General features: G+C 48.1%; 1 protein-coding gene and 1 long non-coding RNA gene across 3 annotated transcripts; one reads left to right on the top strand and one right to left on the bottom strand.

Annotated features, from left to right (window-relative positions):
• Nucleotides 1-32,409: 32,409 nt before the first annotated feature.
• On the bottom strand, nt 32,410-55,701 carry BAG3 (BAG cochaperone 3). Of its 2 annotated transcripts, none has more exons than XM_034663356.1 (4): nt 55,188-55,701; nt 39,666-39,995; nt 37,305-37,709; nt 32,410-33,792 (listed from the first exon to the last, which is right to left on the bottom strand). In XM_034663356.1, exons 1-4 carry the CDS (start codon nt 55,365-55,367, stop codon nt 32,968-32,970), a joined length of 1,740 nt encoding a protein of 579 aa, XP_034519247.1. In that variant the 5' UTR covers nt 55,368-55,701; the 3' UTR covers nt 32,410-32,967. The 2 variants fall into 2 exon arrangements, with proteins under 2 accessions (XP_034519247.1, XP_034519248.1); XM_034663357.1 differs by having other exon boundaries at nt 32,410-33,789.
• On the top strand, nt 54,755-62,694 carry LOC117802763. Its single transcript, XR_004626286.1, has 3 exons — nt 54,755-54,882; nt 57,065-57,221; nt 62,610-62,694. It is a non-coding gene; the product is annotated as an uncharacterized LOC117802763 (long non-coding RNA).
• Nucleotides 62,695-71,279: the final 8,585 nt, after the last annotated feature.

The raw sequence follows: 71,279 nt of genomic DNA, 5'->3' as shown, positions 1-71,279 counted from the left end.
ACCCGCTCAAGCTGTCTCGTGGAACTTCAGCCAGCAGTGTCCCTTCTCGGTAGGTTGTGTTTGGAAGGAAGGGGAGGACGGTTTTCTGAGGTCTGCGCTAGCCACTGCCACTTTTGTAAGACTCACCACAGCGTTGAAATCTCATCTTTGGACCTGTAACTGCTCTACAACACTCACAAGTCGTCAAGTGCTTGTCAAGCGCTGTGCTCGTCCCTGCCCTGTTCCCTTTTTGTGCCACTTTCCTGGGGCTGCTGTAACCAGCACCCACCAACAACGGAAATCTACCCTCTCACAGTTGTGGATGTTAGAAGTCCAAAATCAGGGAGTTGGCAGGGCCATGTCTCTCTGAAGGCTGTAGGGGAGGATCCCTCCTTGCTTCTTCCTAGCTCCCGGTGACTTCCGGTCATCCTTGGCACTTCTTGACTGACAGCTGTGTTCCTGCGGTCTCTGCCACCACTGTCACATGGTCTCTCCCCCTCTCTAATCCAGTATGACATCATCTGAACACCCAATTACATCTGCTAAAAGCCCTATTTCCCCTAAGATCGCTTTCATAGGCTCCTCATGGATGTGAATTTTGGGGGGACACAATTCAGCCAAGCATACTTGCCCAAGGAACATTTGTAGGTCTCTTTGGATGGCTTGATTTTCTTTCACTGCCCTTTTTAATACAGCAATTCCTTATGTTACTTAGGAAGAAAAAGCCATGAAGAATGTAACAGAAGCTTATACGAATTAATTGTCTTGTTTCCTTCTATTTCTAGAGAGTAAAGATTTTTCTCTTAAGGGAAGATAAAACATCAGTCATGAGGGAATTGAGTATGACAGCAGCCAAATTATTAAAGTGTGAATATTGGCAGCCAACTCCCTGTGTTCCAGGGGTCTCTGTTGGAGGTGTGCTGTTGCCTGCACTGCTTCTCCTTCCCTGCCCTCAAGAGGGGTCCCATCTCAGCCAGCCAGCCTATCTATGATGACGTCCCTAGAGCTTTCAGAGTGGTCACAAGCAGATCTCCAAATTGATGGCTCTGTCACCCGTCCTTCTCCATGCCTGCCCATTGCCCTTGAAGCTGAGCTCCACAGTAGGGAAGGGCAGTGGACGGTACCCAGCTGTATTAGCAACTCAGCCACCCATAAGAAAGTGCTACTTACTGGGTGCCTTTAACAACAGAAATTTCTTTCTTCAACATTGTGGAGGCTGGAAGTCCAAGATCAACATGTCCTCAGGGTTGATTTCTTCCGAGGCTCCTCTCCTTGGCCACCTTCTTGCTCTGTACTCATATGATTATCTCTCTGCCATGTTAGATGTGTCCTAATCTCCTCTTCTTATAAGGACACCAGTCATATGGGATCAGGACCCACCCATATGACCTCATTTTACCTTAACTACCTCTTTAAAGACCCTATATCTAAATACAGTTACAGTCTGAGGACTTCAACACAAGAATTTGTGGGGGACACAATTCAGCCCATAATAACAGTCAACGATCTCTCCAGTTTACCTCTCCTTCTTCCCATTACCTCTAGCCACCCTTGGGGGTCCATCCAATCACCCTACAAGATATGGAATCTTTTCTCTAGGCATATATATATATATATAGAGAGAGAGAGAGAGAGAGACATATATAAACCAGATACTTACAACAATCTACCCATGATTAATGTATTCTGTGAAGTTCTTGGATCATTGAGAGTACCTATTAAAAATGATAATTTCAGAGACATATTGCAAATATTTTATTATTAACTGAGAAAATGGAAAAAAACAGAGTCAGGAAATTTAGTTCCATTATTAATCTAATTGAAAACAACAGGTTTGCTGTGTGCTAAAAATAGCATCAAGTGTCTGAGCGAGCCAGCTGACTGAGAATAATCACAGTTTTTTTAAGAAAAATCAAAAAAACCTCAAGCATAACCAAGACCTCATTTGAGAAAGAGTCTTCTTCTTAGAGCACACAAAAAAGGTAAGCAAAGGGCAAAAAAAGTCTAGATTTCAGAGACAGATGAGAGCCAAAGGATTGTGTGCATAGAAGAACACAACGAAAGAGCTACTCATATTTTTCTTTAGGGCTTGAGGAGAAAAAACGTTGGTAATGCTCTAGAAAAGAGTTAACAGTGAAGCTGGAAAGTAAGCATGCAAAACCATCCCTAGCACCAGGACAGAGGATTCCTATTTCAACAGGTAAAACGAAACCTTTTTTGGAGTTAGAAAGTAGGAGACAGGCAAGCTTATCACTAATGATGATGTAATTAAGCAATGGATCCTTTTTCAGGTCATGAGCTTAGTGTCAGTTCCAGGCTCTCTGTGACTCTCTGCAGCAGTAAGAGATGTAAAAAAAAAAAAAAAAAAAAGCAGGAGGTCAATGGGATTTATATCAATTTCACATATTAAAAGACAAAAACCATAATCTATAGAATTGTTGAATCACTATATTGTACACCTGCAATTAATATAACACTGTATGTTCACTATACTGGAATTAAAATAAGCGCACACACACACAAACACCCCCAAAACCCCGCAGTGCTAGGGATGCATGCCATTTATAATCATCTTTACAACCTAACAAGTAAGGGAATATAGTCAATCAAAATAGCCCTCTCTCTGCTATAAGTCTATGCATGGATTGAAAGAAATAGCTGAGTTCCTGACAGAATGAGAAAATAACACCTTTGCCTCGGTGACGAATCACCCATGACATCAGAACAAGAATTACTATCAGGTACCAAAGGGAAGAGGCATTAAGGGAAAAGATATGAACAAGTTCTGAGGAAAAGTCCATTTAAAAAAAAAAGAAAGAGAGGGGGGCAAAGGAAGAGAATAATGCTACCTCTGATGATTTTCCATGGCAGCCCTGAGTGCTCAAATTACTTAAAAGACATATTTTTATTCTGAGGTAATAGGAGGTAAGTATCAGCAGTGTTTACAGATGGTTTCCGTGGTGCCTGGGTTCTCCCAGCAGGATCTCTAGACCTGGAGGGAGCAACACAAAGGAGGACCTATAGAGAGAATGTCTCTCTTTGTCCTTGAAGCATCTCCCCATCCAACTATATATTATTTTAACATAAAAATACTATATAAAATACTGTTAAATTATTATTAATTATATTAAAATTTCCATCAGAAATCTCGAAGCTATTGAGAAAAAGAATTAGTCCTATTCTATAGGTTAAAATAAGAAAGATGTGGTCATCTGGTCAGTGTGTTAGTCTCTTAGGGTTGCCAAAGCACCACATCCTGGGTAGCTTAAAACAGGGGACTTTATTCTCTCACAACTTCTGAAGGCTACAATTCAATATCAAGGTGTTGGCAAGGCCATACTCCCTCTGAAGGCTCTGGGGGGGAGTCCCTCCTTGCCTCTTTCAGCTTCTGGTGGTGGCTGGCAATCCTCAATGTTCCTTCGCTTATAAGATGCATCACTCCACTTCCATCCTCCATTGTCCCCGTGTGTCTGTGTCCAAGGCCACCAGCCATTGGATTAGGACTTCAGTATGACATTGTCTTAAATTGATTATATCTGCAAAGACCGTATTTCCAAATAACATCATATTCACATGTACCAGGGGTTAGGACTTGAATATATCTTTTGAGGGGATATAATTCAACCCACAACAGTCATTTTAAGAACAGGATATTGCTATCCAGGAGTAAATATACTTAAAACCACCAAAGGCCATATCTCTCTAGGCAAAAAGGGAGACAACACCGTATTTACTGGTGAAATGACCCAGCATCTCTCTCTGAATAAGCTTTAGGAGTTCTTCCCATCTCTAAGATTCATGATTCTGTGACTTGAAACTTATTGTCTATAGATAGATAGGATCTAACTATAATGTCTTATGTGACTTTCCCATTACAAAAATTTCACATTCCTATCCCTAAAGCTGATAACAGTGTTTTTCCCGAGGAAACTTCTTGCAAAATGGGATGGTCTGCTCTAAACGATTCATCTATTCTTTAGAATAAAAGGAGAAGAACGTCCATAGAGGGAAAAACATAATAAAATGGACATTTTGAGCTTCCATTCTGCATAAGACTCTGTGATAGGCACCATCGGTCTACTTAAGGTCATGCACACAACCATCCCCATTAAGGGGTGTGGCAGATGAGAGGCAGAGCACACGAGAACTTGCCAAGGTCTCATAGGCCCTAAGAAGGTGAAGAGTAAGCTAAAGAGAGATAGGGACATCCTTCTTTTGACCCCAAGAACAAGACAACTAGGGCCAGAGAGAAGAGGAGAGAGGATGGGGTGGGAAGCAATGGTTTGTTCAGGAGCTACTGCTTCTGTTTGTGCAGTATTACCACTGACAGACCAAGAGAACCAAAGAGAGTTAGCCGCTCACACAACAGTGTACAACAGGGGCCCATTGTCATGTGAATCACGTGACTTGAGCTAAGCATTATTCTCCTCAACTGTACCATGCTTTGTTGTGAGGCTGGGGGAAATCATGAAATGTAATCATTCTTTCTTCGTCTGGAGGAGAACCAACAAAATTGAATGATTCATTCATGGGTGGCCCCACATTGTTTCATTCTACCCCACAACATTCTTTGTCCACCTTCTCCTTAAAAGCACTGATTCTCTCAACAACTACTATGTGCTAGTTTTAACAAGCTGATGATAGCTTCTCTTACCTTCCACTTCTCCTTTTTAACTTGTTTTACTTTACTTCTTCACTTTCTACTCTTCTGAATTATTTTATATTGCCTTCTTTGCCTGTGGAGTTTTCCTGTGTCCTCAGTTCCTTTTTTCTTTCTTCAAACGGTTTCCAAATCATGCCAGATGTTTGACTCTGTCTTCCTTCTGGTTCTCTGTAGAATCATGAAAGCAGAGAACTTAAGGAAAAAAAGAAATTTTCAGGTAGTTTGATGGCATCATTTTACAGATGAAGGGCTAAGATCTAGGGAATTTAAGAAATTTCCCCAAAGTGGGGTGCCTGGGTGGCTCAGTCAGTTGGGCATCTGCCTTTGACTCAGGTCATGATCCCAGGTCCTGGGATCGAGCCCCAAGTTGGGCTCTGTGCTCAGCAGGGAGCCCGCTTCCCCCTCCCCCTCTATCTGCCACTCTCCCTGCTTTCTCTCTATGTGTCAAATACATACATACATACGTATATAAATAAATAAAAAGAAATTTCCCCGAAGTGATGCAGTTAATTTGTGGAAGGACCCAGCACTACAACCCAGGTGTCTTGATTACCACAATGCAGGACGGACTCTTTCTCTGTACCCAATTCCACGTTCATATAAGAAATCTTCATATCCCTGCCATGTTTACTGATCTTGTGTGCTGTGCAATAATGTCAAATCATAGGTTCTGGGTCATTAAGTACAGATTTTGAAAAGTTATTCTGTGCTTAAAATGTTTGAGTCATCCCTAGGTAGATGGCAGAAGTAAAAATTTGTTAAGTGTGACATTCTTATTATTTAGCTTTACAAAAAAGAGAAATACAAAGAAGAAACAAATGGGGAAATCTTGATACAGTACTACCAACAGCAAAAGTGTTGAGAAAGTAAGAGGAAGTGAAATTATACGACTCAAAAATATACTCATGGTATACTCATGGTGTATCATGAGCACAATCTAATAATAAACATTTAGGTCATAGGTCAAACAAGTAATTAGAATCAACAGACATTGTTTTCCATGAACTAGAATGGTACCAAATTTTACCCAATGTTGTGTCCCCAATGGTCCTCACAGTTCTTGATGCATCATAAGTGCTCAGTGCACTTGTCTAATAAATGCTGGTTGAAAGAGATATGTGGTCCACAGTAAGTTAAGTTAGAGGATTGCTTCAACTGGATTCAGGGTTTTTTGTTTTTGTTTTTGCTTTTGGTTTTTTTTTAAGATTTTATTTATTTATTTGACGGAGAGAAAGACAGCCAGCGAGAGAGGGAACACAGCAGGGGGAGTGGGAGAGGAAGAAGCAGGCTCCCAGCGGAGGAGCCTGATGCAGGGCTCAATCCCAGGGATCCAGGATCACACCCTGAGCTGAAGGCAGATGCTTAACGACTGAGCCATCCAGGTGCCCAAGATTTAGGGTTCTTTTAACACCAAGATTCCATAACTCTAATTTTGAAAAGCAGCACAAAAATATCACCAAGTAGTAATAAAGAATCCGCAGTTTTGAGCTTCCTCCATTTATCAGATGTTGAGATGCACGTATATAATGGATATGATTTTAATTCCTTGGGCGCAAGGACAGCAACCAACTCAAGCTAGCTTAAGCAACAAAGAGAGTTTATCATGTGACAAAAGTGTGTTTCATGGAACCGAGTACTCACCAAATACTCCATGTGTTCTTCCACATTCCCCAGCCTCCCTTGCAGTCCATTTGGGGCCATGTGACTGGACCTAGCCAATGGATTGTGACATGTGTCACTTTTGGAATGAGGCAGCTATGAGTGACTCTACCTACTTGAAGACATTATGCTAAGTGAAATGACCAGTCACAAAGGGACAAATATTGTCTGATTCCACTTATAGGAAGTACGTAAAATGGTCAAAACTTGGTTGCCAAGGGTTGGGGGGGAAGAGGAAATGAGGAGTTATTGTGTAATGGGTGTGGAATTTCAGTTTGGGAAAATGAGGAAAGTTCTAGAGATGATGGTGGTGGTGGTAGCACAATAATGTGAACGTGCTCAATGACACTGGACAGCATACCCAATAATGACTACGATGGTGAGTTTTATGTTATGTATATGTCACCACAATTTAAAAAAAACCAAACAAATAAAAAAGCAAGGTAGAGATAAGTTGTATGGCATTGAATCAAGAGGGAGGGAAAACTATGCACATGATTTCTTCTATTTTTAAAAGGAAAATAAACATAACTTTTCCATTGTTAACTTTAGTGGAAAGGAGGGAATAGGGTAAAGGAAACAGGGCAACAAATTAGATTTATCTAAATATACCTTGCTTTGTAGATTGGATTTTGAAACTCTGCAGATATATTACATAATTATAAAATAAAATTAACAATCAAAAAAAAAAAAAGAGTGGCTGCGTCTCCTCTGTCCCTCTCTTCCTCTGTTCCAGCAAGCTTGCAGGCCACCTCTTCAGGAAGACATAGATATAAGATATAAGAGAAGGAGCTGCCTGACCGCTAAGGACTTCAATGGGAGGCAAGAACTAAATTTGGGTTAAGGCACCAAAACGCTGTGGAAACTAGGATAGAGTGCCCTGACCGATATACCCGATGATGTAGTATGCCCTGCACCATGCTAAGCGCTCAGAACCTGTTGCTAGTATTATCTCTAACTGAAGGGCGCAAATGCAGCCAGGCCTCCTAGCAGGCCTGGAACCAAGAAGGAATGAGAACCATTCAGACTTCCTGTCCGACTCATATCTCTACCTCTCTTTGAACATTTGTTGTTGTTGGTTTTTTTTCCATGTAGAGACCAGTTTTCTCTGTTTCTCTCTTCATGTGAAAAACAGACGCTAACTATCCCACAATTCACACACTTATATTTCCTCCATTCAAGAGACAAGTTCAGATACTGGCCATCTCTCGGTCCTATTCTAAATCCCCTGAAGAAAGAATGTTATTGGCTTAGCTTGGGTCAAGTGTCTGTTCATAGTCCAATAATACGGTCACTGGGGGAGGGTCCCGTCCCCCTCCAGTCCCTGTTGTGAGTGGGGCAGGCAGTCATCCGAGAGCAGTCTCCAGCAGACTACAGACAGCATGCCTTGCAGAATGACTCTAGTGGTTAGGGTATGGGTTCAGAGACCCAAGACAAGAATGGCATAAACAAGAAAAAACAGGTTTTTTTTCTCTCCTTCCTTGAAAAGCCATTTTAGAATTCGTGTAGTGAGTACTGTGAGTTGAATAGTGTCTCCCAAATATTCCTGTCCACATGGAACCCTCAGAAAGCAACCTTATTTGGAAATAGGGTCTTTGTGGATATAATCAATTAAGGATCTCAAGATGAGATCGTCCTTGATTTAGGGTAAGCTCCATCCTTTATAAGAAGAGGAGAGGAGCAGTGCCTGCGTGGCTCCATCAGTTAAGTGTCCGACTCTTGGTTTTGGCTCAGGTCACAATCTTAGGGTCGTGAGTGCTCGCTTCGGCAGCACATATNCCTTGATTTAGGGTAAGCTCCATCCTTTATAAGAAGAGGAGAGGAGCAGTGCCTGCGTGGCTCCATCAGTTAAGTGTCCGACTCTTGGTTTTGGCTCAGGTCACAATCTTAGGGTCGTGAGATTCAGCCTGTGTGGGGCTCCATGCTCAGCGGGGAGTCTGCCCGAAAATTCTCTCCCTCTGCCCCACCCAAAATAAACAAATAAATCTTTAAAAAAAAAAAAAAGAAGAAGAAGAGGAAAAAAAATAAGAAGAGGAGAGGACACAGGGGAACACAGAGCAAAAGGCCATGTGACAAGGGGGCAGAGATTGAAGCGATGCTGCCACAGGCCAAGGAACAGCTGGGGCTCTAGAAGCTGGAAGAGGCAAGGAAAGATCCTTCCTAGAGTCTTCAGAGGAAGCATGGCCCTGCTAATACTTCTAGGCCCCAGAACTGTGAAAGAATAAACTCTGTTGTTTTGAGCCACATGGATTGTCACCACAATCCATTTTTGTTTGGTAGCTCCAGGAAACTAATTCAGTGTTTCTCTGGGCCTCTGGGACCCAGGCTATTTCCAGCCTCTTTTCCATCATCGCTAGGAGGTGGCTGTCATCAGCATGGTCCAAGGCGAATCTCCAGTCTTCATAGTCACTGAGCATTAGCATGGGAAGGAGGGAAAAAGGAGCTCACTGCTCCTTTTAAGAACATATCTTGTGGTAGCACGCACTTACAGTCCACAGCCAAACCCAGCTGCAAAGGGGCTGGACAAAGATTCAGCTACAACTTAGGTTGCTATTACCAAGGAAGAACAGGGGAAAACGTATCAGTAGGCAATGAACAATTTCTACCCTCATGATGAAATATTTCTAAAGTTTTTTGGGTTTTGTTTGTTTACTTCCTAGCTCCTTGTTTTATATTTTAATAAAAAAAATCAAGGCAGACTTCTGGAAATTTCGCTGGATCTGGATGTTAAATAATGGACAGGGGCCAGAGAGAATCATCGAGAAAAGCATTCTAGCCCAAGAGGCAGCCTGAGCAAGCACACAGAGACCTTTGCTTAAATTAATCACTTTGTCAGTCCAGCCTGGCTCCCCAAATTAGGTTACCTCCCTCTGTCTCACACCCATCAGCCTGAAGTTCTCCTTCGTAACATTCACTGTGCTTGTTCAAGTCTGTTGACCTGCTAAAGGAAAACTTATTAAGGTCAGAGACTGTGTCTGCCTTGATCGCTCACCATGTCCCCAGCATCTGGTTCCATACCCAGCACACAGTAGGTGCTCAACGGATATTTGTGATCGAATGAATGTGGGGACGAAGGTAGGAGAGTGCATGTTTCAGCAAGATCAGACACTCATATGACCGATAGAGAGGCACGTTAAGGAGCGGGCCAGAATGGAGACTAACTAGAGATAGAGCCAGATTTTATGAGAAACGGGGTCTGCTACTTTTTTAAAGCAGAGGTTGGCTTTAAGATAGTTAGAATGGTAGTGGTATAGAGGATTTCTTCTTCTACAATGGAAATAATGATACGTATTTAGTAGAATATTGGGTGGATGCAATGAGACCATAGTGCCTGGCTCGTTAAACGTACCCAGTTACTACTGGAGGAGGGGAAGGCTGGGGTCCGTGAATCAGTGCACTCGTTTATCCGGGAAAAATTTCATGAGAGCCCAGAGCGAGTCTGTAAGACGGTCACTCACCCTGCCCCTCCTCCAGGATGCACACCAATGGAATATATGTCCAAGGATCTCTAGCCAGATGGGAAACCAAAACCAACCTTCGTGCAAAGCTCCAGTAAAAGCTGGATTTGAACATGGCTTAAACCTAGGCCTAAGGGAGATGGAGTCCTCCTCTCTCTCCACTGAACTGAACGGGCAGGGCTCACAGGGCAAGGGTCACTGGACCTACCCTCCCTGTCACTGTGCAGGTGTTTGGAATGAGAGAATGACAGGTTCCCACCCGCAACCCACCCACCCCCCCACCCCCCGCTCCCCCAGGAGGGTGGACCTGCCACGAAGAGCTAACCACACATGAGCATCATACATGAATTCAGGAAATGAAAGAAGGGTGGAGCTTGGGGCCCTGCCTTTAAGACCAGTTACTGTCCCCCCACCCCATGTGAGCAGTGCTTTCAGACTGGCCACCTCCTCCGGGGAGGAAGCAATGAAAGGAGAGGAGAACAGTGGTGAGACTGTTTCCTCCAATATTCTCCCAAATGGGGAGAGAAGCAGGAATCTTCTTTATGTCCTGGGTCTCAAGAGGAACTACAATGTTATCTGGTTCTCTCTAAGCTGCCAGGCATTTGAAGATTGGGGAGGGGGTTCCTAGCTGAAGAAGAGGATGAACAAAGGTATGGAGCCATTTTAATGAGTATGGCAAATCCAGAGAACAGTGTGCAGTTAATTTTGTTGAAAGCATAGTGAGTGTGCAGAGGAAGGAACAGCAGTGGACAGGAACAGGTGGACAGGAACAAGACAGCATGTCAAGGCTTATTAAAGAAACATGTCTGCTAGGGTCTCAATATTTGTGTCCTCCTAAAATTCATATGTTGAAATCCTGACCCTCAGTGTGATAGTCTTAGTAGGTGGGGTTTTGAGAGGTGACGAGGTCATGAGGTGGAGTCCTCACGAATGGGATTAGGGCTTTATAAAAGAGGCTCCAGAGAGATCTCTAGCCCCTTCCACAATGTGAGGACACAGCAAGAGGTCTGAAACCCAGAAGAGGGCCCCCATCCAGCATGCTGGTGGCCTGATTTAGGACTCCCAGCGTCCAGAACCGTGAGAAATAAAGTTCTGTGAATTATGAGCTACCCAGTCTGGGGTACGTTGTTACACAGGAGCCTGGATGGACTGAGACAGAAATCAAAAATGAAAAGCAGACATCATATTCATCCATGAAATACTAGAGGCATTCTCATTAACCTAAGGAACAGGACAAGGAAGTCTGTTATTCCTGATACTCGGCATTTTTCTGGAGGTTCTAGATAATGAAAAACACAATAAAAAAAAGAATAGGAGGCATAACAATTAGAAAAGATAAGACAAGCTTATCGCGGTTTACAGATATGACTGCCGATCTCTTGCTCTGTTACAGAAACAGCTGCATTGGGGACTGTCCTTGTCAGCTTGCGCTGCCGGTAACAAAACACCAGAGACTGGTGGCTTAAACAAAAGAAATGTATTTTCTCAAGTTCTGGAGGCTGGAAGGCCCTATTCGAGGCGTCAGCGGGTTTGAATTTTCTGAGGCCTCTCTCCTGGCTGCTTTCTGTGTCCTCACATGGCCTTTTCTCTGTGTGAGCTCATCCCTGGTGTCTCGTACTCTTCTTACGGACACAGGGCCCCACCCTTATGACTTTATTTACCTTCTCTCTTCATAGGCCCAAATACAGTCACACTGAGGATTAGGGCTTTGATGTATGAATCTGGGGGAGATGCAATTCAGTTTCTAACAGAGACTAAGGTCTATGGTCATAACTGGGCTCCTGGATATCTTCTCTACTGAACTGATCTATGAGAGGGGCGAGGATGGGAGAGACACAGAGACACAATTCGAGCAAGCATGCTAAGTAAGCATTCTGTCCCCAGTCTCTCTACTTGCCCCTGGGAGGAGCGAGCGGGGAAGAGAGGGAGCAGGTGTGTTACCCTCACAGTGGTTCTCATGGCTAGCTGCTCATTAGAATAACCTGCGGAGCTTTAGAAAATTGTCAACTCCTGGACCCCACCCGTAGAATTTTTTAGTTAATTGACCTGGGGGAGTCTGGGCTTGGGTACTTTTTCTCACTGAGATATATTTCACATGCCACAAAATGTACCTTTTTAAAGTTGTGTGACTATCACTGATATCTAGTTCCAAAACATTTTCATCATTCCATAGAGAAGCCTCAGACCCCTCAGCAGTCACTCCCCATTCCTCCTACTCCCTACCCCCACCAACCGCCAATTTACTTTCTTTCCCTATAGATTTGCCTGTGGCGGACATTCATATAAACAGAATCATACCATACGCGGCCTTTTGTGCCTGGCTTTTTTCATGGGCTTGTGTATTTTTTTTGAACCTTTCTTATTGTACAGCCAGGGTTAAGCACCACTGTGCTAGCAGAAGTCCTCTCATAGAAAGGAGAGAACTTTCTATGAGAAATTCCACAGGAACTCACCCTAAGGAATGACCTTAGGGTGAGTTCATAGCAGAAGAGATTCCCAGTTGCTCCAGGAGAAAACGCTGGTAAAGGGCTCTGATTGGCCGGCTCAGGTCACATGTGCACCCCTTGGTCAAACATGGTGGCCAGGGAATAATCACATGATCACTCCTTTGAACTTTAGCCTAAGAAAAATGGGGAGTTGCTGAAGATTTTACACAGGGGAGGACATAATCAGATTTAGAAACGTTTACTTGTCCTAGCAGTTTATGTTACTAAGGAAAATCAATTAACCTTAAGACCCAGTGTATTAAGAGTCTGACTCAATGCTGCTACTAATAAAAAAAAAGATGTGCTCTGTTATGAAGTGAATGCTGTGTCCCCCCAGAATTCACATGTTGAAGCCCTACCCCCAGACCATGTGATGATATTTGGAGGTAGAGCCTTGGGGATGCAATTAGGTTTAGACGAGGTCATGAGAGTGTGCCCCCTTCCCCATGGGATTAATGTCCTTCTGAAAAGAGGAAGAGAGTTCAGAGCTCTCTCTCCACCACGGAAGAGCATAGCAAGAAGACAGTTGTCTGCAAGCTGGAAGGAGCATCTTCATAGAACCCAGCCATGCTGGCACCCAGTTCACGGACTTTCTAGCCTTTAGAACTGTGAGAAGGGGCGCCTGGGTGGCACAGCGGTTAAGCGTCTGCCTTCGGCTCAGGGCGTGATCCCGGCGTTGCAGGATTGAGCCCCACATCAGGCTCTTCTGCTATGAGCCTGCTTCTTCCTCTCCCACCCCCTCTGCTTGTGTTCCCTCTCTCGCTGGCTGTCTCTATCTCTGTCAAATAAATAAATAAAATCTTTAAAAAAAAAAAAAAGGAACTGTGAGAAATACATTTCTATCTGTTAATTCACAGTATTTTGTTATGGCAGCCCAACCTGACTAGGATATTCTCTAAATCCAATTACCAATATATAGAAAACAGAGAAGACAGGATCTAGTCTTCCATGCACCATGGGGATGCAATCAATAAAAACCCAGACCAGCAAACCCCCTACAGGGGTATGACCTCAGCACAGACCACAAGTTTCTGTTTTTCTCTCTAAATAAACTGCAAGGAAAAGAGATAGAGAACCAACAAATGAAAAGACATTTAAAGACACAGCAATTGGGGCACCAGGGTGGCTCAGTTAAGTGTCTGCTTTTGGCACAGGTCATGATCTTGGGATCCTGGGATTGAGCCCCATGTGGGGCTCCCAGCTCAGCGGGGAGCCTACTTCTCCCTCTGCCCCCACCCTTGTACTCTCTCGCTCTCAAATAAAAAAATAAATACATAAAATCCTAAAGAAAAAAAAAGACACTGCAATCAATCACAATGTATGGACCTTACTTAGATCCTAATTTTTAAAAAATGTATGACATTTATGAAACAGTTGGATGTACAAACACTAGATATTTAATGATGTAAAGAATTATTCTTTTTAGGTGTAGTAATGGTATTCTAAAAATCTCTATCTTTTAGAAATCCATACTGAAATATTTATGATTGAAATGATAGGATATATGGGCTTTGCTTCAAAATATTATGTGAGGGGGGAGTAGGTTGGGATACGGATGGGGCAGGCCTAGCCTGGGTTAATGGTTTTTGGGGCCGGAGGGGAAGGAACACAAGAAAATTATAATCTGTCCCCTTTAGTGTATGTTTAAAATTCTGCAAAACAAGAAGTTAAAAAGTGACAAAGTATGTATTTCTGTTAAAGCTGTCCTGCCTTGATTGTTTGGTAGTGGTTTGAGTCTTTGTGTATATATAAAAGTACGAAAACTCTATTTCTTTTAAAAGGAGGAAGGAGGGGCACCTGGCTGGTTCAGTTGGTAGAGCATGTGACTCTTGACCTTGGGGTTGTGAGTTCAAGCCCCACGTTGGGCATAGAGCTTACTTAAAAAATAAATAAATGAGTAGTAAAATACAAAGGAGGAAGGAAAAGAACACTCTGGCTATTTCAATGACCCCAGGAACGATGGTGGTGGCAGGAACAGAAAGAAAAGGTACTTAGAAAGTAGATTACTGGGTGTTTCGTATATTAAGAAATTATTGTCAATTCTTTTGTGTTGGGTATTTGGTTGGGTGTGGAGAGTGATGGAGAGATAGGTATTGACCGTGCTGCCCAGTTTCCGGCTTGGGCCAGTAAGGCAGCACCATCTGCAGAAGTAGAAAACAACAGGAGAGGAGAAAGTCTGAGGGAGAAGGTGATGAGTTCAAGCGTACACACAGTGACTTTAGCGCTCCTGCAGGGCACCCAGAGAAGCTGTCCAGGTGGTGAAGAGGTCTGGGAGGAGGTCAGACAGATAAAGTGAGAACCTATTAGCGCAGAGCAAGTGATGGTGAGCATGTGGGAGAATGAGATGGCCTGGAGAGGGACTCGAAAGGAAGAGAGGACTCTGGAGAAGAAAGGAAAACCTGGGCCCAGAGGAAAGCCAACTTTGAGAAGAGAGGTAGAGAAATGGAAGCCCACAAGACAGGCTGGAAGGAAGCAGACGAAAGACTGTCCATTTCATGAAAGTCATAGAAAAGGGAGAAGAGAAGGGTCAAGTTTCAAAAGCTGTTGAACATCCATATACAGAAGGAAATTAAACTCCCCATTGGATTCAACAACAAAGATGTTGCTTATGACCTCAGTGAGAGCAGCTTTCAGGCTGCCAAGCACATAAACGAATCGCCTTGGGTTAAAGAACGGCACGGGACAAGAACAAAGATGCTTCTCATGGCCCGTTCTTCTCTCCACGGTCCCTTCTAAGGGAGGTTGCTCTGCCCATGCACCAGTGGCCCTAAAATAGCTGTATCCTGTAATATGAGGCCAGTGACCTATGACTTGTCTCCTCAATTGAGGAAATTACCGGGCTAATTAAGTCCCATCTCTCTTGGGCATCCGTCTGTTGACAGTGGGAGCCAAAGACGCTGAGGCTTCCTGGCACTGGAGTGGTCATTATGGGATAGTGCTGGATGAGAAGTAGAGAGAGGGGGAGAAAGGAGGAGATGTCCAGAGACAAATAGAGGCAGAGAAGAAAGGAGGGGAGGGAAGGGGAGACGAGGAGTATCTGATTCTGACGGGCTTGCAGTCCCCATTCCAAGTTTCTACGAGACAAGCTGTGCTTGACGGTCGTCTCTCTAGACTTGCACATGGCTTCCAATGGCAGCGGCAGCTCCCCCGAGCCTGCCAGATGGGTTTCCACTCCCAAAAAACTTGAGCAAAACAGGGAGTAAGAAAGCAGAGGTGATGAGTGTAGACAACTCCTTGAAGAAATTTGGCTTTGCAGGGGAGGAGAGGGGTGGGTGGGGCGAGAACTGGATAGAGTGATGAGAGTAACTTGAGGGTATGTTAATACTGCTGGGAAAATCCAGAGAGAAGTTGAATGCCTAAGAGAGCTGGGAAAATGGTAAAGCAAGGTGTCAGGAGAGGTACGCGGTGAGGTCATCCTCGAACAGAGCCCTTAAGCTCAGCGTCCTTGGCACCAATGCGTGGGGCTTTGCGCCCCCCAGGACAGGGTGGGTCCCCTGCCTGCTGCCCTTCTGCTCATGCCTCCTTGGTAGGAGGGGAGCCACAATGACCCTGTTGCTCTTAGTCCACCGTCCCTTTCTATCAGGCCTTCAGCAGCTCGGGTTCGATGTATAATACATCATGCCAAATGCCCCACAGACTTGCTAAGTCACTGTCTGCGGGCATTTGACTGCTGTATATGACTGCTTACCGTTGACTTAAGTGGCACCTGGCTCTGATACAGAGCTTCAAAGGTAGAGTGCTATATTCTGACTGTTTCTAGCTCTATCATTCAAGATCTGTGCTCTATAATACCGCTTACTTTAACTTTATAAACACTGGTCTTAACAGAGGAGTTGGGGGCTAAATAGCAATGTTCATCTGGGCATGTGATATAAAACAAGGAATGAGGGATTGAGGCTAAGGAAATTGCCATTCATTTTAATTTATTCAGATTACAAAGGAGAGCTGTAGTTTTCCCCAAAAGGTGAAAGAGTACCGAAATGTAGGACTTAGAAAGTATAAGTTTTCTGTATTTCATTTCCACAGAAAATGTCTATTTATAATCTGACATATGTTTCCCAGACCTGAGAGGACTAACATAAGATACATACATAAATGCAACCTAAATGCTGTCATTAACCTTCTCTTCTATAGCCTGCTTTTTCACTTAACAATACTCAAAAGTGAATATATGGCCTAATAATTTTGTAAAGTATATATGCATAGAAAAAATAATAAAAAGAAATATATTGCAAATAGCGATTATCCCTGGGTGTTAGCAGCTTGGAAAAGTTTTTTCTTTATATATATTTTTTACATTCTAAATCTCTTGCAATGGAAATACATTACTTCTAAAACCAGAATATATATAAGTACACATACATATGTATGTATAATTAATATATATACATACTATACTTATATATGTGTATAATATACCTGCAGAGGCAGAAATGATGAATTCTGTATATCCTGATTAGATTCTCATTGGAACAGGTTGTTTGTATTTCTACTAATGTTGATGTCACTACAGAAATCCATTGATATTTATGGTGCAATGTGGGCTAGAGTCTTTAGAAACCAAGCCTCCTTTCCATGTTGCTGAACCATGGCTTACCCCTTGGCTCACACCCTGCTGCCATCATCATCTTGCTAGGAGGCTCTCCACAGCAGGAGGAATTATAGGTGGGGAAAGAAATTATGTCACAGACTCAAGTGGCCTCCTGGACAAGCCCAGGGATTAACATTTGTGGGTCAGAAAGAGAAACGAATGCAAGTCAGAAATGTATCAGTTCCAGTGCATTTGCAAGTGACATTCAACACAAATAAAAGTTCCGTTTACATACTGAAAAGTCCAGGAGTAGATAGCTGTCAGGCATTGTTGGATCCAGGGACTCAAATTATGTTGTTAGAACTTGGTCTCACTCCACCTCTCCGCTTTGTTTTCCTCTGATCGACTTCATCTGGGGGCCTGTTTTCTCGGCATGGTGACCCCTGGAAACTCCAGGTTCTCCAGGAAAAGACAGATTCTCAAAGCTTCAGCAAAAGCCACTGAGCTCATGCTGGGGCTCTGAGTAGCCAAGTCTGAGAAACGGTACAGAGGGGAGGGAGTTTGGCCTCATCTGAGCCACATGGGCTGAGAGTGGAAGATCAGAGTTTTCGCAAAGTAAAACTGAGGTTCTTCTGTTAGCAGAAGAAGGGGAAAGTGTGAGAAGGCAACAACATCAAATGCCCACATTGGTGATCTGGTTTACTCTGAGATCTGCCATCCCCTGGGGGAAAGTCACCCGAGCTCTCTGAATACTGACATCCACATATGAAAGTGAGAGGACTGTAAAATATCTCTAATGTCTTTCCCAGCTAGAAGGAGTCAATGTCAAGAAAGGAAGAAAGAACAAAAGAGCGAACGAAAGAAAGAAAGAAAAGAAAGTTAATCTCTCTATAGTGATTATGCTTAAAATTTTTTTTTCCTAAACAACATGGAAAATGAAGCCCTAGTGACCAAGGGATTTATATGGAAAGAAATGGCCCGAAATGTAAGAAAATGCCCCCCCAGAGTGTTAGCTGTTGAGCCTTGTCCGTAGGTCAGGCCAAGCATCTGGTCCTCACAGGCAGTGGGAGTAAAACAAGGACGAATACTAACAGGGGCCTCCCTGTCCCACAGGCTTGAACTCCGGCCTCAAGATCCATCCTATCCACTGCGTGCGTGCCGATGTTCTCTCCATCTTGACCTCCACTTTGGCCTGACGAAGACAAGAATCGAAGACAAGACAGGATCCTGCCTAATGTGCGTATGTATAACTTGCCACTTCCCTGCTCAACAGAATTCAGTAGCTCCCTGTCACCAAACTGGGCAAAAGATCTGACCTTGAATTTTAAGGCATAAAATGGCCCCTACCTAACCTGACAGACATGTCTGCCTCTAGCACTCTGCATATACTCTGTGCTCCAGCTACTCCAGACAGCTCGCTGGGGAACTTCTCCCCATCAAGGTCCTGAAATTGCCTCTTTCTTTTTCAACCTCCCTGCTAGGTCAGCCCAAAGGAACATGGGGGGATGGACTGAGTCTTGTGTGCTGATGGACTTCTGGCTCTTAGCCCAGTGTCTGGTCCAGAGCAGGCTCTCAGTCATTGTTGAATAAAAATTTTCCCAGAATGCACTTCATACATTTACCCTGGCCAACTTTTTTGTTCATGTTACCCCCGCTCCCCTAGAAGATGCTCGAAGTCTTAACTAGATTCCCCCAATCTACTGTCCTCTCTCTCTATGAACGACACACAGGAGTCCCGATTACATCCGCATCTTACTAGCAAATTCTGTTCTGCCACGCATGGCGCCAGGACCCTGCATCCAAACTCCCACTTCACTTGTTCCATTGCCGATCAGCTCCTCACCCCTGCTAGGCTGAGATGAGCTCCTTGAAGGCAAAGAATAGGCCTTATCCATCTCTTATCCCAGGCTTACACTCTCTGTGTCTTAGCAGCAGTTGGAATAATGTCTGCCACATAGCAGGTATCACTAATACAGGCCCCTCTTCTGTGTGCTGGAGTACTTCTTGCCAAAGTACCGAGAGGAGAGTGGAGATGGAAATCAGAGATTCAGTCCTAATTCATTTCCTCCCAGTTCAGTGACTGCCCTCAGACAATAGGACTGTCCAAGTCTGGTGTTACCTGGTGGTGGTCCCTCAATGGCTGGGGTGGGAGAGGAGAATTCAGCTGCCACCCAACTGGGGACACCTCCCCGTTGATCTGAAGGTGCTTACCGCCTGCCCTTTTGCCTGCCTTACTAGTCTTTGCTGACCCAACATGGCTGAGCTATGATGGCAGCTCTTGAAGAGCAGCCAAGTATCATCTTCAGAGGAAGGACTAAAAGAAACAGCTGCATGTGTGCAGGAAACTTGACCACCCATAGAGGAGAGGTCTTATAACATCAGGCCTCTGGAAAGAGGGGACCCACAAAGACACTCCTTGCCCAGTTCTGATGTGTGGGTTTTTTCCATACCACCCACCAAACAATTCTCCCACAGCAGCTGGGTGTCCTACACAGGTCAGCTCAATTCCGATGCTACCGACCTGGAGAGGGCATCGGATTCCACAGGTCAAGGGTTCAGTCCTACGAGACTGCCCTTGCCAAACCCCCACCCCCCCCAACTTCAGATACCAGTCACAAGTACAGACTATCAGCTATAGACTGGAGGGTCCCACGACCCCTCCTTGGGTTCAATTAATTTGCTAGAGTGGCTCAGAGAGCTCAGAGACTTCAATTTTACTTCCTAGAATAGTGGCTTATCATAAAAGGATAAAACTCAGAAACAGCCAGATGGAAGAGATACAAGGTATGGGGAAAGGGCGCTCTTCTGTGCATTCTCTAAGCGGAACATTCTCCCCAAATCTCCACATGTTCACCAACTGGGAAACTCCCCAGACCCCCTCCTTTTGAGTTGTTATGGAGGCTTCCTTATGCAGGCATGATCAATTAAATCACTGGCCATCGGTGACCTGAATGCTGTCTCCAGCCCCTCTCCCCTCCCTAGAGGTCTGGGAGTAGGTCTGAAAGTTCCACCTGCCTGATTACACGGTTGGCTTCTCTAGTGACCATTCCCCATTCTTAGGTGACTGAGGGGCTTGCCAAAAGTCACCTTGTTCACATAACAAAAGACACCTTTATAGCTCTTGCCACTTAGAAAATTCCAAGTGTTTAAGAGCTAACTATGCCTGGAAGAGTTGGGAGACCAAGTATGTATTTTTTATTATAAAACACAATATCATAGCCTCTTTCTTCTGGAACCCCTCTCTCATGCAACCAGACCTGATGCCCTCTCCAGAAACCCTCCCCTCTTCACAGTTGGGGAGTAATGCTCTGGTCCAATCTGGTTGATTTTTTTTTTCTGCTTATCCCATCAATTCCTGAGAAACGTGTCCTACCATCTCCCACTATGATTGTGGATTTGTCTTTTTATGTCTGTCAACTTTATCAACTCTGTAGAATGATTTATTAGGTGCTGGATATCATGTATGAAAAGCTATGTGTATAATTTGAGGCTCTAGGTGATGGTAAGATTTATTTCTACTTTCGGCAGGCAGTTAGGGTCTGGGCAGATACCCTTAAACTCTGATTTCAAAACAGAAGCAATTTTGCCACCAGGGGGCATTTGGCAATGTCTGGGGACACTGTGGGTTGTCTGAACTTGGTGTATGTGAGGGCCTAGTGGCATCTAGTGAGTGGAGGCCAGGGAGGCTGCGGAACATTGTACAAGGCATGGGACGGGACCTTCCCCACAACCGAGAATGAGCTGGCACAAAGTGACAACAGCACTGAGGTTAAGTAATCTCGGCTTAATCCGACCAAAAATTGAGCTGACTGGAAACTAGGCTTCAGTCTTTGTGAGGGTTCTTCTATTGTCAACTCCTTCTCGTGGGAAGTCCCAGCTGGGAGCCTGAGAGGTTTACTTAGGCTCCTCCTCCTTTTGGCCATGAACTCCAATTTTTGTCTCTTTAGCATAAAACATTGGAAGCGTCTCTGCCTCTTGAGAATGGGCAAATGCCTCAAAGCTGATCTCCGTGCCAACCCTTCTCTCCAGGATCTTGGCCCTCAAATCCTGACCCCCTTGGTAGCTCACTTGCAAACACAGCTTAGTATACGTGTGGTCCAACTTTTCTGGCTGTTCTCGATAGGAGGGTGAACTGCCGATCTGTCTCACTGGTATTACCTCTCTCCACAGAAAGAAGTTGCCTCTCACTCTTTTCTTGCATCTTTCAAATGCAGGCTTTAGACTTTACCATCACGTTCCGCCTCTTCTCTGCCCATATTTTGCTCGTTCTGCGTAGAAGGAGGCAGCTCTGGTTCCAAGAGGGGGAATGATGATGGGTGCTCTGATTTCCCATGATTACAGCCACCAACAAGGGCTATGGGAGACAAGGGGGTGGTGGTGGTGTGGGGGTGGGTATGTTTTTCTCACAAGTTAGCTAAGAAACAAACATGCCTCATTGTTGGGGTTTTCATTCTTATACAAGGGTAAAATAGTCCAGTCTCATACAAGGAAATCCAATTTTTTCCTGTCAACATTATTTTGATCCCGCTTCTTATGAAAGAATAAACCTGGCATTAAAGTGTTTGAGAACATTTGCCTTTTCCCCTGCACTCTGGCTTACGTTGCTAGAAAACCAACCAAAATGTGACTGGGCCATATCTCAGATGAGTGTCATCAGTTTCTATTACTAGACTGGAATGTTAATCAGATTGCTAATTCGATTATTTCTGGTTCACAAATCTCCCCAATTTTAGAAAATGGGGGTGTTTCATTCATCCATAACACAGAAGAGTGAATGGATATGCACCTGTGTTCGAATCTTTAGACCCACACCACATCCCTGTACTTGCATCTCTTACTTGGTTTTCAAATAAGACCCTAATCTCTGTTGGCGTATCATTTGTATTATAAGAAATAATTTAAAAAAAAAACAATTAAGGGGGTAATTCATTCCAAACGGAGCCGCAATCATAGGAATGACTTCCAGAGAAAGCGGTAAAGGATTCCTTTAGGCTGGGGTAAAAATGGAAGGCACAGTCATCAGTTGCCCCCTACTGGTCAAGAGGGGCTTCCTCGTCTCTGATTTTAATAATTTGTGTGGTTGAATTCTATGTAAGAATCACAGAACTGAGGCAGAGTGTCATGAGTCGGAGGGGATGGGGCTCTCTGAAACACAGAGTGAGTTACTGGGGGTGCTGCAATGAAGAGCCAGGATCTGAGGACCCCAGGGACCAATTTAATAGCCACAGTTCTCTGAGGCCAGAGGCCACACCAGCGTTAACCAGTACTCTAAATTAATCCCCCACGCCTACCCCCAGGGTGATTTCACCCCCTTTAAATAGCTTTGGTAAAGCCTTAGCGCTAAAGAAAGACTTTGAGTTTGGCATTCCAATGTATCAGAAAAAAATCACATTTACCCAAAATCAATCATTTCAGCCACACATTTTGTACTAATTAATAAGTTATTCTTGGGACCCATTTCCTCCCTTCCAACCTACCCCCTCCTCTCTCTCTCTCCCTTTCTCTCTTTTGTGCCATTCTAAGAAAATGTATCCTTAAAACTGTTCATGAAATAATTACAAAATGTCACTTTATTTTTAAAGTATGTGTTTTCTGATATCTTGATCATTAGGGTGCAATGTAGTGAAAAAATCAAAATGGAAGGGTTAACCATATTTTTAATATTTTTAAATCCTAAGCGTTCAAAAATGTATTTAGGATAATGATCTTTTTTGCTTGAAAGGACTTTATGACCTAAAAATTTGTCAAAATTACCTCCAAAAATGTTAATGTAACTGGACACCTGTTGGGAGAAGTTTCTAAATCATGCCAGCTGCTTCTATGTCAGAGTCACCTTAGAACTTTTTTTTTTTTTTTTTACCCAGAGTCACCTTAGAACTTTCATTATTCAGGTAAAAAATCTTTGTGTGGATTCTTTTAATTATGAAAATGTAGGGCAAGTAGGCCCTCGTTGCCCTGAGTGGAAAGTGGTATAAAGCTTTCTCAAAGAGTGGAGGAAGTCTGCCCCCAATCCCTGCTCCCCCCCACCCTTAATACCTCTTGACGAGCAAATCTGGTTGCCAGGGAGAAAGAGTGGAAAAGTGTCTAATAGTCAAGGAGCCTTCTGGAGGCAAAATCTCCAGATCGCAGGCAGCCCTTTCTAAGATTCAAAGATAGGAAAAGCTGTTGGGAGAGATGCAGGGTCACTGACAGAAAGGGATACGGAAGCTCTGAGGGAAACTCCGTGAGAGAGATCAGAAATGGGAGAGCAGGGGTTTGGGGGTGTGAGGGTGGGAGGTGTGAGGGAGCTTAGCGAGGGTTCACGAGATGACATACTTGGAGGCCCAGACACCCACAGGTAAAAATTGGTTGACAGTATTTGGCTGTGTTCTGTTAAAGCTAAGACTCTTGCTCAGGTGAAGGTATTTGAAAAAGTCTTGTTATGGTGACAAGAACCCCTCAGCATCACACCTCGAGGGAATCCAAAGGGTCGAAGAGCAGCCCAGTGGAGCATTTCTCAGGGCCCCTCCTGGTTTTGCCTCTTGACAAATGCCACAGATCCACAGACTCCTCCGTTAGCAGAATGTCTTTTGCACCTCGTTGTATTACCCCTCCGAGCAGCCACATTCTTTATGGTAGGTAAACTGTGTATCGGCTTATACGAACAGGTATGTGAGTCTGCAATTCAGTGAATTCGAAAGGTCCATATCCATTGCTCCTGGGCCTCAAGCCGGAGAAGCAGGAGCTTTTCCTACTGCCCATGTGGTTGCCGCCATCCTGAGACTTAAAGAGGATCCCGCGCCCGTTCCTGCACAGGGTGTGGTTGAGGCAGGACCTCTGGTCTACCTGCTGGGTGTATCCGTGTGATCCAAGAAATCTTTGAACTCAGAGCCTGGAATGTGGCCCTCGGGGGAGGCCTTAGGGATCTAGGCCAGGTCTCCGCAAAAGGAGCAAGGGTCTACCCAGCAAGAAAGGGCCCCCTTGCAACAGCAACACTGAGCGTGCCTGGGAAGCACTCACTAGCTGGTGGACAGATCACACCTCCCGTTCTCTCTGCCTGTGCCTGCAGCAAGACTGACCCCCACCGACCTGCGTGAGCGCACCCCTGAGGTTCTCGGACAACTCCAGGAGCAAGGGAGAGGCCTGACAACGAAGGCACTGGACTTCCTGCTCCTAGGAACTCCTGCAGGTGCTCAAGCAACTAACTGGGAAAATTCGACCTGACTCCTGTAGCGTGAAGTGTTGGCTGAAGCAGATCAAGCTAATTACAAGGGGTAACTAAGTTGCCTCATTTCAAGACCCAAGACAAGCGGTACCTGGTTCCTTTTCTGCCCGCTGCCTTCTTCATGCACGGGCCCTGGTAGGAAGCTGGTCTTGTCCTCAAGTGCTCTGCCTTCAGGAAATCCTGTCATGCAGACCTCTTCTCTTCCCCAGAGACGCTGCTGAACGGCCGGGCATTCGGTAGGCTGGGGGTCGGCTTCGTCTCTCTGGGCCTCGCCGATCTGACCGGGGGTGAGCGCCTGACCCGCCGCAGGCAGCCCGGGAGCTCGTCGCTGAACTCTATCAGCTGGTGCTCCGCGTTGAGCTGCCAGTCACATCTGTGCGCTTAAACATTTTAACTATTCAGTTAAATTTAACTATTCAGAGAGTGAAATGTGGAGAAATTCGAACCTTCCCACACCACTGGTGGGCACGTAAAATGGGGTAGCCACTCTGGAAAACAGGCTGGCAGTGCCTCAAAAAGTTAAACTCTGAGTCGCCGTGGGACCCGGCATTCCACTCCTGGGGACATGCCGAGCGAAACAAAAAACATATGTCCACACAAAAACGTGTACGGGAGTGTTCACGGCAGCATCATTTATCGTCGTGTGAAGTGGAAATGACCCAAATGTCCAACAACTGATGAGTGGAGAGAGAAACTGTGGTCTAGCCACACCATGGAGGCTTTTCGGCAATAAAAAGAAGGAAAGCATGGACGCAGCATGGACGCCTGCCTCCACAGGGGTGAACCTGGAAAACGTGACGCCAAGTGAAGGAAGCCAGTCACAAAGACCACGTATTCTGTGATCCCATTAGACGAAATGACCGGGACAGGCAAAGCCATAGAGACGAAAAGTACATTAATGGTTGCCAGGGACTGGGGTGTGGGGAGGGTTAGGGGAAACCAGGGAGTAAATATGAGCAAGGGGTTTTCTTGTTGGGATGATGAAAAGGCTCTAGAGCTGATGGTGATGATGGTTGTACCACTCTGTGAATATACTAAAAACATTAAGTCGTATACTTTTTTTTAAAAAGATTTTATTTATTTATTCGACAGAGGTAGAGACAGCCAGCGAGAGAGGGAACACAAGCAAGGGGAGTGGGAGAGGAAGAAGCAGGCCTCATAGTGGAAGAGCCTGACGTGGGGCTCGATCCCATAACGCCGGGATCACGCCCTGAGCCGAAGGCAGACGCTTAACCGCTGTGCCACCCAGGCGCCCCAAGTCGTATACTTTAAATGGGTGAATTGTGTGGTATGGGAATTATATCTCAATAAGGCTGACATTAAAAACACAAAAGAAGAAGATATGTAGAGGATGAATCTGTGAGCAGTGGGAGAGGAAGCTAAAAGGTTCAGATATAAGGAGAAGCCGTGTGGCCGTGGAGAGCCCATGTAGGTTCAAGTTCGGAGTATATGGAAGCTGTGTCCCAGGGGAGGGATTGAAGGGGAAGTGGGGGAGAGGAAGGCCTTCTAAAGCTAGATGATGTCCCTGCTACCAATGCAGTTGCCACCATCTCTGAAGACTCTTCTATGACTTTCCAGAACTCTCTGCCTCACACAGCTAGAAGCTGAGAAAAGCACATCCACGTCCCAAGAAATCAGCTCCAACAGAGCCTGCGAACTCGAGAGTTAACTCCACTCTTCATATTATTCCCACGCTGGGCTGGTCATTGGAAGCTAAGCGGTTTCAAGAATCTGTCGCTCACAGAGGGCCGCATTCCTGGAGCTAGCCCACTGCGAATTGCCACATGACTGATGCCTACCCTAGTCGTTTTTGCTGGAAGCTTGTCTAATCTGTCCCACCCTTCCTGTATCCGGGAAAGACTGGCAGGAAGGCAGGCCTGTAGGGCTTGGTGCGGCTGAGCACGGACACCAAGGCTCTGGGTCAGGAGCTGGCCCTCACATGGGCTATGTCCGGCTCAACACCCCACCGCCTAGGATTGAATTTGCTTACATTTTATTTAGAGCTGTATAAAGGGGCATCTTTTCTATGTCCCGGTTTTGGGGTTGGACTGTCCCCCTCAATCCTGACCACGTACACAGCGTTGAGGGGCGCCGAGGGGTGATTGCCACGTTAGGTGACTGCCAGGAGCATTGACAGCCAGGGTGCCTCTCACAGCCCTGGTGTCTATATTCCTTCGTGTTTGCCCGTCGTTAAGTTCCAGCTCCCGGAAGCCATGCTGCTTCCTGGTCTCCCTTTGCTGAGGCCATTCTCCTGGAAGGCCCATCTCTGGAATGGCCAGTGGTTACCAACCTGAGTTCTCCCCTGACAGCATCACATCCTGATTCCAGTGTCCTAATCATTGGTGGGGAGAGAACAGAGCACTTCAGGGACTGCTGGCAGTTTAGTTCAATGGCAGACCCTGGGCCATTGGCTCTGTGCTTTCCTTCAGTGCCTGCTACCCTCGAGGCCTGGCCTGGGTGTTTCCTGGTTTAGGGCTCAGAGATCTTTGCAGTAAACCCTGTTGTTTGAGGTCCTTTTCTCGGCCTATGGTAGTGGGAGTGTGGGGGTGTCTCTCTTCCCCATTTCTTGCAACCATAATTTCCCTGCCTGGAATGCACTGTAGAGAGGTTATCCAGACTTGAACAGGGAGGTTACGGAGATGGAGAGGGAGGGAAGAAACTGGCATGGGGTGCCATTGTCCCTCCCCTGGACTCTGCCCAGAAACCATCCTGAGGTTGCAAAGCAGAAGAACGAACACCACGGACCTGTTCCTTGGCCCCTTTCCCCTTGGCACTGGGTGGTATGGAGGGAAGAACGGTGGAAAGTTCTCCCAGGCAGTGACCGTCTCGGGTGAGTTGTCCTCAAGATGAAATGTGTTACCCAAGTACAGTCTGACACTCGCACTGTCACCATTTAACTAAGGGAGAAACTGAGGCTGGAAAAGGTGAAGAAGAGCCTGCCGAAGGTCGCAGAGGTATTGAGCAAGGAGGCTGGGATTGGAACTCAGTCTGACACCAGGGCTGACTCACAACCACCACTCTCAAAATGCCGGTGACCAGTGCAGGCCAGTAAGAGAGCAGGGGTGACTGGGATGAGTTTGAGTTTTGTTTACACAGGGGGCCTGGAGGCATCCGCTGACTTCTCTAGAATGGAGGGGCCAGGGGCTGGGGCACCTTGAAGGCAGGTCAGCTCTGAACTAGACCCAAGGTGCTGTTGGTGGTCTTTGAGTGACAGGATGAAAGCCATGGATGGGCAGGGGAATGAAAAAGGATTTCAGCAAGATGGAAAGAATGGGAGCAGGTGGCCAAGTTCCCTCGGTCTGCCCCCCCTTCTCCTGTGGACTTGCTTCACCCCAAGTGAGGTCAAAGGAACCCAGGCCACAGCCCTCACTCTCTCAACTCACAGCAAAGGGAGCCACAGAAGGGACTGGGGACAGACTTAAGTGTATACAGCACAGTGGGACTTGGAACTTGCTAACTGGCAGCCCAAAGGCCAAATCTGGCCTATAGATGGGGTTTGTCGGGCCGGCTGGGTTTTAAAAAACATTTTAAAAATATTTTAAAAGGGAGAGATCTCACATGAACAGATTTCTGGACTTTCTTGAACCCTGGAAAACTCTGACAACACTGGAGCCCTGTCCCTACGTAGCACCAACAGGCCGGGGCTGAGCAGCAGCCTACGTCTGCCCCCAGGCCCTACCCGGCCCCCCGTGACAGCTGGCTCTGTCGCTCCTCCCCCTGGTGGTGACCTCTGCCAGTATCTGAGATTGCACCCCGAGGAAGGCGTGTGTTGTGACAGAGCAGAGGTGGTGCTGAGGGAACCCCGTAGGCAACTGGGCAGAGAAGTCTGGTGCTCAGGAGAAGGAAGATGTCAGTGACATAGACCCAGAAGTGACCGCGGTGTGGAAACTGGAAGCCAGCGACACTGAGAGCAGAGAGCACAGTATATGTCAGTCAGGGTTGTCTAGAAAAACACAGCGTGTGTATGTGTGTGTGTGTGTGTGTGTGTGTGTGTGTGAGAGAGAGAGAGAGAGAGAGAGAGAGAGCACGCATGCCCACGTGCTTTAAAGAGATTTATTTTAAAGAACTGGCTCACACGACAATGGGGACAGGCAAGTGTGAAATCTGTAGTCAGGCAGGCAGGTTGGAAACTCAGGTGGGAGCTGATGGTACAGTTTTGAGGCAGAATTTCGTTTCCAGAAACAGTTGTTGCTCTAAAGGCCTTCAACTGATTGCGTGAGGCCCACCCCATTATCGAGGGTAATCTCCTTTGTCAAGTCAACGGACTGTAGACATTAACCATATCTACGGAATACCTCCACAGCAACCTGTAGACTAGTGTTTGATTAAGTATCTGGGTACTGTCACCTTGCCAAGTTGACACACAGCTAACCATCCCCCAGCGATAAGAGCAGGAGGTCGAGGAAGGGAGCGTGGGAGACCTCGCTGTTTAGGAGTGGGCAGGGGAAGAAGGTGAGTCCCGCAGTTCTGATGAGGAGAAGCACAGGGAGGTGTGGCACCAATGACCGCAGCACTGCGTCCACAGTGTGCTGGGTGCTGGGTGCTGGGCGGGGGGTGCAGCTGGTACAGCAGTGCATGGGAGTCCTGGTGGTGACTTCGGTTCTTTCACAATATTTCATAATAAAGGGGGTAAACTGAGGAGCAAGGAGGAAAGGTTTCCTTCTGGTTTGTGCTTTTTGCAGGCTAAGGCAGAGGAGGAGCCCTGTTCCGAGAGAGAGAGAGAAAGAGAGAGAGAGAGAGAGCGCAGAAGAAAACCAGGGAGAGACTGATGGTAGGACTCCTCCTGTTGGGGCAAGAGCCGGGGGATGTCGGGAGAGCCCAGCCTCCACATGGGCAAGCAAGGACATCAGGGCAGAGCTCCAGCTGGAGCAGGCAGGGTGAGGAACAGGAGCGCTCTTGACAAAGGCCCCTTCTTTCTCACCTGGGAGGCTTCTTCCAATCCCCTCCGTATCTCCTGGCGCCACCTTCAGGCTGGCTTCCAGGTGCACCTGCAGTTCTGGCCCCCTTGTCCTGGACTCCTGTGTCTGGGGAGGACCCCGTCCCCAGGACCTCCTGCTGCCTCCCCTCCCTCTCCCTGAAAGCAGGACAGTAGCGTTGCTGGCTTTCCCCGCCCTGTGCTCTGCTCCTGGTCCCCACTCGCCCTGCTCGGCGCCCTCCATGGGGACTGGTTCCCAGTGGGCGGCTCTGGACAACGGGCAGCCTGAGTCCCGGGAAAGCAAGAACACACCCGAAGACGCGCCCGCGCGCACACACACACGCACACACACAACTGGAGGAATTTCATTTCCAGTTTTTAGAAAGCAGCAGAGTGTAACATGGCACATTCGGATCACCCTTACACCTACATGGGGCTTACTACTGCTTTCTATTTTGAATCCCTTCTGGGGGCGTCACCACAATTTCTTTCCACCCAGAAGGCCTCCAAGGGCTTCATCCTTCATCCAGCCCTGCCTCTCAGGCCTCCGCACTACTTTTCAGAGCTCAGAGGAGGGGGCAGCACGGCACGGAAACGGGGAGTGCTACTCAGGAAGGGCAGGCCCAACACACAGGGCGTGTGCGCCTGCTGGAGCTGCTCTGTGCCGCCTGGAAGCTCAAAACATGCTGGAACACGGAAAGAAAGGTATTTGCCTGAGTGACTCAGATATGTTCCAGCATTTTCCCACAGGCTCCTGCATATCCCAAAATAACTGCGACTCTGGATCCTGTTCCCTGGCATATGATTACATTTGTATAATGTTACAGAACAGTGGGCAAAGTGGCCACACTCGCACAGGAGCTGCAGGAATGCACGGCCCGCAGTGGAGCTCCAAGCTGCACAGAGACTCAACTCATAAGAAGTGTGGACTCACCAGAAGCATCCAGACCACCAGGAGGGGCCCTGGTCAGTGCCCACCTTCCATGGGGTGGGGGGGTGGTGAGGCCCATAAAGAGGAGACAACTTGCCCACACTCAGCACAGCCAAGGACCCCTAAACTCTCATCAACTATTAGTGATGCTTATTTTGGAATAAATGTCAGTCAAGCCTGGAAAACATAAGATCTTAAGTTAAAGGGACTTTAAGTCTCTCCTGGTTATCCAGGGTACCTCTGTGCCCAGGTCTGGACAACAACGTTGGAATTAGGAGCTTTCAAAATGAACTGCCTCAGGGAATTTACAGTCTTGCTCAGGAAATGACTGGAGGTGTTCAAAGAGCTGGAAGACAATTGGGCCCTGGCAAACAGACAGAAGGCATGGAGTTTTGGGGAGGGAAAGTCTGAGAAGGAAGGTACTGTCCAAGGAGGGAAGGTTTCACAGAATGGCGGGCTGAAGGGTGAGCAAGGTCTGGACAAGAAGGGAGAGGGCCAAGGGCAGACCCAAAGGTGGGAATGTGCTGGAGGGGTGCAGACCCTTGATGAGAGGATGTGGGGAGTGCTCTAGAAAGTTCTGGAAACCAAGCCCAGGGACTTGGGCTGCCAGCATTGAAGGTGCAGGTGGCTTTCAGTGTGGATGCCATTACTTGCTAGTTCCAAGTCGTTTGCTATCTGCTTCAACCTGGAGACAGGAATTTCACATGATTTTGATACTGTGTGTGTGTGTGTGTGTGTGTATAATATACTTATATTAATATATTTGTATTTATATAATATATAGTATTAATATATAATTTTAAATGCTCCGACCTAGGAAGAGGTGAGAGGTTATTTTCACATTTCTGTGGTCCTTAGATAGTCCTGTTCCTCTTGGCCACCACAGCCCACTTGGTGCTAAAGAAGATGGCGCACCCTGGTGAGGCTAACACGGCCTTTATGTCTCCTGGGGGCTGGACTCAAATCCTGCCTCTGCTCCCGGCTCTGCGGGCAAGTCACTTCCTGTTGCCTCATCCACTGCATGAGGATGTTGAGAATAACTGACATTTGTTACATGCCAGGTACAACTTCCACTGCTCCACATGTCTCAATTCATTTAATCATTTTCCCCCAATTTTACAACTGAGGAAACAGGGAAGGAAAAGGCTATGGGACTTGTCCATTGTCCCCGAGCTATTACAAGAAACTGTAACTGAATCCAAGAGTTTTGATTCAAGCCTGTGTTCTCCACTCTGATGTTCTCTAAAGGGCACCGGGATGGTTACACAAGCAGACCCCCCCCCCAGATATTCAGTGGATATCTGTGCCCCGACTCCTACAGAGACCAAGACAGTTACGTTAGTAAGAACTTTGCAGCCAGCTCAACAGCCAGCCTATTGCCCCCATGTGAGACCCAGAGACCACCAACACAGGCCAGATAATTCCTACCTGGATAGCCAGGTACCATCTGATTTGGATGATTAAAAATCTTCTAACTACAGTAAAGGGCTATCTATTGATGTTTAGTGATAAAGTTATCATCCGTCCGATTCATAACCACCAAGGAAACTTCACGTTAAGGTCCGTTGAGCATGGACGCCCAAGTCACAAAAAGAAGTGGTCATATTCTTTATCTTTGGTTCACTTGAAAAAGTCCAGTAGAAGCCTTTTCCCCTATTTACACATTCAGGTTTCTAGAATCAACGGTGTGTCATCAGCAGTCAGCTTGTACTCCCCACATGAGTTCACCCAGGAACGATGCTGGCGGATTCCCACCCGAATGACTTCAACCTTTCTCAGCGGGCTAAGAGTGGCAACTCCAGGAACGTGTATTTTTGTATGGCACAGTCACGCACCAATATTAAACTCAGTCCGGTCCTGAGGAATTCCACATGGGGGCTCTACGTCAGCGTGCTCTCTGGGGGTTCCAAGTTCTCAGGACTGTCCTCTTCTTCCATTTTTGATTTACAATTAAAACACCAAAATCTAGCACGTTCAGAAGCTGTGGTCCTTCCCAAGCTTTTAAAAGCCACTGGCATACAAACAAGGATCTTCTTCCACCCAGTGGCTTCTGAGTGCATCTGACCCTAACCCCAGTGGCTTCTAGGAACCCAATCTGGGAACACAAACCCAGCCCGGTTTGATGACTCAGAGAAGTGTCCGATAAAGATGACCCCAAGACTCTCACAGAACACATTCCCAATCCCAGTGACCTGGACTGCACACAACACTTTGGTCAGCCTCGGGCAGCTCGAGGGACTGGTTTTCCTGTGCGTCTGACCCTCCCAGCCCCTTGCTGAGGCCTGAGGGTGGCCCGAGGCCAGGTGAGCAGAGATGCTGCCAGAGCGGCCCCTGAGCTGCGCCAATCCAAAGACGGACATTCCCATCAACGGGGTGCACAGCCCCGAGTCTTCCCAGGTAACAGCTGCCATCTGAGGCTGAAATGTGACAGACACTCATTCTCTCATGAGCCGGGCCCAGAGAGAGGTCGTGGATTCCAGAACCGGCCTGTAACTGCATCTGCCACGGACTGTTACTAAAGCCAGTGAGACCCAATCTTGATGCTGCCGCTCCTCAAAACTTCAGAAATCACAAAAAACCATCTTGAGTTATATTATTACTTTATTTTCCTTTTTTTAAATGTAACATTAAAGTCATCCAACATACAGATATTCCTAGGGCTCCTTGCACATTTTATTCTACCTAAAATTAGCTATTTTTAGCTATGAGATGAAGAGACTCATCCCATTAAAAGGGCAACATTTCTGAAAAACGGATTCCATATTTATGCGATGGGAAATTAACACCCCATCTCCCAGCCCAAAACCTGCTTCGGTCCAGAGCTCCACGAAGACAGCTTACAACCATGGCTAACACGCAGTGCCCGCGCACAGAGAGGGCCCCAACAACAAGCAATGGGGTTAAACCTCTGAAACAAGCAACTTCTTTATTGTACAGAATAAGGATACAGAAGAAAAGCATCATTTTCCTTTTAGCCCTTTAATTAGTGTGTTTGGCCTCCACCCAAGTTACTGTGTACACCAAGCGCCTACGAATAGTAACAACAAATGGATTCCAAGTCCCTGAAATGCATGCAACTTAAAATTCCCTAGCGCGCACCGGCAGCTCCCAGGGCCTGGGGTCTGCGGCGTTCGGCGGCGACTACGGGGCGGCTGGGTTTCCAGCTGTGTCTGTCGTGCCAGTGCTGCCCGGGTTTGCAGCTGCTGCCTCTTTGGCTTCTGGCTGCTGGCTTTCAGTTTGGGGATCTTCTCCACTTCCGGCACTTTTCTTACTCTTGTCTGTGGCCATGGCACCCATCTCCATGATCTCCTGCAGTGGCTGATCGGTTTCAAGGGAGCTAGGCTGGAGTTCATAAACCTGGACTTGACCCGGGACATCTATTGCTTTCTGTTCAAGTTTTTCCAGGATGGTCTGAACCTTCCTGACACCATCTCTCCTGGCCTGACGGACGTCGGCTCGTCCTTCGGGGTCTACCGAATCCAGGGCCAGCAGCTCTTTGGTCAAATACTCTTCTATCATCAGGTACTTTTTGTCTGTCTTCTTGCCTTCAAAGTTGTCCACGGCCTGCTCTAGCCCTTGCACGTTCTGCAAGATGGCTTCCACCTTCAGCACGCCTGGGTGTTTCGGGGGCGCCTCAGCTTCCCCTGGTTTGGTAGGTGTGGCTTCCGCGGGGGCAGTGCCGGGGGCTGCCCCTTGTTCGGCAGCCACATTCTTGGGGGACGCAGGGATGGCAGGAGGGGCGGGGCTGGGAGGACAAGGAACCGGAGCAGCCACCGGAACCTTTACTTGCACCTTCTCAGAGGTGGGTGGGGGCTTCTGGGAGACAGGTGGCGAATCGGCCTCCTTGCGGATCACCTGAATCGGGATGTGTCCAGGAAGGAGATCTGGTCCAACTGGGCCTGGCTTGCTTTCGGGTTTGTTCTCAGGTTGGGGAACAGGTGAAGATTCTCGATGAGTCATGGGCTGCTGAGAAGAGGCAAGGACACAAAGATATTTTTAATAACTGGCTGAGAGTCCCAGGCAGTCGTTTGTTGCTAGTACCACTGACTATAAAGAAAACTGGGGAATGGCTTTAACGGGATGAAAGAGATTTTTGAAGTCAACCACATACTGTTAGAGAGTGAAAACGTACTGATCATGTGCAGGACCGAACCACTCATGTCCACTCATCGCCCTACGTCTGTTACTGCTCACTCAATCTTTCTGTAGATGGTATTCTTAGGGCAACGAAAAGAAAACCAATGTAGTTTTCAAAAATGAGAACTCGCTCACCAGAAACCTCACTGACTGCCGAGCTAATTTAGCTCAGAGCAAAGTCCCACGTGACTCAGAATCTTGGGGAGGCAGCCATAGAGGAGTAACTGCCTCACGCCCCTCCCTGACACCGTGGGGACAGCCTCTGTTCCGGGAGTGACAGTCCCACGTCCTCTTTCAGAAAAGTTGTAATCTTCTTTTTTTTAAGTCTATGACAGCCTCCTGGTTTCTGCCCAGACTGATGTCTTTTTCTGAGAATAAGCGAGATGCCCAAAATAGTTAAGTCTGGGAGAATTTGGCACGGGCGCCAACGCTCGGCTGCGCGTCTCCGCACGGACTCCTGGCTACACCGGAGGAGACGCTCTTTAACGTGACTGCAAACGATATGAGCTGTGCTTAAAACAAGTATCTTGGCTCTCCTAGCATTTCAGTGACTATCTCACCCCCCTTTTATGATTAAAGTAGAGGTGACGGACAACGCTGTTAGATTCAGGAGCACAACACGGTGACTCGACAGTTCCACACATTCCCGCAGTGCTCCCCGAGTAAGTACAGTCACGTCTGTTCTCACGATGTTATTACTCTATTCCCGACGCTGTACGTTTCATCCCTGTGATCTTGTAACTGGAAGCTTGTACCTCCTGACCGCCTTCACCTATCTTGCCCGTCCCGCCGCGTACCGCCCTGCTAGCAACCGTAAATTTACCCTCTGCTTACATGGGTCTGCTTGGTTTTTTGTTTGCTCATTTTGTTTTTTAGATTCCACAGTGGAGTGAAATCGTATGGTATTTCTTTCTGACTTATTTCGCTTCGCCTGATTCCCTCTAGTTCTATCCGTGTTGTTGCAAATGGCAAGAGTTCATTCTTTTTTGTGGCTGAGTAATAATAGTCCAATGTGTATGCAGACCACATCTGCTCTACCCATTCATCTACCGATGGACACTTGGGCGGCTTCCGTATCTTGGCTGTTGTGAATAATGTTGCAATACGCCTAGGGGTGCGCACAGCTTTTCTAATGAGTGTTTTTGCCAAACCCTTTAAAAATCTCACAGATCCTAATTTCATTAATTGGGGAATGAGAGTTAGACTACATGATTTCTAAAGTACTCCCAATTTAAAATACTAAATTCCACTACAATGTTCAGTTAGGTCAAATCTTTGCAAACCTTCAAAAAGAAATCTTAGAACACACACTAAAAGGGAGGGCACCACAAACAAGGTTAAGGAAGAAATAGGATTAAATATTGTTTCGCTGATTCTGGGAAATATACGGGAAAGACACGAGGGGAAGCATTTCTAGCTCTGCACGCGGGCAACTGCTTTCCTGGGATTCCTGAGCCGGCGGCTACTTAGCCATCTAAGCGCCAACAACGCCCTTTTCCACCAGACCTCTTTTGCCAACACGGACAGCCTCACTCCGGCTCTCACCTCTCAGAACTAGACACACACGCGTCTTTGGGTTTTAAAATGATCTCTGGGTAAGAAAAATGACTTTAGGGGCGCCGGGGTAGCACAGTCGTTAAGTGTCTGCCTTCGGCTCAGGGCGTGATCCCGGCGTTCCGGGATCGAGTCCCACATCGGGCTCCTCCGCTGGGAGCCTGCTTCTTCCTTTCCACTCCCCTGCTGAGTTCCCTCTCTCGCTGCCTGTCTGTCACATAAATAAATTAAAAAAAAATCTTTAAAAAAAAAAAGAAAGAAAAATGACTTTAGAAACTCTTAAGAGAGGTTACTCTACAGCTCATACTCTTTGAAAATGTCAAGGTCATGAAAGCAAAGGAACTCTGAAGAACTGTTCCAGATGAAGGAAGAATGAAGAGAAATGATATCTAAATGAGGTGCTCGTGATCCTAGATTAGATCCTCGAACAGGGAAACTGCTATCAAGGGTATCTGAAAGTGGACTATGTATCAGATAACAATGTCATAAGGACGTTAAGTTTCCTGATTCTGACCATTGTACTGTGGTTACGAACGAGGTCTTTCTTAGGAAAATATTTCCTGAATTATTTATGGATAAAGGGGCACAATATCTACAATTAAATCTCCAACAAAGAAACCACATGGACAATATGTATGGAAATAAGAAATAGCAAAGCAAATACAGCAAAATGTTAACAGTGAGTTTGGATGAAGGGTATACTGGGTTTCTTTGTATCATTCTTGTAGCTCCTCTGTAAGGTAGAAATTATTTCCAAATAAAGAAGCTCAACAAAGAACCAAAGGAGGGTGCTATCCCCATTTACAGTAAGACACCCTGCGTTTGTCTACGAGGGGCTTTCCTTCTAAAAACTGTGGCAGAGAACCAATTCGGATGCTCCCGTTGGGAGGCCCAGGGCTGCTCAAGGCTCTGCTAAGCTATGAGCTGTGCAAACTAACGACCTCCTCCTCCTCCTCCAGGATGTGCCCTACGAGTTGCCCCTGAAGGATGAACAGGACTGTGCCTACGACTTCACCATGCTGGAAGGTTTCCCACCCAGCCAGCCTGCCAGCCAGCTCATCATCAGGCCACGTAATGTGGTCTTTTGCTCCGCAGGAGAGAGGAGAAAGACAGGTCCCTGTCGTCAAGCTCAGAGCTGACTAGGTAAGATGAACGCTTTCGGAAGGCACAGAGTAACCCACGCCAAGCCGTAGGGACTGTGATGGGATGCCGCAAGGAAGAGGTGGCGGCTTCACGGAAAAGGCAAGACTGGCTGGTCCCTTGGAGGATGGGGAGAACGTGGATGGTGCTGGCATTTCAGGGAGCTGGGTCAGCGTGAGCAAAGGCACAGAGGCGGGGAGAACAGAAAGGGCTTGCAGAGTGGAGAAGGCGTATCCGTGATGAAGGAGACAAGCTGCCTGGAACACTGGCGACGAGGCTGTGGCTGGGGTGTGGAAAGGATCTGAAGGGCCCTGAAAAAGTGTGGTGGGCGCTACGGGACCCGGGTCCCAGGTGTGCGAGTGACACGACACATGCTGCCTGGCTAGGTCCCCCGAGGTGCTGGAGGTTCTGCCCCGAAGGCAGCTGCAATGACAGAGGGCAAAAGCGACAGAAAGCACTGGGAGTTCCCAGCACCTGCCCTGCCAGCATTTCTGCTCAGATGACCAGCCAATTCCAGGGTCTCGCTTTCCCCCAGTAACACGTGTGTGAGCTAGTTAGGCCCCACGGAGGAACCAGGGCACCTGCACAGAGCCCATCAGCCCCTGGAGAGATGCTGCCGGGCTGGTCTGTGGACACCAACTCCGTACCTGAGGCCTGTCAACCACGGTGTGCACACGGTGGGGCGATGGGGAGTGCACTGGTGTGCTGCTCCTGGCTGGAGAGCCCTCCCGGCTGGATGCACTCCGAACAGGTGACCGGAATGGGGACGCTGCCGGCATGGGCCGGGGCTCCCAGTCATCCCCCGGGACCCGGTGGTACATCGGCTGGTAGGTCTGGTATTCACCCTGCTGAGCTGGGTAGTGGGTCTTCTGGGCTTGGTGGAAGGAAGGCTGGGCTGCTGGCCGGGTGACATTCTGCTCGTGTATCACAGGGATGGGGATATAGCCCCGGGGGAGCTGGTGACTGCCCAAGCTGCTCCTGCTGGAGGAGGAGGGCAGGCTGGCCGAGGAGGACGAGGACGAGCAGTCCGAAGCAGCTGGAGACTGGGATCGCTGCAAGACACAAAGAGTAGAGGCATGAGTGACCCTCTGCCCTGATGCCCCAACCCTGCCTCCTTTCCGTGCCTGCTCTGGGTAACGCATTAGGACCTTCCACCTGTAAACCTTGCCATCTCCAAAATGCACTGCTAGGACTCGCGGCTCTAGAGCCAAGGAGAATCCCAATTCTTACCAGCTCAATAGCCTTTTAAAAAATAATTAATTGATTTGAAAGAGAGAGAGAGAGAGAAAGCACAAGAGCGGGGTGGGTGGAGGCAGAGAAAGAGGGAGAGGCAGACTCCCCGCTGAGCAGGGAGCCCCATGTGGGGCTTGATCCCAGGACTCTGAGATCACGACCTGAGCCAAAGGCAGATGCTTAACCGACTGAGCCACCCGGGCATCCCTCAATAGCCTCCTGAGCACCTAAAGTATGGAAAAGATGCCCCTTCGCCCCCAAGCTGACTAGAAGATTCAGGAAGATAATCCGTGAATATGCTTCAGCCCCAGGGCCACACACAGAAGTGCTCAATGTGCTGCTTCCGTTGTTGCTGCTGCTGTTGTTCTGATGTCACCTCTTTCTCTAACCCTTCCCTTGCAATCTACAGAGGATGCAGCTGGGCACGCGGAGCAGGCCAGCCCCTGGACCGCCTAGAAAATCAGGTGGATGTTTTCCCAGCTGGCTTCAAAGGGCCCCATTCAGATTTCTCTGATTAATGTGTCACTTTTGATTTTTTTAAAAATATTTATTTGTCAGAGAGAGAGAGAGAGAGAGCGCGTGCACAAGCAGAAGGAGCGGCAGGCAGAGCAGGCAGAGGGAGAAGCAGGATCCCCGCTGAGCGGGAAGCCTGATGCAGGACTCGATCCCAGGACACTGGGATCATCACCTGAGCCAAAGGCAGCCGCTTAACCGACTGAGCCACCCAGGCATCCTGTCACTTTTGATTTTTACAACAAAAATATTACTAATACAGGTACTCCTCCAAGAAAGGAAAAGAACAGAGCCAAGAAGGCAAGGCTAACTGTGGGCACAGACAGGGAGCAAGAATCAGCACTCACGAACACTGCCACTGGGCACAGCTGGGAGAGTCTGCAGACGGGACACACAGAAGGGCTCACTGCTCAGGGGTCCTCCTGGGGCCCACAGGCCCTCCAATCCCAGCTAAGAACTGGATTAAGAACTCTTTAGATATTAATGCACTGAAGCGTGGGCTTCAGGCTTAAAAATAAAACCCTATCGTCCAGCAGCTGACTTCCTGACTCTTTATTTTGGGTTTCCTTCCCCCCACCCAAGATTTTATTTATTTTTTATTTATTTATTTGAGAGAGAGAGGTAGTGACAGAGATAGCAAGAGAGAGAGAGAGAGCACCAGCAGGGAGGAGAGAGAGAAGCAGGCTCCCACTGAGCAGGGAGCCCGACATGGGGCTTGATCCCAGGACCCTGGGATCATGACCCGAGCTGAAGGCAGACACTTAACCGACTGGGCCACCCAGGCACCCCTTTGGGTTTCCTTTTAAACCGTGGGACACTGTGTGGGCAGGTATGGTGCCTCATTTTCCTACCAACACAGCTCCAAGCAGTTAATACCGATCCATAAGTACTGAACTGAATGAAATAACACATCGCTATCCCTGTGTTCCTGTTCAGAAAGTTCGGTAGGAGCAAGGAGCACCAGATTAGGAGCCAGAAGTCCAGGCTCCCAGTCCCAGAAATGCCACACTTCCACCTTTATGCATTTGGACCAAGCTGTTTACCCTTCTGAGCCCCAATTCCTTAGCCACAAAAATAAGCCATGACCCCTGCCTGTGGGGTCACATGCCTGTGAAATGCTGGGGGACACTGTGGGGCTGTCACGCTGTCTTTGCTGGGTGACCTCTGCTGCTGCAGGCCAGGCCCAGATGCCCTGCGTGTTAGCAGGTGCCTGGCCCAGGGTGTGGGGCCAGCCCCAGAATACACCAGCTCACTCTCCTTACCTCAGGTCTGTGGGAGCCTGGGGGCTGGGCTGCCGCAGCTGCTGCCACTGCCTGTCCACACTGTTTATCTGGGTGGGTGGCTTCCGCCACACCCCGCAGAGGTGACTGGGACCTCTGAGGAGCCTCTGTGGCTGCCTCGGTTCGGAATCGCTGTGTCCCTGGCTGGGGACAGACAAAGGAAGGGCGCGGCTGCCGGCCCTCGGCACCTTCGTGGAGGACAGGAATGGCAATGTAGCCTGGTCGGAGCTGGGGGTACACGGCGTGGCCTTCCCGAGCGGGCAGCAGCCTGGGGCCCTCCTGGGAAGGGCCATTTGCAGAGGACGGTGGTTCCTACAACACAAAAAGGATGAACGGTCTGGTTAGGAACTGGGAAGAAAACACCACCAAAGAGGTGAAAACACCCCCAAAGAGGTAAAAACATGGTGCTAAGTGCCATCTTCCAGACTGATTCTGGGCACCTCCCCCACCTCCAGCATCAGCCAAGCCGGCTGAGCAGAGACAGCGAGGCTGCTCACAGGCAGACATCCCCTCCCCTACGAGGCCGCTGTATGGGCAGCCGTTTACGAGCTAGAGGCATGAAGAGAAAGCAGGTGAGCCACGGTATCCGTTGAGCATGGAGATGTCCCAATTTCCCAAACAGGCCAGACAGGTTTCTTTTATGGGTGACAACCAGCAGCCATATGTAGGAGAGCCACGGACTGCCCCCCAAATCAGAGACCCAGATCAGAAGGCGCGAGGATGAGTCAGTCCAACTCACTAAATTACAGCTAGCTTCCCTGCTTCCTCAAAAGTCCTAGCATTTCCTAACAACACAGGGCTGTGCTGGACCCGAACACAGGACACAGCTTGGACATCCCTGCAGAGAGGCGGCAGTGGGGCCAGGCTGCCTACCCAGGGACATTTTTGGAACAAGCTGCAAGAAATGGAGATAAGAAGGCACACGGGCAGCACAGCAGGAGAACAAATTACGGAGAATGAATTATGCTGGTCCGATGATGCCAACAAAGGCTGCTCTGGCGAGGAGTGGCTGGGGTCCCTCTCGTGTCCTCTCATGAAGTTGTCCCTTCAGCCGCCTGGCTATTTTGGGACCCTTGAGAAGGCCAAGTTCCAGATGTACCACAGAGAAAGATCTTGTTTCAGACAACAAGGCCGATCAGTCACTCACGGGGCAATGTCATTTCTCACCACGGGCTGAGCAACCAAAGTCAGGGACCCCCAAGGCTTCTAGTCTTGACTATCTCCTGAACCCTTCTAGAGGGTCCTTTACAGAGGAGGATGCTACGGAACTGTGCCACTTACACTCCTCTGGCTAGGTCACCGATGAAGGACAACGATCCTTCCTTCAGAAGGCATCTCTCCCAACTGCAAACAAATGCCAAAGACTGAGAATCTAGGAGCTTGCAGGGTGTAACTCTCACTGCTGCAAAACCAGTCACAAGTAAGGAAAGCTGATTTACATTTTGTGTAATCGACCATTATAATTTTGCCTTGTTTCTGTGTTTGTGTGCAACAGTCGGCGGTGGTGGACCCTGGAATTCTGGAATTTAGCTCTTTCAGACCCCGTGGCCAACCGCTGCCCTCCTGCTGAGCCCCTGCCCAGGCCTCCCGCACACAGGAGAGGCAAGGGTGTCGCTGTGTCCTTGGGGACACCAACAGACAGGCACTCTCAGATTAGAATACCCACGTGCTCAGGGTGGCGACATTATTTTAGCCTGCTTGGCTCTCAGGTCACCCAAGAGCAGGCGGTGGGTTGAGGCCTCAGATTCAGAGGCCAATTCCTGCCATGAGACGAGCACCAGAAAGGATGTAGCAAGAGGCACTGAGGACACCCAGCGCTACTCGGTGCTGACTCCTAACCTGCCATCTCGGCATGTGATCCCCTCACCGGGGCACCCCTCCTTCCAGCCTGAAGCAGGGGCCCGGACAAGTCCTGGACATCTTCTCTGCTTGTCACCTGGAGGCTCACGGTTCCCTCCCAGCCATGTACAAAAGCCTCAGCTATCCTCACGATCCTCGGGGGGCGGGGGGGCAGTTAGGAAGCCCTCATCCACTGAGTACTCCTGGTGACCATCTAGCTACTCAGATCCTGGGTACTATGGGTTTACCAGACCAGCGAGACATGATCCCTGCCGACCGGGCGCTTAGAAGACTGTTGAAGACAGCATGAAACACACAGGAAGCAAACCCCCCAGAGAGCATGGGAGGCTCTGCAAATGGGGGAAATGCATGGGCTTTTCCAGCTAGGATGGGGCTGTCCTAGATAGGATGCTGGTTGATTCTGACCTCTATTAGTAACAGTTCTGTGATCTGAGATAATTCTCTGAACCTGTGAGCTTTAATTCCCTTACCTAGAAAATGGAGCCAGCAGCACCCATCTCGCAGGACTGCTGGGGGGTTTTAGGAGAGCACAGGCAAGAAGGATGCCCAGAAGGCAGCATGGCATGGGAGTTCCCTCCCCAAAAAGGCACACAGTCACGCTGTGCAGATCCCAAAGTGTAGAAGGAATCAAAACTGAAGACCAAAGCTAACTGACAGAAGATTCAGAGTAGTGGCTGTCCCGTAGGGCATGGGAGTAACTGGGAGGGTCTTGAACCTTCTGAGAGGTGAACCTTCTGTGAGGACGGAAACGTTCTTTTTCTGCACGGTGGTAAACAGGTAGATTGTATGTACAAACCTATCAAAGCACAGACTTCCCTGGAATCGCCCCCTCCACTGCCCAGCCCCTGCCGTATTCCACCCACGCTATCCGATTTTAACAGGTGAGGGCTGTGCCAACCCCACCACCCCCACAAAGCCGACTGTTAGCTGTGCCTCCAACTCAGCCCCTTCCAGGGCCTGGAAACCTTAGACGGACCTGGCTGCGGCTTGGCTCCTCCTGGGGGAAGCCCCTGGATCCAGAAGGCACGGCAGCTGCCTGCCAAGAGCTGCGCATTTTGTGCATCTCACTGAATGTATTTTGTACAAGAGAAAAGGCAAGACAAAGGATAGGGGCAGGAAGGAGGGAGGAAGGAAGAGCACTTCCGCCTGCCCAGAGGAGGGGACAGCAGGCACTGCCTCCTGGAGCCAACACGCCACCTGGGTCTGGGAAGAAGTGCTATGTCTGGTCTTGGTCCTGTGGTTGGTGAAGGAAAGCTGTGGCCCCTGGAGGCGGGGTGGGGAGTCCAAGCAGCAGAGGGAAGGGGGACAGCACCGAAGGCACGTGCTGAGCTGGAGACGGTGAGGCCGGAGGCCCAGAGGCCTGACATCCACTGTCCCGAGGGCTGCTGACAAGAAATGCCTCAGCAAGACAGAAGGAACCGAAAGGAGAAACCAGGACACGTCAGGAAACGAGGGGAGGAGTCAGGGATGAGAGTAAGGAAGTGAGGGCAAAGCCGGGGCCGAGGGCACAGAAAGGAAGGGTGACCCACGGAGGTGCGCAAGAGGAAGAACGGAAAGGCCTCCATGCCTGGCAGGGCAGCAGGAGTGAGGGGGAAGGCCCACTAGCAAGACTTGAGTTCTGAGCATGGGGTTGACAGGGAGATGGTGCTGCCGGCTGGGAGGGTTAAGGGCAGCCGGGAGGCCTTGACGTTCTGCCCTCTGGGTCCCGTGGGAGTTGACCCGTTTATGCCATTTAATAAAAAACCCCACATCTCTTCAGTCACATCTAAAAGAATGCTCCAGTTCCGTCTGAGGGGGGGTTTTGTTTAGAAAAACACTGCTTGGGGTAAGTAGAAAGCCACACCAGCTTCACAGAATAGAAGAGTAAGCACTTGGACACGAATGAACAGCTGAAACCAGCAGCGAAGCTCCCACCTAGACGAAGACCCGTAACAGGAACACGGATGCCTCCCACCTTCCGACGTGTCTACTCTGCTACGGTCGGAGTCCTGTCAGTAGCAGCTGCGGCAGTGTTTACTAACTAAAAAGCACCACCTGAAAGAGTTAAATAGCCTGTTCTGTCTTCTATGGTGCTTTTCATCACAATCTAATAAAAAAAAAGACAACATTTTAAAATGAGAAAAGTGGGGTGCCTGGGTGGCTCAGTCGGTGAAGCATTGGACTCTTGATCTCAGCTCAGGTCTTGAGTTCAAGCCCGGTGCTGGGCTCCAAGCTGGGCCTGGAGCCTATCTTAAAATAATATAAAATATAATAAAATGAAAAAAAGTCAAAGAGACAAATGTGTGATAGCTATGATTCTCGCAGAGTATGAGGAGAACATGCCTCCTCAGTCCCCTAAGAAGTTCCAGCACATCCAGAAAGAGCCTATTGGTTAGGCCAGCCTCCTCAATACAGGACCCATGACTTGACCCCTTCTGACCTCAGTGGGGACCAGGGACCGCTCCCCTTGGGGTTCCGCTTCTGGGGAGGGAGGGGTGGGCTGCGATCATGTGACCAGACAGGCCGTTGCTGGTCCTTCCCTCGCCACCTGCCCCACAGCTTAAGGAGTAATGACTGCACTCCAGGAATTATTCTCCAGTGCAGCTCAGCTTATCATCTTTATCTTTGGGCAAAGATGTCAGGAATCCATATATACAAGATCTGATTAGGAAATAAGACTTTCACCGCTTATCTCCCTACATTCATTTATAAAATGAACTGGTTCATTCTTCTCCCTTGCTTTGCACGGCGCTAAAATCTTGAGGCGGATCTCAGGGCACTAAACAACTCCACGAGATGGCCAGGATAAAAAGCAGAGAACATTACCCCAGATGAGCCAAAATCTGCCCTATTAAGTACAAGGTATTATTATGAGAGAAGCCTGGGGTCAGATTCTGAGCTTGGGTGAGCCCTTACGCAAGTCTTGTTTGCTTAAGAGCACTCTTCAGAGCACCAGAGCTTTGCTGCTGGTTTTTAATAACAATGTGGGCGCTAAGGGGGCAGCTAGGAGACGCAGAGAGAGACCGCACTCAGTACTAAACCTGGATCTGCCCCTAAATACTTGTTATATAAGCAGCTCCCATCCCCTCTCTGGACCTTACTTTCCTCGGCTGTACAATGAAGGGGAGCCCAGGTTCTCTGTGAAGCAGTGGTTCTCAGACTCTAGGGGGCATCAGGAGCACCCAGAAAAGGCATAAAAATGCAGACCCTAAGCCCAACCCCAAGACAGTGTGACTGGGTAGTTATGTGGGGAAGCCTAACCAGGACTGCACTGAGAAACACTATCTACGCGAAGTTCCTTCCCACTCTGGCGTTCTTCATGGCCCTTATTCCAAGGTCCCCTTAGCTTTAAACATGCACATAAAGCTCAAAAGGAAAAGCTGACATCAAAGAAATCTAAAAATGACCACTCTTAACTGTGTTCAGCTAAATCATAATGGAAGTCACTGGGATTCAACATGTCCCAATGTTTCATGTCCCAAATGAAGAGGCGGCCACTGACCCCTGGGAGGGACTCCTTGTGCCTTTTGTTGTTGTTGTTGTTGTTAAAGAATTATTTATTTCAGTGAGAGAGACAGAGAGCGAGCAAAGGGGGCTCGGAGGGGCAGAGGAAGAGAGAGAGAGAGAGAGAATCTCAAGTAGACTCCCCGTTGAGCACAGAGCCTGACATGGGGCTCGATCTCATGACCCTGAGATCATGACCTGAGCTGAAACAAAGAACCGGGTGCTTAACTGACTGCACCACCCAGGCGCCCCAGGACTCCTTGTGCCTTAAAAGTGGTTAAGAACAACAGCTCTTGGGTCCCTACCAGGGATATGCCAACCACTGTGCTGAACCCTGCACTTTTATAGCCTTCGCGGCTTTGGGGACAGCTGGGGAGCAGGGTTTGCCTTGACCTATCCACAACTGGTTCCCTGTTCACTGAGCTGCCTCTGAACCCTGAAAACAGCCCCCAGCAGCCCTCAATCTCAAATCCGTGGCACAGCGCTCTCCAAAGTGTTCTCAGCACCTACAAGTCATAGCTCCCACCAGTGTGGTCTGAGCGAAGGGTGCGAGTGACAAAAGGTTAACTTTCAGGGCTGCCCCGGAGCACTTTATCTCCACAGCCCTGGAGTGTCAAGCAGGGCACAGATCCAGTAACTGGGTTTTGAGGCCAGAAGAGCATTCACAACGGTCAGGTACTGACTTCTACTAATGACACTTCAAAACTTCTAAAACAAAGAAAAAAAGATGGAGGAAAACAGGAACCCTGAACTCCCCATATATCTAGGGCCTGGATCGAAGTTAAGAAGCTTGGCTCGCTTCTAGCAGGCCGGAAACAAAACGAAAGAAAGACTTCCTTCTAAAGCACAAATAGTTGAGCTTCAACACCCATCCAAGACTTCCAGCTTGGTACGCTCAGGCCATGGGAATGAAGTAAGTATTATTGCCAATTTGATACAACCCTCAGCCAAACTCGAAATTCCTCCAGTTCCCACTGCATGTGATCAAGGGTCTCTCCCTCCGCCCAAGTTTGGGCACATAATGGACACCAGGTGAACTGTGAATAGCAAGGAAATTCCACCTCCACAGAAGTCTGTGCACAGGGCTTCTGGTAAGACAACAGTCTGTGCTGACCACCATTTCTGGCCACAGCCCAGTGACAGGGCTACTGGAGGCTGTATCTGATTGCCTGTTATCAAAGCCCACATATTTTATCCTGGGATCACTGAGACAGGTGTCCCGATATGTTCCTACCAGGGAAAACTTTCTATAGGATGAAACTTAACACCTCTTCTCTTTGCAGCTGTGTCCAAACCAGCAGGAACGAACCGGCGTGAGCCCCGGACTTCAAGCGTTTCTCACCCTGAGCTCCAGTCCCACCCTGCTGCTCACCAGCTCTATGCCCGCAGACAGGACTCCTGGCTACCAAGACTCAGTTTCTCCAGCTGGAAAAATCCCCACACCTCCCAGGGATTTTTGCAAGATTTAAGTGAAATAAAGCACAAGAAAGGCTTTGTAAACTGAGCCTGCTCCAAGTCCTACACAATCACGTTCCTTCATTCCACACACGGTTATTGACAGACCCAGCTTTTCGGAGCAACAGTTGGTTGAGCCTACAGCGTACGATGCCTAAAGCCTAAGCGGTCTCACCAGTCGGTAATAAGCCTGTTAGGAGTTAGAAGCCCCTTTATCCGAGAGTCTTAAGGACACTAATTAGCAAGGGTGCCATTTTCTCTTCTGGGAACTGTATCTAATGCTTTACAATCTGGAAGCAAACACAGCCCAACGCTCTAGGGGCTGGGCCCTAACCTCCCCTCCCCCTCCAAGAAGCCCCAGCCCAGCCACTCTGAAGGGACCTGCCCTGAAGACCAATCCACACTCAACTTGGGCTGACTGTGGCTCCTTGCACTCCCGCCCCTGAGACCCGGTGAGAAAACCCAGGCCAGGGTGGGGCAGGAGGCTCTGTCTGGGAGCAGAACCTCTCCTGGCGTCTCACCAACAGTCTCAGTGTGTCCCCCAGCAGGGTGTGTGGGCACCTTGCAGGCCAGGCACCATGGACCACGGCTGGCATTTGAGCACCAGCCTCCAGCCTCCCCATATGCCCCACCCCCTGGAGCCCTCCTCAAGGATTCCATGTAGCAGGTGTGGCCCAAGGTCACACGGGCAGTTACCAGGCCAAGAACCCCAGTCACCCGATGCCCAGCTCCTGAACTCATGGCTTCAGGGAAATGAAAACCCTAGCTAGTTCCTCTTCAGAAAAAAGGAGTAGAGACACCTGCTCTAAGGATCTGAAATCACGAATCACAGATGGAAAAATACCTGAAATTTCCACATCAGGAAGCAAACTCTGAAGTTACATAAAGAGACTCCCTCATGGTTCATTGCATGGGTTTTTCAAGGACTGATCTCATATGACGGTGGAACACTGACCAACCACTTGGCTCTGCCATCTGCTAGACACCAACTATGCAAGTGTTTGTTGGTATCAGGGCGCAGGGCTTCACTAGATAGGCGTTTTGTACAAAATCGACCCCCTCTCCCCACAAATCTCCAATTCACCAACTGCAGCTAGGGCTAGGGCCCTTTTAACCCAGGGTAGCTGCCTTGAGGGGAATTCCTGGGGACTCTCTTCCCCACCCTCAGCAGCTGCTCAAAGCATTCTCCTAACAACCACACTCCCTCAAGAGGGCGGTGGCAATTAGCAAACCCCCCTCTCCTTCCACCTGCAGTGACATTTCCACCCCTTAGAGAGCTGGGTCCAGAACAGCTGTGCAAATGGCCAGCCCCTAGGTAATGTGACTCAGTTTCCCCACAACACTGACTGGGGACCTCGCTCCTGCCTGGCAACTGTCCTGGGGTCTGTACAAAGATGTGGAGGGAGACACTCCCCGAAAGGAGTCAAGATTGAGGGTTAACACACCACCCCATGCAGTAGAGGCCAGGAAACAGTGCCTCCTGGCCTATCATGGCAGAGGGATCAGGGATGAATCAGGGATGAAGCTGGTTGGGGCTGTGGGCTGCAGGTTTGGTTGAGGCTCCAGAAGGCCCAACAGCCTTCATCTGACCCCCCTGCCGTGTCCCCAAGTAATGTGGGGCATGGGAACCCCGGGGAAGGGTGCTGAGGGCATCCAGACACTAGTCAAAAGACAGCCAGCTAAGGCAGTACAGGGGGTAAGGGGCTTGCTTCTGAGAAAAAAGACTTGAGGCCTACCTGGGAGCCATGTCCAGACAGATCTGTCTGCCATGTGGTGAACCCCCATTTCCTAGTGGAGGCTGTGACTGTTTCCACGGATTGAACACAGATGTCCAGTCGGCCCCTGACTCATCACTTTCCACGCACTATCCCCCCTGAACCTCACAATCCTGCTGGCTAGGTAAGGTGGTGTTCCCATTTTACAGAAGGGGAGACCAAGGTTCAGAGAGGATGAGTGATTTATCTGAGATCACCAGAACCCAGGTTTGTCTGACATCAAGGCCAGGGATGTGTTAACCCTTTCACTATTCTTGCCACACCTACACAATCTGTAATAATAACTGTGGCTAAAATCTTCAAACCCTTCATCTTCCCAGGGTACAACGCAGCAGGGGAGAAAGCATTTAGTTTTGCCCAGTCGAGCTGGGCTGAGGCTCAAGACCTGGAACATTCAGTTCAAGTGTGCTCTGGGCCAGGGACCCAGTGCTCGGTGCTGAGTCATTGCCTGGCTCAGGCAGGGCAGGCGAAAGTGCCGCGCTCTGCTCCATTCTGAGTCACACCACAGCTCCATGCGCCCAGCATGGCGCCTCTGGAGGGAGAAAACCCAGCTCTATCTGGGCAGGAGAGCTGGTCCCCCCGCTTGACACTCAGGGTCTGTGGGATGAATGTGAAAGATTCAAAAAGTGATGTGGCTGCCTTGTCTTCTGCACACACACATTCTTTCCTAGCTTCCTGCTGTCTGGATTTAACTCATCTATCCAGGGTCTAAGAAGAATCTTTAAAATAACGGGGAAAAAAAAATCTACAATTGGACCTTAATGAACACTGAGGGCGTGATTTCAAAATAGGAAATGGCTGTTCTCCAACAGGATGCTCGAGAATTTTCAGTGGCATGAGTCTCACCTCAGTCACTGGGGACACTGCTCTGTGCTCGGAGCTCTGGGGCAGCCACTCTGTTTACAGGCTCTTGACGTAGGCAGTGAGCAATCTGTAATTCTGGGCTTTTCTGAATTGACAGTGAATAAGAAGCCTCACTGTGCACTGTCTGGTCTTACTGCCAGCCACGTGGGGGGAAAAAAGTGAGAGAGAGAGAGAGACACTCCTTTGACAGCACGGAGCCTGCTCTCTGTGCAGCTGGACATTAGCGGCGTCTGGCTGCTGGGAGCTCCCAGCCTCTCCAGCTCGTCTGCTCCAAGATGCTGTGTCTCTGGCAGGGGCAAAAAAGGGCTTCTCCAGACTCAAACAGAAGAACTTAGGGAATCAATACTGAAGTCCTTTGTGGAGAAAAGGCCATTTAGAAATGCAGTAAAAAGGAATCTGCCCCCGGGGGACCTGGGGGAGCCCAGGACAACACTTCAGTGCTTAGGAAACAACAGAAGGCTTCCAGCAACTTCCACTTACTCTGGGCTCGAGCCTGCACTTCAATAAGGGCAGCTTTTCTTTTACCAGCCTGTCCACTCCGGAGCCCGGCCCAGGTTTTACCCTTCTCCACACGGAATCATTTATTGAGGCTGGAGACCCTGCCAGGCACTGAGCAGCAGAAAGAGACAGGACCCCAGAGCAAAGCAGGGAAGTGCCGCCTTTTGGAAGAAAGATTCCAATCAAAGTAACGTGGAGCCTGGAGCAGGGATAGCCTGCTTCCAACTGGAGAGAAGTACACGTCAGAAATGCTGCACGGAGAATGGCAGAGAAGGAGACAGACCTGTCCTCCACATGGCATTGAACACCATGACTTGCAGAGAGCAGACGCTTAGTAAATTTCACATGGAATGAATGAATGAAGACTTGGGCCCATCTCCTAAGCTCAGATCCAGACTCAGGAAACTAGTGGTCTCTAATCAACTGGGGCTGTGCCTGGGGAGCTCTGAGCATGAAGTTTTGAGAAGCAGCCAGGCCCACTGGGAGCGAGGCTATCTGTCACCCCTCCAGACCCCCCCCCCCAAAGGTGAGGGTAAAACCTCTGGCCACGACAGTCTTTCCGTGGTGTCACAGCTGACAGGCCTCAGATGCATCTAATAGTTTCCATCTTAGAGAGCTGTTCTGAGGATTTAAAGCAATAAGGTTTGTAAAGCACCCAACCAGCATTTGCATATAAATATGCATACGCACATATATGTGTGTATATATAGAGAGAGACAAACAAAAAAATATAAGGTTCATTCTATCCTAAAGAAATTCTCTCTCATGAAGCTTTTGCAAGCTGCCTCGCTCCTAAGGCCCCGAAGAAATCTTCGCAGAAATATGTGAAGACTTAATAACACCAGACATCTCACACAATCGCACCGTGCCGGGCAAGCAGTGAGGATCAATGTCCACACATTTGCAGAGGACGGGATTTGGGGTTTAGCTTCAAAAGTCCCGCTGTGAGTCTGAGATAGGAGGCAGAAGAGGAGCCCGGATCAAGACTCAATTAGCCAGCAATGGTGAGCTGGGAGGCACTTGAAAATTCCACAATCAGGTGGACGACAGAGGCTTCTTCAGTGTTCATCAGCACTAATGGGTCCTCAGAGGTTCCTAATAAACAAAGCCCCTGTCTTCTCCCATTTTTCCTGCATAAGATGGCTTAAATATTTAAGAGCAACATTAAAGCAGCAAAAATGTGAAGGAGGAAGAGTAGGTTCGGGTTCTTATGCATGGTTTCCTATTTTTGACGATAAACACCAGACCATTTAAAAAAGGTCAAAAGGAACTAATAAACATGTAGAGTGCCTATATAAGGCAACTGTGTGTCATTTCAGAAATGGGGACAGGAGGACAGTGCTGATCAAGCCTCACGGGTGGTCTGAAGCTTTCAGACTCACAACCAGCCCCAAGAGCATCAAACAGCTAAGCCCTCCTTGGCCCTGGCTAATGTCAAATGCCGCCGCAGCTCCTGGGTACCGGCTTTACCCTCGTAAAGGGCAAGTCTACTCTACAAAACGGGACGAATTATGTTCAGTTCTTACATAAGCCAAACACAGCCTGTTCTTTGGAGGGTAAAATGAAGGTCTTGGATGAGCTAGACATCTAAGGCATCTGGCCATGCTCTTTACCCCCCCCCCCAACAAATCCCTGTTCATCAGTCGCAAAGGAATTTGTTCCCCCATCATGCAACTTGCTAGAAAATACAAAGGAGAGAATGGCCACTCATTTCCTGATTGTGCTCTGATTCTGCTAAGAGGCCCAAGAGCTTGTAATCTATCTGCAAAGAGCAGAATGATCTCATCTTTAAGAAAATTCAGGAGGCTTGGCTAAACCTGGAGCAGAAAATAAATGGGTCTCTCTACTTCAATCGTAACTCAAAACATTTCCAATTTCCTCTGAAAGGATGTTTCTCCATCCCTGTCCCAGGGTCCGAGTGTGATCTGTCAGATTATTATGGTGAGCTTCTGCGGGGAAGGCAAAGCAGGAAGGAAATGCTCTGGCTCACTTCTTTCTGGGGTACAGGAAGGTCTTGGGACTGCCCTAAATCTGACTCAGGGCACTGCCACCCCCATATTCACATCACACAAGCCAGGCGCCAGGGTTTCACCAAGAAGGACAATGGGCCTCAGGCAAAGGCTCTGCACGTGGGATGTTAAGCAGGCACAGCTTTGAGGGATTCCAGGGCCTACTTGCAGGAAGGCCGACACTAAATCGCAGCTCCCCTCCCCCTACAAAATGGGATCACAGGCCACCAGTGGCTCCCAAATGCCAGTCTGGCAAAATCAGGATCATCTGGGAAACTTCTCTGACGTACAGATTTCTGGTCCCTACCCTGCGAAATTCGGATTCAACATGGGGGGGTAGGGGGGCAGGTAGGGGGACGACGCAGCTGGCAACCTGTGTTCTTAAAAGGCTTCCCAGGAGACTGCTGGCCTTGGGAATCTGTGCTGTGACCGCTAAGATATGCAAAGCTAGAACAGCCCTGCTCGTGGAGGGAGAAGGGTCTCCCTCTGGGCCCAGGAGGGTTTGAGACAGCAGCACAGCACCCCACTCCAAAGCATCCAGTCTTTGTTTAGTCAGGGGAGAACCGGGAGGAGCGGCTGCACATCTTCAGACTCCAAAGTGAGCGCCAACCTCTCTGCCAGGGAAGGGGCCTGGACTGGAATGAACTTGCCAGGAGATTAGTGGCAAGCCCAACACCCAGGAAGACTGCAGGTGGGGAGGTCCAGTTGCTTAGAGCAGAGCTGGATAAAGCCCAAAGTCTTAGCCTGTAGCTGCCCTGCCACCCTGCCTCTTCAATGAAGGGCAAGACACTTGCCTCCTCTGTAAAACTAGGGACAGAGAGTCACTCTAACCACCTCAGGGCACTGTGGGAGGATGAACTCGAAAACGACAGAGTACAAGACTCAATGAAACACAAAGTTCTAATCACTTCCTTTCCATGAAAGCCATTCCTTTACCAACAAGCTTAGACTATAAACACCCAGAAGCAGTCTTCCCCCCAAAAAGGGCTTCTTCTGTTTTTTCATGCTTAACAAATAGCTCTTTACTGATGGATCGCATCTCCTCTTGAAGATAAGGATGGTTAGAGGGTCCTCTTAGCTCAGCTCCTCCAAAATCGCCCTCTGTTTCATGCCAGGGCCCTTTCTCATTCCGCATTAAGAAGCCAATTTCTAATATAAAACAATATTGAAGGATTTTCTGTTGTATTTAGTCTGGAGGAAGATGTCACTCATGGAAGTGAAACTGAATGAGTCACCCAGATGTTCTGTGTATCTCAAAGCACAGGTAAGAAAGCCGTGAAGTTCCCAAAGAGCCAATGAACGGAATGTTTGCACTCTTCCAAAGTTCTGGTGCCTTGCTGACAAACCTCAAGTAGTTAATCTGGTAAAAAGAACTCATTTCTTGAGTTACCACATCCAGTCATCACCATCCAAGTAATGACAGCACAGAGGTCAGCCACGCAGTACTTGGTGGCCAGGAGGACACAAAACAACCAAGTATTCCAGCCTGCATGCTTCACAGTTTCACAAAAATTCTAGACACTGCTACCTTCTTCTGAGCATATATCCTGCCTCATATCAGGACATTCTGGTATAGTTCTCTTTGCTATTAGTACCAGCTGAGTGACCCCTGGAAACACACTTGAACTGTCTGGGTTTCTTTCTCAGTAAAAGAAAGAGGCTGAGCTAAAAAGATCTTCGTGGGCCTTTCAACTTCAAAATGCTGACTTAATTTTCAAGTCCAGTTTTCTGGCGTCAGACTTCTGATTTAGTGGCTGTTTTCTCTATTTGTTGAGAATAATAGTAACTCAACCTGTTTTTTTTTCCCTTTAAAAAGGTTTATGAAACCACAGCCTAACCAATCCACTGGATGGGTACACAAAGATCTCAACTTGCTGGGTGAGTCTTATTCTAAAAACAAAGTGCTGGCAATCTGGGTTTACACTGCACTTACAGAGGCTATGTTCAAACTTGACCTTCACTCACAACAAAGGGTGCCGGCAGATTCTGACAGTCCGTGTCTCTATAGGAAGGTGGCCTCGAAATGACAGACTTACACCACAGGAGAGAGCGACATTCATGCAGACTGCAGTAACAGGGCTGGTTTGAAATGTGCTTCAGTTTCACCCAATTATGGGCTGAACAGACACACAAAAAAGTATATATAATTATGCCCAGCCCAGCTAATTACATACTCGTGTACTAATTTTCAGATAAAAATATACAATTAATTTCTTATAAACCTAAGTTGTTGAATGTTCAACATCTCATTGTGCGCCACGTTTTCATCAATATTTTTAGTTTAAAAAATGCATAGAAATGAAAGTGGATGACACAAACACTTCTTTTAAAATAATGATTTATAAAGCACTTTTAATTTTGTGAATTTTTAAGTCTTCAAAACAAGTGACCAGCTCTTTATGGCTTTTTTTTTTTAATTTTGCCCAGACAGCATAACATGACCCTTTCTTTAAGTGTATTTCTTTTTTGTCAAGGTTTTTATTTTGAAATAGTTCAAATTTATAGAAAATTGGAAGTGTAGCACACTTAGTTGTACTCTTTTAACAGACTGATTCCAAATTTCTATTTCTAAACTTTCATGCTCTTAAGGGTTAAAGAGCATGTATCTTTGCAGATATGTAAATGAGGCACACTTCTGCATTCACAAAAGTACCTCTGTATTAGTTATTTGTGTATGAGAAACAAATCCCAGGTATTTTAATACCATAACAAGGAAGGGAATGTATGCCATTAAAACAAAACAAAACAAAAAAAACATTCTGTTTCATGCCAGTGTGAGGCAATGTCTTAAGGCAATCATCAACCATGAGACAGTCTCACATTTTTAGTTTAGACTCTGCCTGGGAGAAGAACATCTTGTTTTCAACAAATCATACTAGAATATATTCTTACTGAAAACCGTTTCAAACAGTAATACAATTTTAATTGCAGATACAAAAAGGGGGGAAAACGTATTTACATCAGTCCCCTGAGTCACTCTGTGCCTGAGGCAGTAAAGTCAAGATGCCCCTCGACCAAGCTGAGGAACTTCAGGAGGCACAATTCCTTCGAGACCACCCCCAAGCTTGCGAGTAGCCCCCTACGGTGTCTGCCCGAGCGCCGACAGCAGTGAAACCCGGACCTCAGCCGGGGTGGGCGGGCAGCCGCAGAGGCCGCGGATGGGGCCTGGCCCGGGCCTCCGGAGCTGACCAGGCCGGTCGCCTCTCCGGAGCCCCGGCCCACCCCAGCCACCAGGCCCTTGGCCCCTCGGAGCCGGTAGGTGGGACGGCACCTGGCGCCACCGCGCGGGTCGCACTTCCCGGGGCGACCCCGGCAACCAAACGCGGCCCGGGGAGGGCAGTCTCCCCCCACCTCAAGGGCCTCCCCGTCGCCCCGACGCCGGCCAAGGGCGGACCGGAACGAGGGCTCGTCGGGGAGCAGCAGGCGGACCCCGGGCGCGGGCGTCCGCCGGCAGGTGCGCCCCGGGGTCCCCGGGGTCCCCGCAGCCCGCCCGGTACACCCGCCCCTGCGGCTCGCCGTCGAGGGGGGCGCCGGCCAGGGCGCGGCGCAGGCTGGCTCACCTTGGGGCCCTCGGGGGGCACGCGCGGGTCGTTCCACGTCGTGGTGCGGTTGTTGTGGTCCACGAAGAAGGGCCAGCCGGTCTGCGGATCGATCTTGATTTCCCAGCCGGGGGGCAGGGGGTCGCCGGCGCCGTTGCCGGACGCCATCTGCACCATGGGCGAATGGGTGGCAGCGCTCATGCTGGGTCGGGGTCGGCCCGGAGGGGCGGCCGCCGGGGTGCCGGGTCAAGGGGTGCCGGGTCGCGGGGTGCCGGGCCTTCAGGCGCCGAGTCGCTCGCTGGCCGTGGCCGGATCGAGAGCTGTGCGCGCCGCCGACGTGTCCGGGAAGCCGGCGCCGGGCACCTTTATGAATTAAAGGAGGGGGTGACGTGGCCCGAGAGGGGTGGAAGTGTCTGGAAATAGCCTTCTCGCTGCCAACGGGGAAGCAGATAAAGGGAGGCAGCAACTGGCCGGCTAGAAACTTCTGGTCCCATCCAGAGAAGTTGGCGGCGAGCGGGTTGGATGCGGAGCTCCGCCCTGAGTCATCTGCTATAATCGGGGCGGGGCGGGGCGTGGGCGGGGCCTCGGCTGACCGCCCCTCCCCCACCCCTTCCCTTCCTCCGTCGCCCCGCCGCCCTCGCGGGTGTTCCCGGGCCGAGACTGGCCGGCGGGGCTGGCAGCCTCCGGGGCGTCGTCGGTGTGCGCCGGGCGGTTTCGGTTTTCAGACTCCCTCCTCTGCTTTGAGCCGAGTGGGTGTTCCCTGGACTGGGACTCGGCGGGCAGGGTGCCTGCTGCCGCTTCTTCCTATAAAAACAAAGTCATCGTGCGCCTAAACTCGTGGGTTTTAAACTAGAGTCTCGCCCACCCTTTGCTCCCTTATACACTGATACTCGGGGACACTGGAGTCCTTCAAGTACGTTTTAATCACTTTTTTTCAAGGGCCCGAGGAGCTCCGGAATGTTGATCTGACACCATAATAAAGACAGGGAAAAAATGCCAAGTGCAAATAGAAACTCACCTGCCTTCTTCGGACGCCTAAAAAAAGATTGCGTCAGCCGTGGTTTTATGCGTCTCAAATATACAAACTATCATTGCAGTGAACGACTTTAAAGACAAATCACCTTCTTTTGGGTTTGGATCTTTCTTATGGTAGAGGTTGTTTCTTGCTATCTTAGATCTTGAACTTCATTTGGGAGGTAGGGACCAAGTCCGGTCATGAAAAATTGTTTGGTTGATTCAGTGATGGTTGTACTTGTAACCCAAACCAAGCAGTTCCCGGGAAGAGCATGTGCCCCCGGAGGGAGAATTTGGAGGAGGCTCCATTTCAGATTCTTAGGCATGCAGACTCATTCCCTTCCCCAGAAATATTTTGGGAAGTTGCTTTCATTAAAAAGAAAACCACAGGTCCAAAATGGTGTGACTTGGGGCAGGCCAAGTCAGCAAACCAGGATTTAATACCTAACGTGATTTCAGTTTCAGCCTCCCCCAGAAATTGTCTAAACCTGTCAATCAGGAATTTTCTGATAAGCACAAAGAGGTAATCTGTCACTTGGGCCTTCTCTGGCCCCCAAAGGGAGATGAGGTTATCTGCAGAATAAGAACCCTGCCCTTCCTCCTAAGGGAAGCGGTCTTGCCTAAAACAATCCTTTTTTATTTCCTCCTCCTCCTCTCATCCTCCTCCTCCTTCTTTTTCCTCCGCCTTTCTTACTCCACCCTCCTTCTTATAAAAACCTTCCATTTTGTACAACTCCTCAGAGCATCTATTTGCTAGACAGGATGTTGCCTGATTCATGAATCTTTTAATAAAGCCAATTAGATCTTCAATTTACTGGGGTTGAGTTTTGTTTTTTAACACTTTGGGCTAATATTGGACCTCATTTTTCAACTCAAATTTACAGAATATCCTGGAACCTCTCTTCCTGCCTCAAGTTACTCCTTTGGAACAATCGTGAGAATGGCCTCCCCATCTTCATTTCCAATGGAATGTTTCCCATTTGCATGGGTCCTGCTTATCAGCTTTGAAATCCAAAAACTCAGTTTTGTTAAAATGCGCAGGTGAGTAAGCCCCAGGGATTGACTCAGCTCACCAAACACACAAGAGACTAATATATAAACCCAAATGCCAGTGCATCAATTTACCATAAGAAATATTACTACTGAAGGAGCTGGACCCTCAAGTTCTCTGGTCAGTGTCTACTCTTATATCTGAAGCTCTTAGCACAGGGCTGGGCTCAGAATTCATATTCAGTAAATACTGATGTTTATTGAAGATTGAATCCAAAGTGAATTTGTGTCTCTTTCCTTTGTTCAATTTGCTTTCCACTACAACCACAGTTTTAACACTGGGAGCATTCTCTACTGTTTTTGTTGTTATTGTTGTTGTTGTTGTTTTTTGCTAGGCAGAAGCAGAGAGGAAACAGTTTTCTCTAGGATTAATTTATCTGTTTCTAAGACTTGTACTCCATCAGGGGCTTCTAGTGGGTTTGTCTAAAATGGAGCTGTAAGGGGCGCCTGGGTGACTCAGTCGTTAAGCGTCTGCCTTCGGCTCAGGGCGTGATCCCAGAGTCTTGGGATCAAGCCCCGCATCGGGCTCCCTGCTCTGCTGGGAGCCTGCTTCTTCCTCTCCCATTCCTCCTGCTTGCGTTCCCTCTCTCACTGGCTGTCTCTCTCTCTGTCAAATAAATAAATAAAATCTTTAAAAAATAAATAAATGAATAAATAAAATGGAGCTATAAGTCTTGGAGAGCTGGCTGAAAGCAGCTCCTCTGAGCCATTCCAAATAACAGGGAGCTTGTCTGTCTGTGGTGGCTTTTTTTTTCCCCCTCTGGGTCTTAGGACATTAGTTTCCCAGGTGCTATGGACTGAATGTTTGTGTTCTCCCAAATTCATATGTTGAAACCTATTCCCCCATGTGATACTATTTGGATATGGGCGTTTGGGAGGTGATTAGGTCCCTCATGGACAGAGTTAGTACCCGTATAAAAGAGACCCCGGAGAGCTCCCTGCCTCTTCTGTCAGCACAAGAGGACCTGGTGAGAAGGTGGCTGTCTGTGAGCCAGGAAGCAGGCCCTCACCAGATACCAACTGTACTGGTGCCTTGATCTTGGACTTCCCAGCCCCCAGAACGGTGAGAAATAGGGACACCTGGGTGCTCAGTTAAGCGTCTGCCTTCGGCACAGGTCATGATTCCGGGGTCCTGGGATCAAGTCCTGCATCAGGCTCCTTGCTCAGCAGGGAGCCTGTTTTTCCCTCTGCCTGTCGCTCCCCTTGCTTGTGTGCTCTCTCTCTGACAAATAAATAAATTAAATCTTAAAAAAAAAAAAAAGGACAGTGAGAAATAAATTTCTGTTGTTTACAAGCTACCCTGTCTCTGGTGTTCTATTATAGCGGCCTGAATGGATTAAGACACCAGGCCTTCTGGAGTTTGCCCAGATCAGAAGCTTAAGCATGACCCTGGGTTCCTCTTTCTCTCTTACCACCCAGTCATTGCTAAGCTTATGGATCCCGCCGCCTCAACAGTCCTTGACTGTCTGCGTTTTTTCTGCAGTACCCCCAGCGGGACCCAGGTCACTCTAATCTCTCATCTAGACCCAGGCAATGGCCTCTAAGTTTGTCCATGTCCAATCCCTTGCCCCTATGGCAGCCAGAGTGACCTTGTTCAAGCACGAATGGGCCATGTCCTTTCTCGGATTAGAATGATCTCATGGCTCCCATTGCCCTCTCTATATTCAAGTCCACACCCCTTGGCCTGCTGTCCACAAAACCCTGTCTCCCCCTCCCTGGTGCCCACTCTGGGCCTGCAGAGCTGTATCATACACAGCTTCTCTCATTTGCACACACCGCATCTTCCACCGTCTCCCCCACCCCCAGCACCTGCAGCTCCCTTTGCCTGGCTGACTGCTCTTCAACTCCAGGTATTCCCTTTGGCCTCACTGTCCTTCACCCTCCCAGTCTGGGGCACGTGCCCCTTCTACATGCTCTGCTACAAATCCTATGGCACCCTACCCCATGCACCACCCTGCAAGTGCTTGCTGGATGGTCTGGTCTGCCTATGGATTGAGTTTCTTGAGGGCAGGTGCAGAATCTTGACAGCCACCGGGTCCCAGCCTCTGGCACAGTGCCTGGCAAAGAACAGGTACAGACACAGCGTCATCGTAAAGGCTGCCATCGACTAAGTATTTACTGCAGGCCAGTTATTGCGTGATGGGCTTTATGCAGATGATCTCATCTTTGCTGGGGAGGCTGTGATCCCCTTTCAGGAATGAAGAACTTATTCCCCAGATCAGAGGAAGATCAATCTCACTTGTCCTGGGGGGACTGGCTGAGCTGAGGGAAACTGCCTCACCCAAGATCTCCCTGCAGGAGTGCCCGGCCTGCAGGGGCTGATCTCCTGAGGGGCACAAGGGCCCTGCCTTTTGGTCCAACTCAGGGTAGGGCTCAGGACTCTCCCATCTGCAGAGCACTCCCTGGGGTGGTTCCTGCTTTCCTTGGCACTGCCTCAGAGCTCAGCTTCTCCCCTCTGCCCTATTCTACTTCCTGCTCTCCCTTTCACTGATGTTGCTCTTAAAAGGACTGGTTCAAGAAGCCCTGCTTGCTGACTTCTGTCTCACAACCTGCTTTGAGCAACCAAACCTGGAACGATCCTCTCAACGGCCTTATGGGAGGGTATTATGATGACTCTCCCTTTACAGATGAAGCAGCTGAGGTTCAGAGATGCTACGGAACTTGCTCAGTGTCAAAGTTCATCATTTGTGCAGGTGGGATTCGAATGTAGGCAATTGATTCTAGAGCCCGTGCTATTCACCGGGCACTCAGTAAATATAATAAGTGAATCGATGGCTTCGTCCCCCTAGTCACCAGGGAAAAATTTTAAAAACCTACAATTCAGAAACAAAGTTTTGTGCACATAATTTTTCTCAAGGCCGGGGAAACAGAGCAGCCCCACGCTGCGGTGGCCGATCACGTCAGGCCCCCGATGATGGGGATGCGCCCGATTGCCTCACAACACAGGTCAGAGACTGTGGACTCACGCCCGGCTATCGTGGTGAGTTCCGAATGCAAATGTCACCCAGAAGATTTCAGTGTCTGAATAATTTAATCCATTTCTAATGGAACACATGAGCTAGCATAAGAGAACAGCCAGTTCTTCCTGATCGGGGCAAAATGTTGATCATCCCAAGTCATTTTTGTTTGCCGTTGGGATGTTATCAGAGATCGACACGTGCAGCCATGCACAGCTTTACCAGCCAACCCCTCCCAACATGACCCTTCCACTCTGGGCAGCCTCGACCAGGAAGGCAGGGCCACCTGGTTGGAAGCTCTGGCCTCTCCCTAATGTCCTAATGGTCGTGTGCATCAGGGGAGAGGAGCCCCGGGCAATAGGTGTTCGAGCAGATAGGAAAATAGGACATGTCTGGTCTAGTTGTGCTATGAAGACCTGGGTGATAAGCTCTAGAAATATACCCTGGTGGAGGGGGAGGGGAAAAAACCCATATAGTTGGCCCTCAAACAACAGGGGTTTGAACAGCATGGGTCACTTACACGTGGATTTTTTTCAAGAGACACAGTACATTCCTGCATATGTATTTTCTCTTCCTTATGATTTTCTTCACATTTTCTTTTCTCTAGCTTACTTTACTTATTGTAAGAATACCGTATACATGTAACACAGAATGTGTTAATGGACTGTGTATGTTGTCAGTAAGGCTTCTGGTCAACAGTATTAGTAGTTCAGTTTCGGGAGAGTCAAAAGCTATACACAGAGTTTCAGCTGTGCGTGGGGGTTGGTGCTCCTGACTCCCATGTTGCTCCAGAGTCGACTGTGCGGCCTAGCTGTAGGATTTTAGATTGCAGTTCTAACTCCGTGTCTGTTTGTTATTAAGAGTTACAGTCGCCTGCTCAAGTCCGGCTGCCCCCCGCTTCTGACCTCCTGTGGCAGGTGCATTCTGTACCAGGCCTCTGGGCCTTTAATCATAAACTATCCTGTTTTGCTATTTGTCTACATGTCCCCCTAAAAGGATTGCAGGAGCCATGGAAATAGGGATGCTAGCATTAAAAACTAATTTTTTTAAATGTTGTATTTTTTAGGTAATCTCTACACCCAACGTGGGGCTCGAGCTCACAACCCCAAGATCAAGAACCCCAAGATCAAGAGTTGCGGGCTCCACTGACTGAGCCAGCCAGGAGCCCCAAAAACTAAGTTTTTAAAATATCAGGCGCTGTGTTAAGCAGGTCAGGACCTGATCTTATTTATTTTGCCCAGCAAACCTAGGAGTCATTAAGCCCATTGCACAGACGAGGAAACAGGCTCAGAGATGTTCGGTAACTGGCCCGAATTCACATGGCTGACCAGAGGGGAGAACCAGGATTTGAAACCAAGTCTGCGTGGTTCCAAGTCCTGTGCTTACTTGTAAGGTTAAACACTCCTTCCTCTTTTGCTGCCTCTCCATTCCCAGTGAGCCCTAGCCAGCTGAACAGCTCTACTAGGTTGGGTAGTGTTCCCCCCAAAAAATCCCTATCCACCAGGAACCTCAGAATGTGCCCTTACTTCGTAGGTGGAATCAAATTAAGATGAGGTCACACTGGGGGCGCCTGGGTGGCTCAGTCGGTTAAGCATCTGCCTTGGGCTCAGGTTATGATCCTGGGGTCCTGGGATCGAGCCCCGCGTGGGGCTCTCTGCTCAGTGGGGAGTCCGCTTCTCCCTCTGCTTCTCCCTCTGCCCCTCCTCCCTGCTCTTGCTCTCTCTTGCTCACTTTCTCTCTCCAATAAATGAACAAAATCTTTAAAAAAAATTAAAATTAAAAATAAAGCTATAAAAAAAAAAGACGAGGTCATATTGGATTAGGCAGGCCCTAATCCAATGACCAGTATCCTTATAAGAGGAGATTCAGACACAGACGCACACAGGGAGAGGGCTTGGTGCAGGTGGAGCAGAGACTGGAGGGATGCATGCACCAAGGGCTGCCAGCAAACACCAGAAGATGGGCGAGGAACGGGCCTCCCCTCGAGTCTTCCAGAGGGAGCCCAGCCCTGCCAAACCTCCATTTCCAACTTCTAGCCTCTGGAACTGTGAGACAATAGATTTCCGTTGCTTTAAGCCGCCCGCTCTGTGGTAGGTTAAGGCAACGCTAGGAGACATATTCAGCGGCCATATTATCAATCTCTGTCACCCAGCTCAGAGGTAGCTTCTGTGACCAGTAACGAGGAGCACCCTTAGGAGCACGAGCAACAAATTGTTTTATTTGTCCCTCATCAAGCACAGTGGAGCCGGGAGGAGGCCTTTCTCCACTCTTCCTCTCCCCTGCAGACAAAACTCACCCCTCCTCCTGTTTGAGGAACGATCTCCCCAGAAAGTACTGAACTCCCAACTCATTTGAAGTGAACCTCTTGTATGTGTTTTTATTTTTATTTACTTATGTATTTATTTTTAAATTTTAATTCCAGTGTGGTTAGCACGCAGCGTTATACTAGTTTCCGGTGTACAGTCTAGTGACCCCACAGCTCCATACCTCACTCAGTGCTCGCAACGGGNCCTCCCCTCGAGTCTTCCAGAGGGAGCCCAGCCCTGCCAAACCTCCATTTCCAACTTCTAGCCTCTGGAACTGTGAGACAATAGATTTCCGTTGCTTTAAGCCGCCCGCTCTGTGGTAGGTTAAGGCAACGCTAGGAGACATATTCAGCGGCCATATTATCAATCTCTGTCACCCAGCTCAGAGGTAGCTTCTGTGACCAGTAACGAGGAGCACCCTTAGGAGCACGAGCAACAAATTGTTTTATTTGTCCCTCATCAAGCACAGTGGAGCCGGGAGGAGGCCTTTCTCCACTCTTCCTCTCCCCTGCAGACAAAACTCACCCCTCCTCCTGTTTGAGGAACGATCTCCCCAGAAAGTACTGAACTCCCAACTCATTTGAAGTGAACCTCTTGTATGTGTTTTTATTTTTATTTACTTATGTATTTATTTTTAAATTTTAATTCCAGTGTGGTTAGCACGCAGCGTTATACTAGTTTCCGGTGTACAGTCTAGTGACCCCACAGCTCCATACCTCACTCAGTGCTCGCAACGATAAGTATACTCTTCGTCTCTTTATCTATTTCCCCCATCCCCCACCCACCTCCCCTCTGGTGACCATCTGTTTGTTCTCTATGGTTAACAGTCTGTTTTTAGTTTGTCTCTTTTTTTTGCTTTGTTCGCTTGTTTCTTAAATTCCTCATATGAGTGAATCATATGGTATTTGTCTTTATCTGACTGACTTATTTCACTTAACGTTATACCCTCTAGATCCGTCCATGTCGTTGCAAATAGCAAGATTTCATCCTTTTTTTTTTTTTTAAAGATTTTATTTATTTGACAGAGATAGAGACAGCCAGCGAGGGAGGGAACACAAGCAGGGGGAGTGGGAGAGGAGGAAGCAGGCTCACAGCGGAGGAGCCTGACGTGGGGCTCGATCCCATAACGCCGGGATCACGCCCTGAGCCGAAGGCAGACGCTTAACCGCTGTGCCACTCAGGCGCCCCGATTTCATCCTTTTTTATGACTGAGTGGCTGGCTAATATTCTGTCGTGTATATATACCCCGTTTTCTTCATCTATTCATCTATCGATGGACACTCGGGCTGCTTCCATAATTTGGCTATTGTAAATAATGCTGCAATAAACACAGGGGGCCATATATCTTTACAGATTTATGTTTTCATGGTCTTTGAATAAATACCCCATAGTAGAATTACTGGATCATGTGGTAGTCTTATTTTTAATTTTTTGAGGACTCTCCATACTGTTTTCTACAGTGGCTGCACCAGTTTGCATTCCCTCCAACAGTGCACAAAGGTTCCTTTTTCTCCACGTCCTCGCCAACATTTGTTGTTTCTTGTGTTTTTTATTTTAGCTATTCTGACAGGTGTGAGGTGATATCTCATTGTGGTGTGGTTTGCATTTCCTTTTTTTTTTCTAAAGATTTTATTTATTTATTTGACAGAGAGAGAGACAGCCAGTGAGAGAGGGAACACAAGCAGGGGGAGTGGGAGAGGAAGAAGCAGGCTCTCAGCAGAGGAGCCTGATGTGGGGCTCGATCCCAGAACGCCGGGATCACTCCCTGAGCCGAAGGCAGACGCTTAACAACTGAGCCACCCCATTTCCTGATGGCGAGTGATGTTGAGCATGTTTTCATATGTCTGTTGGCCATCTGCATGTCTTCTTTGAAGAAATATCTGCTCATGTCTTCTGCCCATTTTTAAAACTGAATTTTTTTTTCTGTTGAGTTGTATAAGTTCTTTATGTATTTTGGATACTAACCTTTTATCGGAAATGTGATTTGCAAATATCTTCTCCCATTCCGTAGCTTGTCTTTAGTTTTGTTGCTTGTTTCCTTTGGTGTGCAGAAGCTTATATGTGTCCTTATTTGTTTTTTTAAAGATTTTATTTATTTATTTGAGAAGGGGGGAAGAGCAAAGGGAGAGGGAGAGAGAATCCCAAGCAGATTCCACGCTGAGTGCAGAGCCAGATGTGGGGCTCAATCCCAGCACCCTGAGATCATGACCTGCGCTGAAATCAAGAGTCGGACGCTCAACCGACTGAGCCACCCAGGCGCCTCGCTTATGTGTGTTTTTAAATGATGTGTTTTCCTTCCACCAATCAAAACCCTCCAAATTTTAGAGTCAGGTTTCAGCCATGTTGCCCTCACAAAGTATACATGAATTGATAGCTTATCAAGCCAAAAATCAGTAAATAGTGATGGAACTATAGGAAGGCAGTGAAAAATGTCTAGTTAGTTACCCATTTAGTCATCCACTCCAGCAAAAACACCTGAGGGTTTATCTCTAGGAGTATAATGATGAATAAAACGTAGGCTTGGCTCCTTTTGTGGAAGGGAGAACACTGTGAACAGCTAAATTACATGACAACGTGGCAAATGATGTTGCAGAGATAAAAATATTCTCAGAGCCCAAAAGATGGAGCAATTGACCCAGCCTGGTGAATCTGGGAAGGTTTCAGGGAGGAACAAACATTTGTGTTGAAAAAAAAAAAGTTTTTTTTAATTGATAATACATGTGCATGACACAACATACAAGGCACCAAAGGATACTGTATGCATTTGCTGTATTCACTCGCTAAGTCTTCGTAACAAAGCACCACAAGTGGGGTGGTTTAGAACAATGGAAATCTGTTGTCTCATAGTTGTGGATATCAGAAATCCAAGATCAAGGTATCTGCGGGGTTTGTACCTTCTAAGGACTGCAAGGAAAAAACCCGTTCCATGCTTCTCTCCTGGCTTCTAGTGGTTTGCTGGGAATCACTTCAATCTCTGCCTTTGTCTTCACACAGTGTCCTCCCTGTGCGCCTGTCTGTGTCCAAATTTCTGCTTGTAAGGATACATGCCACTTTGGATTATGGACCTTCACTACTCTTACATGACCTCAATTTAACTATTTCATCGGCAATGCCTCTATTTCCAAATAAGGAAATTTTGATATACTGAGGGTTAGGACTTCGACATAGGCTTTTTATGGGTCACAAATGAATCCATCACAGGTACTCAGTGAAAAAGAAACCTCCTTCCTTCTGATGTTTCCATGCCTCCCAGGTCCCTGCTCTGGAACCAACCAGTGTTCCCAGGTTACTGGACATTCTTCCAGGGGTGCTCCGTGCATTTACCAACATATACGCGCACATGTGTTCCCACTCACAAACGCACACCAGGCACTGGCATCCTCGTTACTCTTTTCACTTAGTACTAACCCTTCAAAATTTTCCGTATCAGTCCATATGGACCTTCCTATTCCTTGAAGTGGCTGTAGTGGTCAATTTATTTAACTGGTCCCCTATTAACAGACATTTAGATCGTCCCCCCAGTCTTCTATAACAACCAATGCCGCAATGTATATTCTTGGGCACACGTCATTTTGCATGAATGTACAAATCTATTAATACCTGGATGTGGAAGTGCTTGGTCATCAGACCAGTGCATTTTAAAATTTGAGATGTTTTGCCAAATTGCTCTCCAAGGAGGTCAGAGAAGGTTAGCCTTGCACCAGCCCCACAATCTTACCAGACTGCATTACCTAACATTCTGATCTTCGCCAGTCTGTTTTATTCTCCTTGTACTTTTAATTTGCATTTCTATTATTGTAAGTGTAATTGAGCATCTTCTCATGTGTTTAAGAGACATTGGGAATTTCTTTTCTTTGAACAGTCTGTACCTATCTTTTGCCCATTTTTCTACTGGGACTGAGGAGGAATGAGAAGGATTTTTACAGATGCAGAAGGAATTTTAAATGGGCACCAGATAATTACAAGTACATGAATTTGGGGGCTGGCATTTTAAAATGGCTTGAGGACCCACCCCCTCCCCAGTTGCTTGAGATGTCTGGCCCAGGCCTCCCTCCTCTTCCAGGCTAAGCAGCGGCCTGCTGGGGAACCAAGGGGAAGCCTGGAGATTAGATTCTGGGTTTAGAATTAAAATTTTGAATTTGAGGGGTGCCTGGGTGGCTCAGTCAGTTGAGTGGCCAACTCTTGGTTTCAGCTCAGGTCATGATCTCAGGGTCGTGAGATCAAGCCCCATGTTGGGCTCCCCACTCAGCAGGGAGTCTTCTTGTCTCCCTCTCCCTCTCCCCCCTGCTTGCGTGCGTGTTCTGTCTCTCTCTCAAATAAATAAGTAAATCTTTAAAAAAAATTGAGCTGGAACTGGGAAAGCAGTAGCCCTCCTCTGAGCCTGCTTAATCTCAGGGGGCTGATCTAAGCTTCGTTTGGGGTGGGAGGAACAGGTAAGATGTGGAGCTTGTTGCATAGAGTTAATAATAGGGTTGGGAGAAAGATGAAGCTTGAAACAGGTATGTACGTCATAAAAAGATGGTTGAAGACCAGGGTGGGACATCTCTCCCTAAGCCACAACACGCTTTTGTGTTTTTCTTTTGTCTTTCCTTCACTTGCTAGGGCTGTGCTGAGCTCAAATCCAAATGAACAGACGTTTCTATCTAGATCTATTATTGTCTTGGAAAGTGTGACTGAGTATGGCTGAAGAGTCCTTTCCACAGCAGAGAAAGGATCAGGGTTGTGCCTTTGGGATCTCTACTGCCCTGTGGTTTGCACTCTGGGGATCAAGCTGCTGTTGGTCACACATCCTCTGTTGTTCCCAGAAGATGCACGAGGCTGCTTCCAGAGGGTCTGTCAAGTCTCACCGTTCTATCCTTCCGCTCTTTGGGGATTTATGGAATGCTCCCTGACAGTCACCTCTCAAGTAGGCCCTGTGGGAGGATTCAGACAGGTAAGAGCCAATCTGTGCCTTCCAAATTGGTAGACTCCAGTTAGGGAAATAACACTACTGCGATGGCTAATTTTATGTGTCAACTTGGCCACGGTGCCCAGGTATTTGGTCAAACATTATTCTTGATGTTTCTATAAAGATGTTTTCTGGATGAGATTAAGGTTTAATGAGTGGACTTTGAGTAAAGCAGATTACCCTCTACAATGTGGGTGGGCCTTGTCCAATCAGTTGAAGGCCTTAAGAGAACAAAGACCGATGACCTCCAAGCAAGGAGTTCTGCCAGCAGATTGCCTTTGGACTGGGCCTGCAACTCTTCCCTGCATTCCCAGACTGTTGGTGTACCCTGTAAATTTTGGACTTGCACTTCCACAATCATGTGAACCAATTCTTTAGAATAAATCTCTCAATACACACACACGTGTGCATATATGTGTGTGTGTATATGAAGGTAACATAATCAGACACAGGTCTCCCCACCTTATCCGAGTGTCTAGCTGATCAGAGAAAGTTCTCTAGCTTTTCCCCACTTTGGTGTTTCTGTGCCACCTCTCGGCTACTGGACATAAGCTCTTTTGTTGTCGTTGTGCTTGAATACATGTTTTTCTTTCCCTTTCCAAGGCTGTGGTGAACAAACCTCTGAGAGCATTTCTGTGAAGCCACTTCCATTTTCTAGAAAATGAGTTGTTAAACTGGAAAGGCCCTTTTTATTTCTTTCCTTAGATCCCTCTGGAAACTCGGCTTTCTTATTTAATGATTTTTTTTTTTTTTGGTTGTTGTTATTTGTGTTTAAAGATCCTATTCTTGTACTGGGCAGCAGCCAGTCACCCTGAAAGGCCAAATGGGTTTCGTTTTATCACTTTTCACTAACAAAAAGAAGCCTTATTCTTGGGAAACAGAGAGGAATAATTAGCACTATTCCCTTTATGTTTGATTTTTTTTTTAATGTGAGTAATCTTTAAGTACCTGCATTTATATATCCAAGAGGTTAACCCACTTGCACCTGGGAAAAACCCGTTTTGATTTGCCAGAATTCCTCTGTGTCGTGGATTAATTTTATTCAAATCCTATGGATTTCCTGTGAAGCTCTGCCATACAGTTGATTGGCCATTAGAAGCCAAGACGGACTCGTGAACTGGTGAGGAAGACTCTCTGGGATGGACCTGGTGGCCCCCTGGGAGTCCATATGGTACTGCAGTCCCACAGCTCCTGACTGGTAATGCCTTTGCAAGTTGAAAAAAGCATTTGCTAATTAATGGCAGCCACGGAGCAAATAGCAGGCAGGTCCTAGGGCAAGGGAAGCCAGACTGTGTGTATGCTGGTTTCAGTCACCAATCTAACGTGGGAGGGGAGGCCAGCGAGTAGATTCCTTGTTAATATAAAGGGCAGGAAAAAAAAATATATGTATATAATAATATATATATAGGGCAGAACTAGGTTTTGTGTTCAAAAATTTTAAAAATATATTGTTTTCTAATTACAAAAGCAATTTATATACACTCTATAAAAGTCAGAAAATACAGAAGTCATAGAAGAAAATAAAAATCTCACAAATGGGGGAACCTAGGAGGCTTAGTCAGTTAAGCTTCTAACTCTTGATTTTGGCTCAGGTCATGATCTCAGGGTCGTGGGGTTGTGGGATCAAACCCCACATTGGTCTCTGCGCTCAGCGTGAATTGTGTTTGGGATTCTCTCTCTCCCTCTCCCTCTGCCCCTCCCACCTCCACTCATTCTCTCCCCCCGCCCCCGCAAAAATCTCACGAATGGTTGGGAACTTTTCAGGAGACAGAATTAAGGTCGAAATGGGGAAGAACTTGCTAACAGGAGTGAGCTCCGGGTCACCGGCTATATTAACGGAGCAGGGGAACAGGATGCCCAGCCTCTAAGAGGGCCTTCCTGCTCTGATTTGGTGACAGGGCAGCCTCTCCTCAGCCTGCTGGGTTCTCAACGGCGTGTCCCATTGCCCTGCCTGCACAGAGCAAGGGAGGGCACAGAGCACTAGGGCTCTGCGGAGTGGCATTTGGAGAAGAGGGTTAGGTCCTGAGCAGGGATGCCACATCTGTTTAATTGATCCATTCAATAATTCACAATTCTTTAAATGTTTATTGAGTGGCTACTGTAGGCCGGGCATTACATCAAGCTCTGGGGAATGCTTTGTGAACCACACAAACTCCAGACGAAGTTCCAACACCGACAGGCATTAAAACTATACAAAGAATTTCATCACATCAGTTAACAGCAAGAAGGAACAGCCCTCCCTGGCCAGAAGCTGGGGAAGGCGTCTCTGAGGAAGTCACCCATGAGCTGGCCTTGGCTGGATGAGCAGGAGTGAGTTAGCTGAGCCGTAAGAGCGTGCGGAGGAAACACGTGTGCGAAGGCCTGCGCTGGGGAAGCTTCGTGATGTGAAACAAGGCCAGTGTGGTGGCAGCACGGTGGAGCAGGGCTCTGGCTGATGAGGGAGGCTGGACCAGATCATGAAGGTCCAGGGAGGCCTCTCTCGGGCTGTGTGACCTTGTACCAAGGGCAATGGGAATCATTGGCAGAATTTTAAGCAAAGCAGTGACATGATCAGATTGGTGTTTTTAGGAAAATCATTGGGCTGCCATGTGGAGAATGCCTTGTAGGAAGGCAAGATTGGAGGCCAGGAGACTAGTTGAGAGGCTAATGGACATTTAGGTGAGAGATGGTGTAGAATGGGGATAATGGTAATGAAAATTAGGTTTGGTTGAATGTCTAAGTGCCAGATACCTGCATGATCTCATTCAATCCTCGCAAACCCCTGTCAAGTAAGTATCATTATTACTATTTTATAGATAACACTAAGGCTCAGAGAGGTTAAGGAACCTGCCCAAGGTCACCCAGTTTGTAAGCAGAGTCAGGATTTGAACCCAGCACTCTGTGTCCAAAGCCTGCTGTATAAATACCATCTATACTGGAGAAAAGTGGATAGAGTCAAAGTGTACTTAGGAGTAATAAGCAGCAGAGCTTGGTGATTGGACGCTTTCTTCCATGATCGTAGCTAGATGCTTGGTGCCGTTTATTATGGCTCGAACAGCTAACTGCAAATGACAATTTGTTATAGTTACAGCTTAATGGGAGAAGAGTTACAGATGCATTAATTTGCACTAAAATAATAATAATGGCAAACACATGGAGCTTTCTATGTGCCAGTGCTCCCAATCTTCTATGAGGATAACTCACTCACTCCTCACAAGAACCCTGAAAAGGAGGTGTTAGTGTTATCATCCCTGCTACGGTCTGTCTGAATGCTTATGTCCCCCCCAAATTCCTATGCTGAAATCCTCACCCCCAAAAGTGATGGTAATAGTAGATGGGACCGTTGGGATGTGATTAATTCATGAGGGTGCCTTATAAAAGAGGCTCCAGAGAGATCCCCAGCCCTCTTCCAGCTAGAAGGCCCTGGCCATGAACTGGGAAGGGGGCTTCCACCAGAATGAGACCATGTCAGCACTTTGATCTTGGACTTCTGGCCTCCAGAACTGTGAGCGATAAATTTCTGTTGATTATAAGCTACCCAGTGCGCTATTTTGTTACAGCAGCTTAAACAGACTAGGACGATCCCTATTTCACAAATGAGAAACAGAGGTGCAGAGAGCTCACGTGACTTAGCCACAGTCACACAGTAGAAAGTGTCAGAGCTCGGATATAAACCCAGGGAGGCTGGTTGCAGAGGGCAGGTGCTTAACCACAAACCATGCAGTTTCTGGAAACTTCGGTAACAGAAGGGTCCCCCAACCCAAGGCCAGGCTTCACCAAAGCCACACATGTCTCTGAGTGGAAGTCTAGGAGCTCGCTTTTACCTCTGAAGTCCCACTCTAAACGTGGTCTGTGAGAC

This window comes from Ailuropoda melanoleuca, chromosome 6 (genome assembly GCF_002007445.2).
Source record: "Ailuropoda melanoleuca isolate Jingjing chromosome 6, ASM200744v2, whole genome shotgun sequence".
NCBI lineage: Eukaryota > Metazoa > Chordata > Mammalia > Carnivora > Ursidae > Ailuropoda > Ailuropoda melanoleuca.
Note: the sequence above shows the minus strand (reverse complement) of the source record. Positions and strands in the feature narration are given on the sequence as shown.

Coding starts and splice junctions, on each gene's coding strand:
- BAG3 (XM_034663356.1), bottom strand. CDS start 55,367: ATGAGCGCTGCCACCCATTCGCCCATGGTGCAGATGGCGTCCGGCAAC. Junction 39,996..55,187: donor TGCCCCCCGAGGGCCCCAAG/GTGAGCCAGCCT, acceptor TTTGTGTTGTAG/GAACCACCGTCCTCTGCAAA. Junction 37,710..39,665: donor CAGGCTCCCACAGACCTGAG/GTAAGGAGAGTG, acceptor TGTGTCTTGCAG/CGATCCCAGTCTCCAGCTGC.